Source organism: Hirundo rustica, chromosome 2, assembly GCF_015227805.2.
Source record: "Hirundo rustica isolate bHirRus1 chromosome 2, bHirRus1.pri.v3, whole genome shotgun sequence".
NCBI lineage: Eukaryota > Metazoa > Chordata > Aves > Passeriformes > Hirundinidae > Hirundo > Hirundo rustica.
In genome coordinates, this window is record NC_053451.1 from 29,221,780 (window position 1) to 29,293,116 (window position 71,337).

At 40.4% G+C, this 71,337-nt stretch overlaps 5 protein-coding genes across 10 annotated transcripts in view; 2 read left to right on the top strand and 3 right to left on the bottom strand.

Annotated features, from left to right (window-relative positions):
• Positions 1-1,161: 1,161 nt before the first annotated feature.
• On the bottom strand, positions 1,162-2,097 carry LOC120748355 (taste receptor type 2 member 40-like). Its single transcript, XM_040054494.1, has one exon. The coding sequence runs from the start codon at positions 2,095-2,097 to the stop codon at positions 1,162-1,164; it is 936 nt and encodes a 311-aa protein (XP_039910428.1).
• A 5,888-nt stretch (positions 2,098-7,985) lies between these two features.
• On the bottom strand, positions 7,986-8,921 carry LOC120749213 (taste receptor type 2 member 40-like). Its single transcript, XM_040056416.1, has one exon. It carries the CDS (start codon positions 8,919-8,921, stop codon positions 7,986-7,988), a length of 936 nt encoding a protein of 311 aa, XP_039912350.1.
• A 2,095-nt stretch (positions 8,922-11,016) lies between these two features.
• Positions 11,017-11,952, bottom strand: LOC120749343 (taste receptor type 2 member 40-like). The gene has a single exon (XM_040056658.1). It carries the CDS (start codon positions 11,950-11,952, stop codon positions 11,017-11,019), a length of 936 nt encoding a protein of 311 aa, XP_039912592.1.
• Positions 11,953-23,207: 11,255 nt separating this feature from the next.
• On the top strand, positions 23,208-45,284 carry KEL (Kell metallo-endopeptidase (Kell blood group)). 4 transcript variants are annotated; one of them, XM_040057011.2, is made up of 19 exons: positions 23,208-23,467; positions 23,626-23,778; positions 28,807-28,948; positions 30,279-30,482; positions 31,079-31,203; positions 32,097-32,243; positions 32,459-32,521; positions 33,494-33,682; positions 34,072-34,217; positions 35,048-35,171; positions 35,670-35,780; positions 36,789-36,887; positions 37,441-37,518; positions 37,983-38,086; positions 38,952-39,062; positions 41,101-41,168; positions 41,377-41,534; positions 42,364-42,459; positions 43,700-45,284. In XM_040057011.2, exons 2-19 carry the CDS (start codon positions 23,761-23,763, stop codon positions 43,874-43,876), a joined length of 2,160 nt encoding a protein of 719 aa, XP_039912945.1. In that variant the 5' UTR covers positions 23,208-23,467; positions 23,626-23,760; the 3' UTR covers positions 43,877-45,284. The 4 variants fall into 4 exon arrangements, with proteins under 4 accessions (XP_039912945.1, XP_039912947.1, XP_039912946.1 ...); XM_040057013.1 differs by having other exon boundaries at positions 33,608-33,682; XM_040057012.2 differs by having other exon boundaries at positions 23,261-23,532.
• Positions 45,285-68,071: 22,787 nt separating this feature from the next.
• LOC120748784 (transient receptor potential cation channel subfamily V member 5-like) overlaps positions 68,072-71,337 on the top strand; it is a 23,596-nt gene continuing 20,330 nt past the window's right edge. For 2 of the 3 annotated variants that reach the window (XM_040055585.1, XM_040055587.1), the window contains exon 1: positions 68,072-68,580. In XM_040055585.1, coding sequence (XP_039911519.1) covers positions 68,450-68,580 — 131 coding nt within the window. In that variant the 5' untranslated portion in view covers positions 68,072-68,449. The remainder of the gene's footprint in view (positions 68,581-71,337) is intronic. The other variant, XM_040055586.1, reaches the window with a different exon arrangement.

Below are 71,337 nucleotides of genomic sequence, written 5' to 3' on the forward strand. Positions count from 1 at the left end.
GGTTGGTGTGGTCAGAGAGCTCTGAGGTTTGGTCCTGAGGGCCGGTGAGGGGAGAGCCGGGAAGGGCAGAGGCAGGACCAACCCTCCCAACACGGGTGTCTCATGGTGCTGAGCCGGGAACCAGCATGGTGACAATGCGTGGTGCTGGCAATGGCAGTTCAGGGTGTCATTGCCATGGGCTGCATTTCTACCATCTCTGTTCAATGGCACAGAAAGTGTTCATGGAAGACACTGCTGTCACCTGTGGCACAGTTTCTGTTGCGAAGGGAAAGAAGACTCCAACACAAATTATCCTTTGACATTGTATTTTAAGATACAATTCTTCATGCACAGACTCAGATCAATTACAGGTACGTTGCTTCAAACAGATTGACATCCAAACAGATTGACATCCAAACAGATTGACATCCAAACCAGACACCTTGAATTGGGATGGGCTCAGTGAACATAAGGGTCAAGTCAAGTATGTTTCTGTGAGAGTAACTTTAAAAGTAAATAAAATCCCACTACAGCTCAAAATTATTCTGAAGCTCCAGTCCTAATTTACCAAGAATGTTGTGAGACTTTTCCCATTAGCTCTAAGCACTGGATTTTGGCAAGTCCCCCAGTGCATCATTTCACTGGGAACGCAGACACTGGTCACTACATCAGCAAGACTAAGGAAGCTCAAATGGCTTCATTTTGTACTCAACCCTACCGGAATTTTGTAGACACCTTTAGAGTCAACAAATATTTTTCTACAATTTAAAAGTAGTCAAAAATGATCAGTAAGATATTCCCATATTTCTGGGAATTCCTTAGCATCCAGATTAGGAGCTTGTAGTAACCAGAGACAGCATTCAAGCATCATATTCCCAAATTAAATAGGAACATGCTTGTGATCAAGCAGGTGTGATATCTTTGTGTCATGAGTTAGTAACTTTAAACATTTCAAGAGAGATTACATTCTGGTCTGAGTCTTGGCCTTGTTTTTCCGCTGTCATAGACAAAATGCAATTTTCAAAGAAAGAAGAGTAAATAGGAGAAATTTTCTACCTCCCTCAATATTCCAGATTAGAGATCTAATCTACCCATTTCACCTTCTATTACTTTATGACTCTTATGGTTTGAAATTAGTTCATTTGGAACTAAACTAGAAAGTCCAGGCTAAATCATGTTCTTTTACATGGATGCAGTTCTCACGTGACAGTTAGTGCGATGCCAAATCCGAGCTGGCAGCTCTCGAAATTTTGGATTGCTCCAAATTAAAACCATTGTGTGTCCTGTAGGACAGGCAGCCATTACAGCTACACATATGGATTTTTCAATGTTAAAACTTAAAAATAAATTGTATAAAAGAAAAGTGAAAGCTATAAAATATGAAACGTAAAAGATAAGTAAGGAACAGACTGACTTGATGGCACTGATATGTGCCTCTAAGCTGGGATCCCTGGAGCCACTTGCATTATTTTGCATCCGTCTGGTGTGTATCCAGAGAGACCAAATCAGCAGAACACTTGAAGCAACAGACAGTATTAAAGGCATACCTATACCAATATTAGAGAGAAGAATTAATATGCCCAAAGTGTCTTTCCTTGTGGTTCTCATTGCTGAAGAGTTTGTCAGGGATGAAGGAGCAGTGAAGTTGTTGTGCCCACCGTAGACGTCCCAGGCGAAGGGAATTGCAGCTGTGATGGAGCAGAGGCATGATGTGAGCAGCATCCAGGGCACCAGCCTGGCAAATCTTTGCTTCAGCCAGGTGAAGAAAGGCTGTGTAAAACTGGTAACCTTGATACAATAGAAGACACTAAGACAGGCTCCAAAACAGAGGTTGCAGTAGTTCAGAAACACATACATTGTCTTGACAACTCCAAATATATTTTCTTTAAAATAGGAGGGTTCACAAAATATTTTCAAGAATAAATCCAGTATAATCCAGCATTGTAATGCAATTTTAGATGAACTCAGCGAGACCATGATCATATCATATGGGGACCGTGTTTTGCTCCTAATGCAGCTTGATGAACAGGCAGCCAAGATTATTCCAGTTCCTAGAATTCCTGCCATGGATTCAATTATAGCAGTTGATAGACAAAGGAGAACAGGAGATGGCATCATTATAACCCAAGAGCTCAGAGTTATTATTCAGTTTCACCTGGGTCCCTTAAAGCCTCAGATTTGCCAGGCACTGCCAATCCCAAGGAGCTGTTGTGGGCACACTCTCAAATATTTATCTCAGGGGCAGAAGTGTCCTAATGTCATTTAATATTTCTGCTATTTTGCATGTTGTTTTGGGGCTTGATGTTCAAGTTGATTTTTCTAAGCATGCAAATGGAATGAAGTATCAATTACAGTGTTTTCATTTTGCCAAAGTATTTGCATTGCAATGGTGAAGCAATTTGCACTGGATGGGTTATGGAGCAGGTGAACTGTGGTGTTTACAAATGTGGGTTTGCATTCCAGGGTATGATGTCATGCTTTTCATGTCTAGATTTGTTTTTTATATCTGATGCCTTAATGTCTCCCTGTCTTGCACTCTTATGGCTTCTGAGTTGCCGACAATACTTGCCATGGCCTCTTCTTATCTAGGGGCAGCTCTTTGCTTTTTCAGGTATATTCAAATTGTTGATGCAAGGAGCATTTTCACTCTTTTCTTTTTGTGTATGGATATTTTTAACTGCTATACTTATCATTGCTTGCTTGCACGAAGTGTCCCACAAAAAATAATCTGTGGAAAGATGAGCACAGAGAAAAGGAAAATCATTTTACCAGCGTACTTCCCCTGCTTGTTTTTCACAAACCTCCTGAAAAAATGCAGGAGTTGCCCAAGCAGTTAAAGATTTGGCAATAGACAACATTACATACAGGATCAGTGGCACAACTATTAATCAAGTCGGTTTTGCTCCCATATGGAGCATACATACCTTTAAATTCTGCTTTACTTGCTAAAAGAACTGAATTCAAACACTTTCCATGTCCAAAAAGAAACAGGTGAGAGGAGAGGCTTGGGTTAATTGAAAAACTTTGGAACTCATGTTTTATCTGTAGCCCAGAACACACAAGAAAACACACAAAGGGTCTTATACATGCAGTGACACAAGTAGCTGTCAGTAGTACAGTAAGAAGCTGTGGGCAGTGATCAAATGAGAAATTTTGAGACATTTTGAAGGTTGTTTCTTTGAGTAGTCTGAATTTCCCAATGCTTAAGGTAATCTATGGCTGCCTAGGGCAGTGATCAAACCTTTTTGATTACACACCTGTAGGAGTAAAACTTTGTGAGCATTCACCTCAGCTATATGTATATTTGTTTATATATTTCATACATATACCACTGTATGTGTTATGTGCATGTTATGTACAGATATGGATTATTATAAAACACATCAAAATAAAGAATGAAATAATTCAAGATCAAATAAACAGTATTTTAAAGATTAATTTATTTTAGTATTAGTACAAAATCTTTTTCTGTTTTCACTAAAAACATTAGTAAGTTTTTTAGTGAGAGCAATGTGATCTGCTATGTTTATTACTTTTTTTAGACTCTGAGTTTCTCACTTTGTGACACAGTGATTCAAAGGTCTGGTTCTACATTCAGTTTCTTTTGATACTTGCGCTGAATGGCTTTCCCACTACCACATCTGTAAAGTTATTTTGTTGAAATTCAGCTGTGAATATCCAAATTCCCTGATTTCAAAGCTTGCAAACCAAGCAAATATTGTTCAGGCTTTATATGTTTAACAAATGGGTTCAAAACTCACAGAAGCTCTTCCTTTGGAAGTTTTTAAAATCGATTAAAACATTATGCTTCTACATTTTACTAGTGTACCCATATGAGAGTTTTTGTAGTTGTCACACTTATATAATTTTTGGCATAAAAATCTTTTGAAAAGCCGTTACTTTCTCGTCCACTGTTAGAATTTCACTTTCACTTTGAAGGAACAGAGAAAAGGGTGTTTGTTTAACAGGAACTGCTCTGTAGCATGCTATTGACAGACACTTCCAATAGAAAAAAGTCAGCGAATACAGAGCACTTGCCTTTTACTAAAAGAAAACTGTGTAGCTGCTCTTTAAATTCAGCTCTTTAAAGTCAGCACTTTTGGACTCACTCATTGAATCATCAAATCACAGATTGGTTTGGGTTGAAAGGGGCCTTAAAGATCAACCAGTTCCAAACCCCTGCCATAGACAGGGACATCTTCCTGTAGACCAGGTAACTCAAAACCTCATTCAGCGCTGAGCCACAGGATAACCAGCAAATGTCTGTGTGGTATGTGTGGGGTTTATGGGAAAGGTTTTGGTGCAGAGGAGACTGCAGGGGTGGTTTGTGTGAGAAGAGACCAGGAGTTGCTCCTGGTTCCACAGAATCAGTCCCAGTTACCCCCAAAATGGACCCGCCATTGGCCGAGGCTCCGCTCACCAGTCATGCTGCTGACATCTCTGTGACAACTCAGCTGAGGAAGGGCAAGGACCGGTGCACAGAAACTGTGAGAGAGAGGACAGAGAGAGAACATGTGAGAGAAACAGCCTTGCAGTCAGCCAGGTCAGTGTAGAAGGAAGGGGACAAGATGCTCCAGGCACCAGAGCAGACATTCCCATGCTTTCCCTGGCGAGGACCATGCTGATGTAGACTGTGACCCTGCAGGCCCTGGCACTGCACACTGCAGCAGATTTCCACACTGCAGCCTGAGCAGAGCCCCTCTGGCAGCAGGTGGTTGTGCCCTGAAGGAAGCTGCATTCTGTGGGGATCCCACCATGGAGAAAGCTCCTGGCAGCAGCTGCAGCCTATGGGGATCCCATGCTGAAGCAGTTTGTTCCTGGAAGGTTGCACCCTGTGGAGAAGAACCCCTCTGCAGTGCCCATTGCCTTTCCCCTGCCCTGCTCAGGGAGAGAGGGGATGGAAGAGTGAAGAGGCAGGGATGGGGGAAAAGCTTCCTTCCTTCCTTTCCTCCCTTTCCTCCCTTCCCTTCCTTTCCTTCCTTCCTTCCTTTCCTTCCTTTCATTCCTTTCCTTCCTTTCCTTCGATTCCTTCCTTTCATTCCTTACCTTCCTTTCATTCGTTTCCTTACTTTCCTTCCTTTCATTCCTCCCTCACTACCCTACTCAACTGGCAATAAATTCTGTTATTTTGCCTGTGTGGAAGGAATCCCCACAGGGCAAGGCAGAGACAGTGAGGGCACTCTCAGGCCTGCAGTCCACCCGCATACGGGCAAGGATAGCAGATACGCTCTGTGAGAACAATTATGGACAGCCACAAGTCCAGGGACTGACAGACTGATCCCACAGTCTAGGGATATCCAGAGTGGTAAGACATGCCCAGGATCAAGGCAGTAATTTTAGTCTGCAGGCCAGGGTCAGCATCCAGGGGAGCTAGGCAAGTGGAAAGGCCCAGACAAAGCTGCAGGACAGCTCAGGCAGAGCACAAGGGTGAGCACCCAGCTTAGAAGCAGCTCCTGAATGCAGAGGGGGCCAAGCCCCATTGAGGCTTCACTCAGCAATTTGCTAAAAGCTCAGACATTTCCACTGCGGAAGCTGGTTCTTAATCAAAGCAGCCAAGCCTTGAAAAGCAAGGCCTTAATTTCAGCAGGAAGCCCATTTATATATTTTTGTCTTCCCCGGACCCAACATACACAGAAAACCAGGATAACCTGGCACACAGACTTTCTTAAAATCATATTCGATTGGCATTGAAAATCACATGTTGTCCAGAATTTCCACTATGAAAATTCCAGTCGTGCTTACGAGAATGCAAATCAGACAAGGATCCTGTAGTGATCTCTCATGTAGATACTTGCATTTTTTGCCTTGACCTAAGGACTCTAATCAAATTACTGGTTTGTTACTTGGAAAAGACTGTGCTTTAGGAAAAAAAAAACCAAAAAACTGTGGGATCACTGTCTTTCTTTCTCTGAATTACTCACTGATGAGCTTTTCCATCTTTAAATTCTGATAATCTGGGAAAGTGTTTTTAATGGGAAATAGTTTCGTTGGCCTCAATATGCTGCATGTGAGCATTGAGGAAAATGTTGTGTGTTTTCCTGGATCTTCAGTGGAAAGAGATACAAGACAACATGGTTTGCATGATGTCCTTCTGGCAGTGTTAGAGCAGGATGAGCTTTGAATTTTGTTTGTTTCATGATTTGATTCACTGTTCCAGAGTTGAATCGAGCTGCCAATGCCATATACGTGGCAATGGTGTGTGTGGAAACAGTTTAGGTGTTTTGGAAGGGTCTGATTCCATGACTTTCAAACCTTCTTCAGGTTGCAAAGTGGTAGGTTTAAGGGGAGGGGAAACAAACCGCCTCTGGGTTACAAACAGAAGAGAGAAAAGAGAAAATGCCTACTCTCAGACAAGATACATGTCTTCAGAGGATCCTAATCCCAGAAGCTGTCGTTTTCCTGCTAAAACAGGGAATTGTTATTTCTTTCCCAGAACAAACCCTTATCAAACGTATCTTATAATTTATTCTGTAGAACACAGGGATTTAGTAGACTGTGTATATAATGCAGAGTAAAGATATTTCTATTCATAAGACAATATTTAGTTGGCTGGCCATTTGCAGACAGAGAGGTCATCCAGAAGACTGGCCGTATGATGCACCTTCCAATATTTTGGTCAGCTTTCCCTCTTAGATCCACAAATTCATGTTAATGACCTGGTAACTACTTGATTTAATAATATGGAAAGGAAGCTGTGGAGGGAAGATGGACTTAACGAGGCAGGAAAATAGCACAGGGACCTCCTGTGAATCTCATGTGCATGAGGAATGTGGAATAATGGCACATAAAGCAAATTGTGTGAGAGCAGCTGTCCAGGGTGTCCCTGCTGAGCAGCCGTGTGCCTCAGAGCTCAGCCAGGAGCAGGACAGCACACAGGGATTGTGGGCTGAGCACAGCCCACGTGTTCTGCTGGTTGGTGTGGTCAGAGAGCTCTGAGGTTTGGTCCTGAGGGCCGGTGAGGGGAGAGCAGGGAAGGGCAGAGGCAGGACCAACCCTCCCAACACGGGTGTCTCATGGTGCTGAGCCGGGAACCAGCATGGTGACAATGCGTGGTGCTGGCAATGGCAGTTCAGGGTGTCATTGCCATGGGCTGCATTTCTACCATCTCTGTTCAATGGCACAGAAAGTGTTCATGGAAGACACTGCTGTCACCTGTGGCACAGTTTCTGTTACGAAGGGAACGAAGACTCCAACACAAATTATCTTTAGCTTGGTATTATTTAAAGTTTAAAACAAAACAATTCAGGCACAGACTCAGATCAATTACAGGTACATTGCTTCAAACAAATGGACAACATCCAAACCAGACACATTGAATCAGGATGCGCTTAGTGAATACAAGGCTAAAGCCATGAATGTTTCTGTGACAGTCACTTTCAAAAGTGTGTAAGATCCGACTGTAGCTGAATATGGTCACAGAAGCTCCAGTTCTGATCTAACAATAATGCAGTGACACCGATCACTCTTTCAGCAAGAGGAAGAAACTCAAAAGGCCATGTCATTCTTTCCATACTGGTGTGTTATAGACATCTTGAGAAGCAACAAATACTATTCTAGAGTTCAACCAGAGTCGAAAATGATCAGTAGGATGTTCTGAAGATATTGAGAATTCCCTAGCATTCTCATTAGGAGCTTTTAGTAATGGGAAACAGCATTCAAGCTTTATATTCACAGGATGGGACCATGCCTGTGCTTAACCTGGTCTGTTCTATTTGTATCATGAATTGTAGCTTAAAGCATTCCAAGAGATTACGTTCTAGTCAGCTTTGGCCCTGTTTTTCTGCTGTGTTAGAGAAACAGTGGTGATTACCAAGGAAAGTACCGCAGATAGTAGAGAGGTTACACAATTATTTGTAACAAGACTCACACCAAACTAAACCAAATTCCCACCTTCTTCATGATTCCAGACCAATGCCCTGATCTACTCATTCCAGCATCTATTCTTTATACCGCTGATGATTTCTGTTAAATTCTTATTCATCTAAACTAGGCTAAGCCACTGTCTTTTACATGGATGCAGTTCTCACGTGACAGTTAGTGCGATGCCAAATCCGAGCTGGCAGCTCTCGAAATTTTGGATTGCTCCAAATTAAAACCAATGTGTGTCCTGTAGGACAGGCAGCCATTAAAACTACACAGATCGAGTCTCCATTGCTTAAAGGTGAAAAGACACTGAATACAATGACAAGCACGCATGTAAAATATATAATGTAAAGGATGAGGAAGGAACAGACTGACTTGATGGCATTGATATGTGCCTCTAAGCTGGGATCCCTGGAGCCACTTGCATTATTTTGCATCCGTCTGGTGTGTATCCAGAGAGACCAAATCAGCAGAACACTTGAAGCAACAGACAGTATTAAAGGTACACCTATACCAGCATTAGAGAGAAGAATTAATATGCTCAAAGTGTCTTTCCTTGTGGTTCTCATTGCTGAAGCGTTTGTCAGGGATGAAGGAGCAGTGAAGTTGTTGTGCCCACCGTAGATGTCCCAGGCGAAGGGAATTGCAGCTGTGATGGAGCAGAGGCATGATGTGAGCAGCATCCAGGGCACCAGCCTGGCAAATCTTTGCTTCAGCCAGGTGAAGAAAGGCTGTGTAAATCTGGTAACCTTGATACAGTAGAAGACATTAAGCCAGGCTCCAAACCAGAGGCTGGAGTAGTTCAGAAACGTAAAAATTATCTTAGCAGGTGCAGTCCAATTTTCGGTTTCAAAGATGGGTTCATAAAATATATTCATTGAGAAATCCAGTGTAGTCCATGACTGCAAAATGAATCTAGATGAACTCACCGAGACCATGATCATATCATATGGGGACCATGTTTTGCTCCTAATGCAGCTTGATGAACACACAGCCAAGATTATTCCAGTTCCTAGAATTCCTGCCATGGATTCAATTATAGCAATTGATAGACAAAGGAGAGCAAAAGATGGCATCATTGTAACCCAAGAGCTCAGAATTATTACTCAGCTTCACCTGGGTCCCTTAAAGCCTCAGATTTGCCAGGCACTGCCAATCCCAAGGAGCTGTTGTGGGCGCTCACTCACGTATTTATCTCAGGGGCAGAAGTGTCCTAATGTTGATTAATATTTCTGCTATTTTGCATGTTGTTTTGGTGTTGATGTCTCAGCTGATTTGTTTAAACATGCAAACTGAATGAAGTATCAATTACAGTGTATTCATTTTGGTGAAAGGACATGCATATGAAGGGTAACAGAGCAGGTGAACTGTGGTGTTTACAAATGTGGGTTTCCACCCCAGTGTATGATGTCCTGCTTTACATGTCTTGATTTGCTTTTTCTATCTGATGCCTTAATGTCTCCCTTTCTTGCACTGTTATCTCTTCAGAGTTTCTGAGACGTAATTGCCTTGGCCTCTTCTAATATGAAAGTAGCTCTTTTCTTTATCAGACACTTTCAAATTTCTGCTGCAAGGAGGATTATCATATTTTTCTTTGGTGTGTGGAGAGATTTAACTATTATAATCATCCACTAGAACACAAGGATTTAGTAGACTGTGTATATAATGCAGAGTAAAGATATTTTTATCCTTAATAAAAATGACAATAGAGAATTAGATGGTCAGTTGCAGAGACAAATGTCTTCCAAAAGAGTGGCGCTATGATGCACCTTCCAATATTTTGGTCAGCTTTCCCTCACAGATCCACAAATTCATGTTAATGACCTGGTAACTACTTGATTTAATAATATGGATAGGAAGCTGTAGAGGGAAGACGGACTTAACGAGGCAGGAAAATAGCACAGGGACCGCCTGTGAATCTCATGTGCATGAGGAATGTGGAATAATGGCACATAAAGCAAATTGTGTGAGAGCAGCTGTCCAGGGTGTCCCTGCTGAGCAGCCGTGTGCCTCAGAGCTCAGCCAGGAGCAGGACAGCACACAGGGATTGTGGGCTGAGCACAGCCCACGTGTTCTGCAGGTCGGTGTGGTCAGAGAGCTCTGAGGTTTGGTCCTGAGGGCCAGTGAGGGGAGAGCCGGGAAGGGCAGAGGCAGGACCAACCCTCCCAACACGGGTGTCTCATGGTGCTGAGCCGGGAACCAGCATGGTGACAATGCGTGGTGCTGGCAATGGCAGTTCAGGGTGTCATTGCCATGGGCTGCATTTCTACCATCTCTGTTCAATGGCACAGAAAGTGTTCATGGAAGACACTGCTGTCACCTGTGGCACAGTTTCTGTTACGAAGGGAACGAAGACTCCAACACAAATTATCTTTAGCTTGGTATTATTTAAAGTTTAAAACAAAACAATTCAGGCACAGACTCAGATCAATGACAGGTACATTGCTTCAAACAAATTGACAACATCCAAACCAGACACATTGAATCAGGATGCGCTTAGTGAATACAAGGCTAAAGCCATGAATGTTTCTGTGACAGTCACTTTCAAAAGTGTGTAAGATCCGACTGTAGCTGAATATGGTCACAGAAGCTCCAGTTCTGATCTAACAATAATGCAGTGACACCGATCACTCTTTCAGCAAGAGGAAGAAACTCAAAAGGCCATGTCATTCTTTCCATACTGGTGTGTTATAGACATCTTGAGAAGCAACAAATACTATTCTAGAGTTCAACCAGAGTCGAAAATGATCAGTAGGATGTTCTGAAGATATTGAGAATTCCCTAGCATTCTCATTAGGAGCTTTTAGTAATGGGAAACAGCATTCAAGCTTTATATTCACAGGATGGGACCATGCCTGTGCTTAACCTGGTCTGTTCTATTTGTATCATGAATTGTAGCTTAAAGCATTCCAAGAGATTACGTTCTAGTCAGCTTTGGCCCTGTTTTTCTGCTGTGTTAGAGAAACAGTGGTGATTACCAAGGAAAGTACCGCAGATAGTAGAGAGGTTACACAATTATTTGTAACAAGACTCACACCGAACTAAACCAAATTCCCACCTTCTTCATGATTCCAGACCAATGCCCTGATCTACTCATTCCAGCATCTATTCTTTATACCGCTGATGATTTCTGTTAAATTCTTATTCATCTAAACTAGGCTAAGCCATTGTCTTTTACATGGATGCAGTTCTCACGTGACAGTTAGTGCGATGCCAAATCCGAGCTGGCAGCTCTCGAAATTTTGGATTGCTCCAAATTAAAACCATTGTGTGTCCTGTAGGACAGGCAGCTGTTAAAACTACACAGATCAATTCTCCAGTGCTTAAAGGTGAAAGAACTGTGAATACAATGACAAGCACGCATATAAAATATATAATGTAAAGGATGAGGAAGGAACAGACTGACTTGATGGCATTGATATGTGCTTCTAAGCTGGGATCCCTGAAGCCACTTGCATTATTTTGCATCCGCCTGGTGTGGATCCAGAGAGACCAAATCAGCAGAACACTTGAAGCAACGGACAGTATTAAAGGCATACCTATACCAATATTAGAGAGAAGAATTAATATGCTCAAAGTGTCTTTCCTTGTGGTTCTCATTGCTGAAGAGTTTGTCAGGGGTGAAGGAGCAGTGAAGTTGTTGTGCCCACCGTAGATGTCCCAGGCGAAGGGAATTGCAGCTGTGATGGAGCAGAGGCATGATGTGAGCAGCATCCAGGGCACCAGCCTGGCAAACCTTTGCTTCAGCCAGGTGAAGAAAGGCTGTGTAAAACTGGTAACCTTGATACAATAGAAGACACTAAGCCAGGCTCCAAACCAGAGGCTGGAGTAGTTCAGAAACGTAAACATTATCTTTGAAACTATGTACACATTTTCTTTATAATTGACGGTTTCATAAAATATACTCATGAAGAAATCCAGTGTAGTCCATGACTGCAAAATGAATCTAGACGAACTCAGGAAGATCACGATCATATCATATGGGGACCATGTTTTGCTCCCAATGCAGCTCAATGAACAGGCAGCCAAGATCATTCCGTTTCCTAGAATTCCTGCCATGGATTCAATTATAGCAATTGATAGACAAAGGAGAGCAAAAGATGTGACCATTTCAACCTAAGGGCTTGCAATTTTTCCGCTTCTCCTGCGCCCCTGAAAGCCTTGGATCTGTCGGGCAATGCCAATCTCTATGAGCTGTTACGAGCAATGATCATGTCTTTATCTCAGGTGGTGAAGTGTCCTAATGTAATTTTATATTTCTGCTATTTTACATGTTGTTTTTGTGATTGATAGCTCAGCTGATTTGTCTAAACATGCAAATTGGTAAAGATTCAATTACATAGTTTTCATTTTGGTGAAGGGATTTGCATTGGACCAGTTATGAAACAGATCAGCTGGGTTTTTAGAACTGTAGGTTTCCACTCTGATGTCTGATGTCCTGCTTTACATGCCTAGTTTTGTTTTTTATATCTAACTTCCTGATCTCTCCCTGTCTTGCACTCTCATGTCTTCTTTGTTTATGAGAGTAATCTCTGTGGGTTCTTCTAATACTGGGGCAGGTCTTTGTCTTCATCAGTTGTATTCAAATACTTGCTAATAGGCTTGGTTGGCATGTGACAGCCAATCAAGGTCAACTCACCAGAGGTATAAAGAATTTTCATGGTCTCTCCCCTGTCATTGCACAGTATTGTAAATGTTCTAGTGTTTCAAGGTCTTTTTTTATTAAATGAACCAAATTTATGACATCCTGTAGCAGCTTTTCTAGGTCTGGCTCCAGTTTCTTTGCTGTAATAACTCATCTGTGGACATTGCAGTAAACGAATTCCAGGTGTAGTGGTGACTATGCAACTTTATCACCCAATCCTTCTCTTATGCCAGTCAAAGCAGTTGTTGCACTGGTCTTTACACTTGCAAGGCTCTTCCAGAAAACATTTATATTAAAGAAATAATTAACTGTTGAGAATACAGCTTCTGTGGTAAATCTTCCCTTCAATGGCTTACAGAAGGTAGCTCTTCATTTATTTCACTATTGAAACAGAATTTGTCAAATACCTTAATCTGAGGCATTTTAGAAACATTTGTTCTTTCATCCATCCATTCAGAAATCCTCTTCCACTATGTAATTTGTGCTGATACTTATCTCTTCAAACCTTCAGCAGTATTTTCTCTGTGTCTTCTAACACGGTTTGCTGCCAAAAGAATGCATTTTAGTTTGCTGCTCTACACTTTCTGTGTACTATCACAGCCATTTTTACCTTTTATGGCAGGAAGAATAAGCGTTTCCCTGATGCTATGTGACATTTTGTCTTTTGCTGTCAAGCAAGAAACCTCAAAGGAGGCTTCTCCACACATTTGTCATCAGGTTTGGTGAAGTTTTGTAAAGTACTGAATTGAATGTCACAAGGCTTGAAATATTGCTGAAAAAATTGTAGAGGTTTATCTTCATGCTCTGGATAGTTTGGTTTTCAATGCCATGCTAATTCTGATGGCTTCATAGTGGCATTAGCTAAATTTTCAAAGCATTCTCGAAGTAGAATTTTCAAGTACTTCCTGTCCATGTGATCTGCATGGCCAAGTGTCTGCTTGAGTAGTGTGACTGTCTGTGCTTGTGTGTGTGTTTCTATAGATCACAGGATGATGCAATCATAGAATGGTTTGGATTGGAAGGGGCCTTACACATCATCTAGTTCCAACCTCCCCACCACGGGCAGGGATACCTGCCTGAGAAATACATGCTCAGCCTCACTGCCTAGCTTGACTTCAAGAAGACAGAGCCATAGCATCCACACATCATCAGGATAACGGCTTCATCCACTTGTAGCAATACAGCCCCTACACGGCAGAATGTAATTAAGTAGAATAGCTATATATACAGCAAAATAGTGACTGCTCTAAACAAATATTATAAATACCATCTCTGCTGGAGATGTTTCAACAGGATAGGTTAGACATTTAATGAATTTATGTAACAATGAAACAATGTCTGTTAGTAGTTATTAACATACTACAGTACCCTCCTAATGTTGTACAACTAGAGAATGGAACACAGTTTGCTGTTGTAGTGGTGTGAGAGTTGTTTTATTAAGTTATTAAGTTATTTTTGTAAGATTTATAAGTTATTTTTGTAATGGTTTAGTCCACTGTACTCCCCTGTGTCTTGGAATGGTTTTCCCCCTTATGAGTTAGTTTTATAACCAGACGTTATATGCCAATCATTTCTCCCCTGCACCTGTCCCTGTCAATTCCCCCCCTCTCCTCATGGTTGCCCTGTCTGTCACTTTGAGACCCTTCCCTGGATTCTGGAAAGATCCAGGAGAGGCGTCGAGTGGTAGGCTGGTGCCCGGGGAATCCCCTCCTCCCCTCTTGTGATTCATTCTTTGTTCTTAGGTTGACACCCCCTGTTACACCCCCGTGTTCCCTGGTTGGCTGACCCGTTGTCAGCCCTCCCCCGTTTATAAGTGGCCGTCAGGCTTTGATCTCTGCTCTCTCTGGGCAGCAGTAGGCTGAGGCGGAGCTCCTTGCCAGACTCCCCTTAATAAACTACCTTCCACCCTGCTCAAGAGAGTCGACCCTTTTTCCGTCGTTGCAGTCGCAATTCCATCAGGTCCACTCGCCTTTGTGGGGAACCAAGAACTCACCGGGAGGAGGTTACTCGCCCTGCCTGTAACCCCGACCGATCCATGCTGTCGCAGTGCAGAACTGAGCTAGCCTGTGGTCAATGCCTGCCAGGCTTGAGGGGACACTGCTATATGCAGTCAGCAAACTGCTTACAGAAATAATTCTAAATTTAGATTTGATTGGCTATTAGTAAATTGCAATTCATCCTGTACACAACAAACTACTGAACCTGCAATTGTTTCATGCAACTTTATATTATCCTGGTAATCCACACCAGGGAATGACTTTTGTTTCCATGGCTAAGAGACCCAGGGTGACTTATATGCCTCTACTCCCTGCAGACCTCAAAAGCCAGGCCAAGCCTACCCTGTCTGGCAATGGGCTGACAATCTGAGTGACACCGCTGCCTTTCCAGCTGCTGGATTCGATTCTGCTGCTGTATTCACAGTTATGCTCATGCTCAGGAATTATCTAGAAAGTACTGGACCAATCTTTTTCTCCAGGAAGGCTCAAAGGAAGCTGCTGATGGGTAGATAATTCCTTCACCCTGCAGAAAATTGCCCTCCAGTTCCTGGCATCATATTGTGCTGCGCACTTCGGTGGAACAGCAGGAAGTGACACATTTTGACATGAAAAGGGTCAGTTTAAGGTTATATGTAGTGATCTCATGCCTGTCACTGTCACCATATCACATTCTGGTCACAAACACCAGAGAAGAAGGTGCTTCATTGTATTCTGCAACCTTACTCCCTCGATGCTGATTGCCAGGCACCCAGTCTGAGTCCACGGTGCAGACAGAGACAAAGGTCTCTTGAGCCATCTTCCAGAATGTCTTCCCATGGATCAAAATTAACATCAGAGGTCAGACAGGTGCTAGCTGAACCTGAACACTCCACCCTCATGGAGTCAGCTAACAAAGTACATATATATCCCCATACACAGATTATAGAAAGGCTGCTATAGAAGCCTAATAGTCAGCTATTTCAAAAGCTGCTCAACATCCTGTAAGCCCACAGGGAGAACTCTGGTTGAAGCATAGATTACGATGTCCATGCTAAGGAGCAGCAGGAGGAGCTGTTCCATAAGGAAAGGAGATCAAAAAGTCGGCATCCCCACAAGGCAGGCAAGGAAAGGACTGTCAAGCATGCAGTCCCACCTCCTATGGGCAAGGACAGCAGAGAAGCTCTGTGATGGGTCAGCCAGCAGTCCAGTCGTACCAGATGTGTCCACAGTGATAAGACATGACCAAGATCAAGCCAGTAATTCCAGTCTGTAGGCCAGGATCAGTATCCAGGTCAGCTAGGCAGATGGAAAGACCCAGGCAAAGCTGCAGCAGAGTTCAGGGAGAGAGCAAGGGTGGGCGCCCAGCTTAGAAGCAGCTCCTGAAAGGAGAGGGGACTGAGCCCTACTGAGGCTTCTCCCAGCAATTTGTTTTAAGGTCAGTCAGCTGTGCTGTGGAAATTGGCTCTGAAACTCAGCAGCCAAAACCCCAAAAGCAGTGCACAGCCCTTAACCATATTCACCACAGCAGTACCTGGGAAATTTATCCATGAGTCCATCCCAGTATGACCTTTTTATTGTCTGGTGGTAAAATGAATTCAATCAGCAGTATTCAACACAAGTAAATTCTGAGGGCTTGACAAAGAAATCAGAATTAACTACCACAGTAGATGGGTAGTTAAGTACTTAAGTTCAGTAAATGTCTAGAGAATAAGTATACAGTGTACAGCACTCTAATCTGGTTTACCAGGAGCACAGCCAGTAGATTAAGGAAAGTGATTCTCTTCTTCCACAATTTTTAAGGTGGTATCTGGAATATTGTATCCGGTATCTGGGGGAGAGTTTTATTTTTCTGGTGACTGGACACTACTAAATTTACACATATCACCAGGCTTAGGCTGACCACAAAGTTTTGGAAGACAGATGCGGAATTCAAAACCATTTTGGTAAGCTGGAGATGCAGTCTGATAAAATACGGACAAATGCCTAACAGATATGAATAAACACATGCATATATAAATTTGTGAAGAAAGCTGTAATAAAAATAAATGCCATGCTGGGAAATGCAAAAGTTTTTGTTTATTGTATTAATTAAGGCATTGTACTCTTGTATGTAGCTCTAATAATGTTGTGCTGCAGAACTATAAAAATTGGAAGGAACAGACTTTTCTAGTTTAGAAAGAATAAATCTGCAAAAGGGCTAACAAACATGCAAAAATAACTCTGAAGATACAGGAATAAACTTTTCTTAAAGTGCATTATGGAGAGGGTAAGGAGGGGCTGGTTTCATAACTACAAAGCCAGATCTTTTTGACAATTAGTGTTAAAACTTAAGGGAAAAAAGTCATGTAGATTTTCATTACAAACTTTTTAAAAGGGTTTGAACTAGAAGCTGCTGGGGTGTCACAGGGAAAGCTGATCCTGCTTTGGAGAAGAGAAGTGAAAGAAAGCAAAGCTTATTCATCCAACTATGTAGAAATCTACTAAAGTACATTTGTTTCCATTTCATCAGTCTGGGAGAAAATCTTTCCCAGATAATTTGGCTGTTTGCTGAACCTCATAGTCACACAGGAAATTATTTAGTTCAATTCAAAATATGCCACGTTGCTGAGCAAATGCAAACTCCACTTTACAGACACACTGACAGTTTACCTGATGACCCAAACCCACATATTACGACAGAATCAAAGACACAAATGGAACTTGAAATCGCCAGAATCCTGAGTGCAAGTCTTAACTTCTGAAACCCAGTGCAATAACTGGAGATACTGAGGAGGAAAAATATAAGAAGAGGAGGCATAAAATGAAATTGCGGTGGAAATACAGAAGAAAGAACGTGAGGGTTCTGCTCAGGAAAGATGAGGCAATTAATTTTTTTTTTTCAATATGTCAGCCATTGATTTCACAAGCATTACTTTGTGATATTGAAAAGTGTATGAAGAGATTTAGTAAATAAGTTGGATTCAAACCACAAATGGGGGCAGCAGATTTAGGGGCTGAACCAAAGAGAATATTTGTGACTGATTACACTTCACTGTCTGGTCCACAGATGTAACTAATGGTAGATATTATGGATGTACTTCCAACAAAAAAATACTTTAAAACAATGTCTTGCTGATACCTTCTAAAGTATTTTGAATGGCCACGAAGTTCATATAGTTTCAAATTTAGCTGTAAATGCTATGCTTTCATATAGTTTCTTGTTGTGGCATTACAACTAAAATATACATTTTGAGACATAAACCTGAGTTGTGGTCAAGTGGCTATTGCATTGTAACATTCATGATTCAAGTGATTCTGCACCAGAAAAATGTCATCTACATGTGAAATATAAACAATTCTGCTTGATAGACCCATAATCTCTGGAATTCAAGGCCATTTTCACCTCGCACATTGGCACACATCATTTAGGATACAGGGCTTTGTTCTATTTTGCTCTCACCAAGCATAGCAGTTAGCCTGAGTTTTTCATACGTAAGTACAACTCCTCATCTTACACCAGTTAGTCTTTCATCTGAATTATATCTGTAGGGCTGATACGGTAAAGCACGGGACATAGCTTTTATATTCTGAAATTCACCACTTTTGATTAAGTTGCATATAAAATGATATTTTTGGTATAGTAATTTTTCAGAATCAGAATGGAGTTTTACAGGAAACATCCCTTTAAATCAGCCTGTAAGCAATTGTAAAAAACAAAGCAGGTAACAAGCACTTTAAAGAGCTATGGAAAATGGTTTTCTAGGATGTGTTTTGGAAGGTGGTGCACTGTGAAAAAGCAAGAACAGAGTTGATACACACTCAATACTATGAGAAGCCCTCTGGCAGTCTGCTGGACTCAGATATTTCATTTGCCTTAGCATGCCTCCTCAGTAGAAAGCTGTGTGGCTGCTTATTCAGGGATTATGCTTTTATTCTTTTTTCTCTCCTTAAATAAATGCTTCAGAGGCTAGGACTTGCTTTTCTGTATGGAAAACTATGCCTTATGGGTGTTTTGGAAGGGTTTCACGGTGAATGTCTGAATATGTAAAAATATATACAACCACAAAAATCTTTTTTTTTTTAATATCAGTCTTTACCCTGTTGCAGAGAAAATAAAAATCAAGTTCTCACTAGTACAGTAACTACAAAAGAACTAAAAAATCTTTAACAATAGCCTGAAGTGATATTCTAATTATGCTATTAATTATTAGAGGTTGTGCCTAATGAAGCAACAAATGAGATATTAAAGTAACACAGAAAACAATAGAGGACATTCATGTAGGATAGGGTTATGAACAGGGAAACTCATGTATTCATGTATTCATTCATGATATTCATGTACGACAGGGAAAAATAAGGTGGTGTTAGTTTCAACTTTAGTGTTTTCTGCCATTCTTATTTTCAATGCTTCTCCTGTCTTTCTTGCCTAATCTTCTCTATCCTCCTACCCTTCATTCTCAGACTTTCCTTTCCTACTGAAACCAACCCCTGTCATCAAGGATACCCTGTCTTTCTTGTTATCAAAGATACCCTTCCTGTCTGCCTCCCAGTTCATGTATTTTGTATCCATTCTATCCACTTGGATCCAAGGTTTGAGTATAGTCTTCCTCAAGGATGGACTGAAGACTCTTCAGTTTGAAGGATTCACACAGGTCGGGCTGTTCCTAATTTTTTTCCCCATTGTCTTTAACAAATTCATCCAGGTAACTGAACTGCCACACACTGAGCGAATCTTTGGTTACAAACTTTGGTCTCTCCCCTTCTTCCTGCCTCCTCTGAACCTAAAGTCTATTAACTGGTGGTTGTGGTTAGAAGTATCAATGACTTTTCTGACCTTTTTTTCCTGCATAAAGATGTCCCAGAAAGCTGGAAGGACAGGTTCCCCAGGGAAGTGGTGGATGATCCCTCACTAGAAGCGTTCAAGGCCTGGACAAAGATTAAGCAACCTGACCTGGTGGGATGGTTGAACGGGATGATTTCTAAAAATCCATTCCAGCCAAGGCATTCTGTGAGTCTTTGTGTTTGTGTACTGATAGACTGATGCTCAATGAGAGAGCAAGCTTTCAGTGGATAAAAGGGTGAAAAGTTGCCATCTGCATATGTAACTGCGAGTGTCTGAGAGCACTTTTTCCCCAGAAGGGAACCCTCTCTGTCACCTGCAGAGCTCTTAGAACACTCTGCAAGATCCTTGACTGACAGCTCCAGTTGGGGGCTGTTCAAATTGAATTTATCCTGTCATCAGTCCTCCAACCTACGACGGAATGTTATGGCTCTCAGGCTGTCCTGCCTGCAGTTTTCTGAACTTCTTTAGTGAAGGAACAACTGCTACAGAGTTCTGACATTTTCAGACAAAATTTGTGCTCTTGATGGTTACCAAAATTATTACTAACTTTTAGCAGACAGTCTTTCATACAAAGGAGATTTTATTTTATGTTGTTTTAATCTACAAGTCACAATGCTCAGTGCTAGTATCACCAGGGACCATTTGAGGTAGAAGAGCTTGAGTTAAACAAGTTGTTTTTTTAAACCTAAGTGCGGTCTCTTTGTAAGTGATAGCCTTTTCACAAGAGTTTTTAAGATGGCCAGAGACATTAACATTGCCTCACCATGTTTTTCCAATGCTCTTTTTGAAAGAGCAGTCTTTTGTGCAGTCTGTGATACATATATATTTTGGAAGATTGAAGATGGAATATCAATCCATGAAGCAAAACTTCACTCTACTAGACTGTTGCAGTGGAATATACTATTCCCATGATGTAGAAGATCAAAGTCCCAATTCAATTTGACTTCAGGACAAGCATTAGGAAAATAATTTGCTGAAATCTGATTTTGATTCCAAACCGTTTGAAATACTAACCATTTAAAATTACCATAAGAAATACACATGCAACAACATCTGTTAAATGCATGTCAACACACTTAATATGTTCATATTACTTTGAATCATATGCTTATTTAATTCTAAGAGGTATCTAAAAGATAACTGCTGTTAAACATTTTTATGTGTAACATCTGGAAGGCATGTCAAACATTATATTTTTTTCAATGTGCTGATCAGTGTTAGATTTGGAAGAAGCTAATGCTCTGTATAGAGAAGAGAAGAGAAGAGAAGAGAAGAGAAGAGAAGAGAAGAGAAGAGAAGAGAAGAGAAGAGAAGAGAAGAGAAGAGAAGTGTTGGTCACAGAGAAAAAAGCCAGAGGTTCTCTTACTAATTTGTGGTCTCAAGGGAGCAGAGCTGTCATATGTGCCTTAAAGATAAGAAGGGAATGAGTTGATAAGGATTACTTGTGACGTCTTCTCCCTCTCTGCCCTCTCTCCCTCCCCCAAGCCCCTCTTCCTGCTTCTGTAATTAAAAAAAATTTACAGGGAAACTTTTTGTCTTTGCTTTCTGTAGGTAATAAAAGCATCCTCAAAGAAACCTACATGCTAGCAGGAAAAACAACAGCAACATTTTCATGTATATGTGAATACTTCACACATTCAGCCCTCAAGATGCCCAAAGCTCTACAGTTTGTATAGTCAAAACCCCATCAGAATGTTTACAATGCTTTTACAGAGCTTTTTCAGGGCTTAAATATATATACAGACTGTCACTTTCAGACAGAAAGTGCCGCTGTCCTGTGACACATAATCTGAAAGAAATTTCCGTATCCAATTGGTGATGTGGAAAATGTAAGATATGCTTCACTGCCTTATTGCTACCAGACGCAAATATGCTCTGTTCTTACCCTGACAGATGCAAGAAAACGTATGTAACTAAGTCTGACTTACTTTGCAACAGCTAATAACCGCAGCTAAACAGATTTTTCTGGTGTGGATCATATAACTTCAGATAAAATATGTCTTATACCTGGATATCTCAGACCACAGTCACAGAGGCAGCATCTACGCGAAATAAATCCACATTCTTTCTGAAGAGATACACAAATTTTGGAATAAATAAAAGTTTTAACAACTTAATTCTTTCCATAATGGCTCAACTTTCCTTCTGAATTACTTAACAAACTCAAAACCCGATGTCCACTACAGCTACTCAGGAGCATACTTTCCCAACAGTATCCCGAATCCAACAATAATGTCTATTAGATCAAACATATAATGTTACTATGGTTTGTAATGCCTTTAGGGAAGAAATATCACCACCACACTAGATCCTGCAAGGCAAGATCTTCTCAGCATCACAGCACCATTGAAACATGTGCTAATTCAAAGAGCCGTGCTCTTCATTGAGAAAGAGAGGTGTTTCTCAGGTTTCCTTTCCTGAAACATCCCATGCACTCTCGAAATGAAGTTGTGATCCATCTACTTTTCAGGATGTGTCCCAATTAGTTTACACGGTCTGGTAAATATTGTCCATACATACACATTCAAGGTATTTCTAGGTAGCCTGTGTGGGACAATCCATGTGTTGTGGCAATATCAATGTAATGTTTTGCCAATTTATGTAGTAAAATTTAATTTAATCCAGAGGAGATGAGAGTACCTGTTTAAAAGATACTGGTATATGAGACAAAATTAAAGCCAATCATATAATCCCAGCACATTGACCAAAGGCTTTTTTTGCCTTCTTTAGTATAACTTTAAAAGTGAATACTTCAGCCAAGGTTTCAATACATGCTTTAATTTTAATTATATTTTGTTCAAAATTATCATAACCATTTTATAATAAAAAGGCAATAAATTCCTTGCCCAGGTAAATTTTAAAACTTAGTGTTCATAGAGAAAAGAGAAGTAAAATTTGCTTCATTACATAAAGCTTGGGAGCTGTTAGATGCTGTAATTATGAAGGTGGAAGAGTTCAGATACAGATATAGTTAAGACAGATAAATAAACTGTATATTGTCATGAACAAATTTGTCCAGATAGTTTACAAATAGTAATAGAGTTGATACTTCACTGTAAGATCTCAATTGTGGCTAACAAAAGAGTGTTTTGTTACTTTTGTTAAGTCAAATCTCAATTAATTTACATGGGAAGTACTTGGAAAATGGATTCTGATGTTAAGGTGAAGGGAAGTGACAACTGCAAGGAAAGAAAGGTCAGTAGGGACCTTTTTGTCAGTACGCAAGGACTTTTTTTACTGTATTTAGAGCTGTTCGGTAAGTATAGAAATGCGACCAGTAACCTGAATGATAAAAAGAACTGAGAGTAAGTAACTGGTTTCAGCCATGTAAGAAATCTGTTGTGATAGTAGAGTGTTAAATTATGCAAGCACTATAGAAACAGGGGAAAAAAAATCAGGTTGATAGGAGCTCTGATCAACTGAGCAGGCTAGTGAACTAAGATATCATATTCCCCTCAGAGACTTGCGACCTGGGGAGGCAAACAGTCCCGTCCTGCTATTCTGCTTGTTTCAAGCACTTTGGAAGCTGACACCAAGCTGGTCCCCATTACCTCTCTCAGCTCACAGCTGCCACTTGAGAAGGTCTCAAATCCCAGTGTCCCACTCTCCGACCCAGTTTTTAATGCCTCAGAGAAGTAATCCAGGTTCCCAGTCCTCAAAGCAGAGAAACCTTCCTCCCAAATCTTCCCAAAATGCCTCCTTAAATAAGCAAAGACACACAGGCTGGCCATCTCCTGAGAAGCAATGAACGACTGTAAATAGCATTAGTAATTAATGAATTTTTTTTTATTATTTTTTTTTTTTTTCCCCTATGCCTCTTAAAGGGAAAGAGAAAGCGTCAGATGTGTTCAGCCCTTGAATGGACACTAGGGTGCAGATGAGAGGGAGCAAGAAGCAAGTCAGCACCCTGGCCTTTCCTCGTGGGAGGAGGAGCACCAGGATCCCTAGCCCACACTATCTAGCAATAGGCAGAAGCCTGCGGGCCCCAAGGCAGCAGCAGGTTGAAACAGGCTAGTGGCAGGGAGAGTATCAGACCAAAACAGGCTTGTTGGGTGGGCAGGATAGAGAGGCTGCTGGAGAGAAAAGAAACAGCAAATAGCTGAGAAGAGGCTGAGGGAGATAGAGAATCACATTCTTCTGTTCGAAAAGATTTCGGTGGAGCTCCAAGAGACAGAAAGGCAGGTGGGTCACAGAGACACAGAAAGGAAAAAAAAAATCTTTTTATGAGAAGTAGAGGTGTTAAGAAGGTGGGTGGAGAGTAGCAGAAACACCATTTCCCTCCCTCCCATTTTCTTTGAAGGTGTTTGTCTCTGAGCTTTTCCTCTCACTTCTCCCCACAGCAAACAGCCAAGCTGGGAAGAAGAGATTGTCTCCGAACATAGCAGAGTGTGTGGGCACAGAAGACTGATAGCAACCAAGTAAACAGAGTTCACAGCTGTGGTAGCTACAGGAGCAAAGCCTGCTCGGTGACAAGCATGAGCACTCTTCCACAGGTAAGAAAATGGTGCTGTCTTGCAATCTACTGGGGGACCTTGGTCGCACACCTCTCTTTTCCTTCTGCTTCCATATGTACACTGCTTATTGCCTTGGGGGACCAGGGTAGTTGAGTTTTTGACAGTTTGTATCCAGCAAGGTCTTGTCCGGGTCTCAGAATTAATGATTTGGGATCTGGTGTGATGATTTAGGGGTTCTTGCCCTTCCTGTCGGTCACCCTAATGGCCATTCTGAGAACTGTTTGAAGCACCGACCAACAATTAATAATAGTAATAATAAAACTATTAGTGGTAGTAATGATGATAACAACAACAACAATAATAATGACATCTTTTATTCTATCTCCATTTTTTTCAGCAAGGTATTATTAGAAAGTACTTACACAGAAATGTGCAGTTCCCCCCCCCCCCCCCCCCCCCCAAAATAGTTGTGGATAAGCAAGGCAGAGTTTTTGGAATGTGAGAATGACGTGGTGAGCCTAATTGCTTCCCATGTAGCATGGTGTCCTTTTTCTGCTTTGATGTCTTATATAAATAGCTAGCAAAGTCTTAATTGCATATTTACAGACAAGTTGCACTGAGCTGAACTGTTAGCTCAAGGTTGCTAAAAAGTACAAAACATTCAAGAGCAACAGAGATAAGTGTAGTGTTCTGTGTTACTAAATAATACAAACACTGAAATGTGTGTGTGTTCTTACATTGAGATCTGTTCTGTGTGACTGTGTCTGTAATGCAAACAGTCACTTATCTTTATCTTGTCTGCATTTTTATAGTTGAAGAATTTGCAGAAATGTTTGTTTGGTATATCAATTCCCAAATTTCTGTGTGATGAAGATTAAACCATAACCACAATTTTAGTTGTTGGCCATGGTTTTGCTTTACAATTTTAGTACTCCAGAATATAATTCAGCAACCTTTCTGTTTCATATTTCAAGTGAGCATGTACTCTATTTCAAACACAGGCTAAAATGTTTCTCAAATGGCATTTAATGGGCTCGATTTATGTGCTTAAGTAATTTGCTGACAAAAGATACAAATTTAAGAAAATGAAAGGTTCTGTGGTATTGGGGCATTAGTCTGAAAATGTGCCATCCATGTGAGTAATGTGATAAACACAATTTGGGTGACAGCCAAAGTCAGTAATTCATGAATAATCCACTGTTTGAAAAATAATACCTGTAAATTATCTGGTAAATAGTTATGAAAAATAACTTCAGTTCTCTTTTCCTTTGATCTCTCTATTTTAATTTATTTTCATGAAAAATAGATGCTTCTTTTTCTGTAATGGCACTTAACACTGTGAAAATGCAAGGTGAGGAAGAATTAGGCAGAGTAACTTCAACCTCCCTTCAGAACTCAGGAGAGGCTCACAAACAGAAAGAAGGAGATGCTGAAGGGAAATCAAATTCTTTGGCTGACTTAGTTGTACCAAACAGTTCTTGCTTTAGTGATAACAGTACGTGTCATGATTCTGCTATCCTAAGTAATGCTCGCATTTGAATCAGATGATACATATCATGCATTAATTTAAAGTTATACATTTTTATAACTTACAACTGTTAGAATTCATCTTTTAATGATTTTACAGACATTTGTTCTCATTTAGCTATAGTGAAGCCATTTAAATTTGAGCATTTGCACATGCTTAAAAACATGAAAGAACGGAAACTGTACTGGAAATTGCATTCATCTTTATGCTAATACTGATTATTCTTCTCACCCATAAGTGAGGCCTATAAGGAAAAACCCTGTGAGAGGCTGAGGTCTTTTTATCCTTTTCCACTGGATTGTTCAAACTATTCACTTGTATCTTTCTATGGAGCATCCTGGATGGAGCAACCAGGTCTCAAAACATACCACAATAAAGTGCTACTGCTTCCTGTAAGCTGTGTAATGTTCCTGCATCCTGTGCCCTGGAAGTGTTGGTATGCCACTTCTGGGTCCATCTAGTTAAATCCACACTTCTGCCTTGGCCAAGAATCACTGGCTTAGAGAGGGGTCTGTATTTTAGTACCCTATGAACCCCTTAATCCATTGTGGCATAAAAGTGAAGTTCATTCTAGATCAAGAGTCTGACAGGGATTTTGCCCCGGTCAGTATTCATGTAAGAGTACCAAAAAAGCAAGCATTTGTCTGTCTAGATTTGTTTAAGCTTGTTGGCATGAAAAAGACATAAGGGAGAACTAAATATAACTGCCCTCCTCTTTTTTCTCTGTTTATATAGGTCCACAATTTCTCTCAAATCTCATCCCAGTTACAGAGGCAAGATTAGAAAGGCATTTATTATGGAAGGTGAAGTGTTTGAAGAACAATTTTTATGCTTGTGGTTCACAAAACACAGACCAAAATCCAGTTCCTATGTAGAGGTCCGCAACCAATTTCTGCTCCCCTGTCATTTTTGTGCTCTGTTGTTATTTTGTGCCTGCTGCTTCCAGCCAGGTACTTCTCTAGTTGTTTCACAATGGAGACTTGAGGGTGGCAGTGCTGTTTTTCTTAGAGATTTTTAAAAATCCGTTACTTGATGCATTTTGCATTTCAAAATAAACATCATGCATAGGCCTGAAATATGCTGTTAACCAAAAATTCATAAGAAATTGCACTGACAGTCTTGAAGCACCAATTCCTTGTTAGTGTCTCCACAGTCATGCCGTTTATTACTCAAAGGAGAGAAACAGATGTCTTCTGATAACATGAAACCAAATAATTGCAAAATTTTTAATATTTCATGGTAGGAATAGTCCAGATTTTCCATGTGAAAGACAAAAAGTTTATTGCAACAGAGAAGTCAGGAGAATTGTGTATGTAAATCATTGTTCACTCTTTCCTAAATTGTGAGTGGTGAAGGCTTGCATGCCAAAGAATAGTTTTTCTATGTCCTTCATCAGCTAAGCTAATTTTCTTTCCCTCACTTCCCTGCCATACTGTTGTGACACTCTCTTACTCCAGGAGTAAAACAAGTGTTTTGCTACAGGGACTTACGAAAGGAATTTGGATTTCTTCCTTTGTAGTTTGCACTTAGCCAGTATGATCATGTTCTGTACCTAGCAATTTGTAATGTCACTTGTACGTACTTGCTCTCCATTTGGTTATTCTGTATTCTGCCTGAAGAAGTTAGGAGGATAGGATTTTAAGGGAGAAAAGTAATTTCCAGGAGTTGAGTAAGCCTTTCACAGGCTTTTATTCAAGATTGAATAAAATGCACGTTTGAAAGACTATAAAATTATGAGGTCTGTTTGTCTATTGCTTATTTTTGTTTTCTATTAATGTTTTTTTTGTGCAGAATTGTACTTAGTATATTAATCCAGATGATTAACAGCAGACTCATTCATTTCCTTAACATTCCCTTAGGTGAAGGGGCATATACTGTGACATACTTCATTCCTGTAAGATTTTGCTCCATTTCTTGTGATATTTGTCAAGATCCATGTTTCCTGGTTTTGTGGCAAAGAACATAGATACCGAGTGTGATGACAAATGCAGTTTAGCTGCTGGATGTAAGGGAGCAGCAAAGGCAGGAGATGACAGTCTGGAACCTGAGAGTCATGACAAGGCAGGCAAGAAGCAATGACTTGAAAAGCAAGGGGTGCACCCCCCAGCATGGGCATGAGGGGTGTAAAGCAGGCCTGGTGACAGTGCCCAGGGTCAACCAAGAGTGTAGATTGTTAGCCAAGTCCCTTGCGAGGAGGCAGGTCCAAGGGCAAACCTGCAGAGTCAAGTCTGTAGGTGATAGTCAGGATCCAGACCGATGGGATGTCTGTCCAGACAAAGGCATTGCTGCCACTGCAGCAGAGCTCAGATGGAGACTGCACAGGAGAGCTGCAAACGGCCAGGAGCAGAAGGGGGCATGTGCACTAAGGCTGCTTCTTGCCTTTCCTTAAAGAAATCCAAGGCCTGAACAGGTTTCTCAAAGAGATTTCTTTTATCAAAGAAGCAGCATAGAACAGGGAGCTAAACTTGAGCCCGTGGGGACAGTACAGGACAGGCCCTGACAGTGACATGTAGGACTCTCCCAGTAGCACTTCCATCAGCTTTCACAGCTGTGGGATTTTCTCTTTGTATATTACAGTTGAGCTTTTCCATTATCTTCTGGGCTTTCCCCCCCTTCTACCTCCCTTTTCTCACTCTATACTTTCATTCAGTCATTCCACTTTTCATCTTTTTTTCGATTCTTTCTCTTTCCTTGTATATTACCAACATACACTCCTGTGTCTATTCTTTCACAAACTGCTGTTCTCCAGTCTTACGTACATCAAAGTGTGCAGAAGTAGGGAAAATGCTATTTTATCTAACTATATCCAGGTAGATGTTAGGAGCATATCCTAAGATAGTCATCTAGCTTCCTTTGCAGCTAACAGAGAAAAGGGCAAATAACTCCAGAGAATGCTTCAGCTCATTCTAAAACAGATATCTAAAACAGAAGGTGTACTCATTAGGTCCCTAGCCTGTTCCATGGACTAAAAAGACACACCTAGATTATGAACAAAACTAAATTTAAAGTGAGGTAAAGCCTGTCTGTATATAAGATCTTCTCAGCGATTTACAGCTTACCCCAGTTTGTGGAAAAGGACAAATCTTTACTCTCACTTGCACTGAGCTAAAGGCCTTAGGATCCAGTATTTTATTTCTTGAGAAGAGATCTGAAATTAGTGCTCAGATTCTGGCAGAATAAAGAACCACCAGTCCTAGCCATCCTATTATTAGCTTTATAGACTCAAAAAGGCTTTGATATCAGGAAGTGTACACAAGGTGATTCCATAAACCATGAAGGGACAAGTCTCCTCATAGCAAGCTGGATTTTCAGTGAGTAATTCATAGCACTGTGCAACAGTGACAGCTTGAAAAGACAGGGAAATTAAGAAAGTGAGAAAGCTCATGGGAGTGCAGTCATGTAGATGACTTGGATGACTATTGGTGTTTTGGGACTAGGCCTGTGAATGACTTTCTAGTAGATTAGGTGGGAGATGGAGTATGTTATTAGTGCTAACCTTAATATGAATTTTTCTTTCTTCATTTTTTCTGTCTCTTCAGACCAGTGACCAGGAGCAGAGAACAGGTGCAAAGAAAGAACGATGCCTTCAGGGGAAAAGTCTACTTCTGTGTGCACTTCTTCTCAGTACTCTCCTTGGCTTTACATTGCTTATCACCTACCTCGTGATGACTTGTGCTCTAGGTATAATATGAGATATCCTCTTCCATTCTTCCTCATTCACCTCATTTTTAAGATCCCTTTCTCTCTTACCTGCCTCCACTGTGTTTTAAACTTAACATCAGTTTTGAGAACCAGACTTTCAGAATCTCCAGGAATCATAACACCTTTTGTCAAAAAGGTACATTTTTCTACCTCTTTCTCGAGTCACAGTGGGAGCTGTCCTCCTCTGCCGGCTATTTAATAGGCCTGAGCCTAGTTTTGAGGGAGAGCAGCTTTATATTGTCTTGCGCCTCGTTGATGTGTTCTGCTCTCCATAGTCAAGAAACTGAATGAATCTGAGACTTGGAGCTCCTCCTTTCCCTTTCTATCTCTGACTTAAGTCTAATCCCGGTTTTCTAGCACAGTTCAGTGCAGTCATAGAGTAAGAGCAAAAGTCAGAGTTTCTTGCTAATGGAGAAGCTGTGAGTATAGACCAGAAACATTAGTTTGTCTTCCAAATTTTCTAAAGAACTATCTGCAGAATGTGAATGTCTCTGCATATAAAAAGCTCAATACAGAAGGTGCATTTATATTGGTTAATACAGACAGTCCCTGCTCCAAAATAAGCACTGTTGAATCTTTACCTAGGTTTTTTCTTTAGCTCTTGTTATGTATTGGAGGCAGTTCACTGCAGAGACCAAGAAAAATCTGTTCAGATCTAGTCCATTTCCACTCTGCCTACCTTATCCCATGTCAGCTTTGAAACCACAGTATGGAAAGTCTTACCTTGATTTCCAGGTGGATTATTTCAGTAAATAATTGATCTGATCTGATGTTTATATAAGATACTGACCTAAAATGATAGTGTATACCCAGTGATTTAAAACAGTTTAGGAAAAGAAAATTATAGAGCAAGGCAAGATATTCTAGAATGATCCTTGTCCTCTTTTGACAAATGTTATTGGTGAGAAATGTTTTCCATGCTTGAAAAAAACATGTTTTAATCTTATATCATTACTTTCTCTGTGCTATGTCCTTCTCTTACATCATGTATTGACACCACCAGTTGCTTCTTGTTTATCATGCAGCCAAATTTGTCTGATTCAGAGGATAGACACTGAGGGGGCAGAATAATCCAACCTGTGGCTGCCTAGGTAGTACAAAGAGAGGGCAGTCTTCCTGGGATGTGAAAGAGAGGACACACTTCTTCCATATTCAGCAATACCTTACAAGGAATTCAACAAGGCATGCAAAGGAGCTTGTACCAAAAATAAGTCTTTTGGGGTAAATGTCTCCTAAAAGATTTTTGCTTGGAGTTGTTCTCACTCTCCACTGTCACTTCTCAGTTCTCTCTTATTTACTTCCTCTTCAGGATCCTGTGATGCTGAGTCAGATCCTGCTCTGTTGGAAGGACTTCTGAATTCTAGGAATGACACTGTAAACCCCTGTGAGAACTTCTACAAATATGCCTGTGGCAGATGGGAAGGCAAACAGTCAAGCAGAACTAGAGAAGAATCACTAAATGTATTTGATGTGTTGTTGGAAGAAAACCTGTTGATCCTGAAAAGGCTTTTAGGTAGGGACAGACGATTGGTGTGTTACCTTCGGCATCTGCCTCGGTCAGAGCTGACAGTAGTAGTAACTGAGAGCACAATCATTCCTAACAGGGACTGAGTCCCCTCTCTTCGTTCTTCTATCATTACAGGTACACATTTATTTTTTGAGCATGTCATGTTACAGTAGCTGCATTTTAAACATTTTAGTTCCTCTTGCCAAGTGTAGCAGATGAAAGTCGTGCTTTAAAATTCTGACAGCAGCCCAGACCATTTTCCTGTTACCTTGTCGAAGTAGGCCATTGTTGCTGTTCTAGTCTGAATGTGCCCTCTGGTGATGTGTCCTGTCTCCATGGGGGACTGAAGCCTAGATATGCACCAACTTCCCGTTGTGCTCCTGTTTACATGCAAAGAAACTCATATATTTGGCCTCAGGAAGAGTCATGGTGCTAAAAGGTCCCTTGCTTTGGGTCACTGCGGGAAATGTGGATATACTAGTTAAAATGTTCTGGATCAAAGTACAGTATTTTCTTAAAACTGTTCTCTGCTCTGTCTCAACTTCTTTTTTAATTGCCTTTAAAAAAATAATAATAATTTAAATTTACCTTTTTTTCTGCAGAAAGTCCACAGTTTGGGATAAGAGGCTCAGCCAAGGAGAAGGCAATGCAATTTTATCGTTCCTGCATGAATACTGAACGAATAGAGTCCCAAGGAGCTCAGCCATTGAAGGACCTCCTAAATCAGGTGAATGTTTGTGCTGTTTCCTCTCCCTCAGGAAGAGAATTCCTGCAAGGAGAAGGAAAGTGGGCAGGTGGGATCCTATAGTCCTACCTGATATAACTTTTGTAGGATCTGACCCTAGTCATGATTTACAGCACAACTTCCAAGTGATAGGTCTTCTAGCTTTAAATGCTCTTTCAAGAACTGATTTTCTGACATCAGGTACCTGAATCTCTCCTCATAACCTTATATATTACTTAAGGATGGAGAAAAACCAAAGTCGGCAAAGGGGGATCATGTTTACTCTCAGAAATCTGGTTCAGTAGGATCTGACTCACGGATTGGAGAACATCTTGCAATGGTTGAAATTTTTGTGTCTAAAACCAGATGATCATTCAGTAGTCAAGGCTTCCATGAGAGCTTGTTTAAAGGAGAAAATCCTTCTCTTTCCATTCTGGGAGACTCCACTTGATACCAGGGAGTGCTGGACATCTTCCAGCAAAGGGCGCTTATGTCCTGTATCAGAAGAGGATGCAGAGCCTTCCAGCAAAAGGAACAGTGACTACAGGACCACCTGTGAATCTGCTTGTCCTTCTGGATGGCTTTAGGAAAATTATACCTATTTCCTGTCTCCTGCTTATTCAGCATTTTTTCCTGCACACCTTACTCTGTTGCTAATTACAATTCCTTTTCCTTCTGTAATTTTGAAGTTCATTGGTTTGCTTAGGGGAAAGTGCCAAGTCATTTTAAAGCCAGCAGGGTATGTAGAGCACTTCACAAGTTTCCCCTGGTGCTTTTTTGCTCTGTTGCTTCTCAGTTGTAAGAATGACTGAACTTACAGGTATAAAAGAAAAAGAAAATAGTAAATACGGATCCAACCAGTTTTTCTCACTTGCAGCTTTTCTTCCTTTTTCTAGATTGTTGGATGGCATAACACAGGTGTGGGGGAAACAAAAGATTTTAATGAAACTCTTCAGATTCTCATGAGCAGATATAGCACCTTTCCATTTTTCAGAGTCCATGTGGGACCTAGTCCTTTTGACCCCAAGACCAATATTATTCAGGTGAGTGTGCTAAAGGAAGAGCACTGTGAGTAAAGAGTCAGACCAAAGCTCGCTCAAGTGAAGCCTATGTCCTTCTCTGAAGAACTTAGCAAACATTTTCCAAAAGTAAAAGCAAGTTAATAGCATTTCAAATTCCATGATACAGAAATTACCAAAATATTCTCGCTTTTGCATTGTTTCTGAAAATAATCTTTTTCCTTTACTCCTTTTCGCAGATTGACCATCCTGAGTTTGATATTCCACTTGAGAGTGAATTCAAAGAGAAAAATTATCTTGAGGTAACATATCAGAGGCTGAAGAAAGGTAAAAATAGCTATTTGATGCAGGGATCTCCTTGAATTGCCTCCTGGCTCAGAGTGGTCTGTTTCCATGGGTTACGGTCAGTGACCTCTGAAAATGCCTCCAGAAGGAATTCTTTACAAAACTCAACTTTTCCAAAGGATAGACTGTAAAATGTAACCTGTTTTAGATACCAGGTTTAAAAATTCTAGTGCAGAAACAGAATTTTATAATTTTAATTTCTAAATGTTTGCTAAATAGTCTGTACCTGGCCTTCCTTTTACTTTTTGCCTTGAACGAATGTTTTTTAAAAAATGTTTTTGTCCAAAATAAGGCTTTATAACAGAATTTGTATATTGTGAGGAGGGATAGCTAGCATTTTTAAGCTTATTTTAAAGTGTTTGAACATATGTTGGGGGAACAAGTTCTTTGACCTTGGGACATTGTAACAAAATGAACTTTGTCATTTCTGAACTTCATAAAAATTGAGTAATGTCAGTTTCTCAATCTGAGTCTTTCAGAAAAGTCCTCAAAAAACACCCTGAGCCATCACAAGCATTCCTCTGAAACCTCATGAAGATATAAAAAAGAAGTTGGCATTTTCTCTTCATTAAAATGCTGGCTCATTATATCACTGAATTTCTCTCCTCTGACTCCAAAGATAGCAGGCCTACATCTCTAAAGTTATTCTAGTATCTGAAGTGATTGTGAGCTGTGAGAAAAATAATCTTTGGGGAATTCAGTGTTCTTCACTGAGAGAGGAACTGTACTTGGCAAAGTGTATTCCACGTGAATAGCTACATAAGGATGTTGCAGCAAGAAGACAGTGTTAGGGATGGGGCGGGGCAGCAGTAGTTTTGAAAGACTGAAGTTTATATGGTCAAGGTGGATGGGTGGATGGAGGGAAGGAGGGATGGAGTGACTAATTTTCAGTCATGTGTCTTCCATTGGTCATATGGTCTGTATTGCAGGTTCTCCGTGTATATCTTTCATATTTGAAGAAACTGGGGGTCCTACTTGGAAGGACAGAGGATGGTCCCCCTGATTCCTTTTTGCTGACCTTGTCCTTCATCTCTAACCTCCAGCAATTTGTCACTCCACTGCAGAAAAGACAGCAGAGGGGGATGCTGTTCTTTCGCACTACCATTGGGGAGCTACAGGTACCTGTGCCTTAAAGCTTGAGCAATGCAGTTACATGTGACATTCGTGTCTTCATTCTGAAGATCCAGATCAAAAGAGATATGAGACGCTGTGTTTAAATGCCATTGTCTTGCAAATTACACTTGGAGACTGTTGAGCTTTAAATAACCCGGTAACTTATGGTCTTTAACTGACAGAGTTTTTTCAGGCCCACAACTCTCTCCCCTTCCCAGTGCTAATTCCCTTTAAAAAAAGTCAATTCTCCTCTTCAAATGCACATTATAAAAACATTTTAACTTCCTGGAAGTATCTCTTAATGGTATTAGGAAGTCTATCCTGATTTCCCCATTATTTCTTGTGAGCCAGTTTAGATTCATAGTTCAGCATGTAAGCTTTGTTGTACTTGCAGGAAAAGGCACCTGCTATTGACTGGCTGGCGTGTCTCAAGGCTATCTTCCATCCTGTGCCAATGAACCTCTCTCAGCCAATTGCAGTGCATGACATGGATTACTTAAGCAACATGTCACAGCTCATCGAGAAGTGGCACAAGAAAAGGTAGGAGCCAATACGTATGATTGCAGTTGCTCATACCCCAAGAAATACTTTCTTCAAATATCATAAGTTTAATAGCTTAGAGCCTGCTGTGTTAGAGGCTGCTGAATCCAGTAGTGTAACGATTGCAAGGCTGCTGTGGCGTTCTATCCACAGGTTTGGCCAGTGCTGTGGCTTAGCATATATTCCCAATAGGTTTGCATATGCACACACCATGTATGAACACACATATAAAGTAATATATTTATGTGTGTCACACAGAGAGGGAGCACAGAGTCTCGACTGGCACCCATCCACCCATAGCACTCATACCAACATGAACCCAGACTGATCCTATTCCTCAGCTACAGCTCATCAGGATTGGCTCAGTCAGGCAGACACCCTGACAAGCACAAGTTTGCATTCAACCATTCCGTCTTACAGACTTTCCTCTTCATTTTTCCACATATATTCTCTGATCCACTATGATCCTTCCCTTTCCCTGCCTTTGGTCCTTCCTGTAAATATGCTGTCATAAATCTTATATAATCCCACAGACCTCTCATAATATTCTGTATGTTTCACCCAGTCCTAAAAAGTACCCTTCTCCAACTTCCCGTAAAGAATCTTGTGCCCCACCATGGGGTTGCACCTTAAGTCTCCACAGTGATTTAGGGAGTTTCTTTAGTCGACTCTTGTCAATAATCCTCCCTTGATAGCCCCAGGTCTATTCCATTCAGAGTATTCTGTTGTCATTGTTCAGGTTCCTAGGATTTCTCTGCCTCAAGTTACTCCTCTGACACTTGCCCCGCTTCTGTGTTTATGGTGACCAGCCTTCAATCTTCTGTCTACAGGGTCCTTCACATTTATATGATTGTTTGTCTGGTTGGGAATCTCTCCCCAGCCCTTGACAGTCAATTCCAAGATGCACGCCTGGAGCTGTATAAGATACTTTATGGGAAAATGGGATCTAGAATGGTGAGTTAGCCTTCTATCAGCTTCTTCAGCCTCCCCAACAGCTGAACACTGTAGGTCATGCTTTCTGAATGTTCCCTTGGTACCTTAGATGGATGGAGTTTCTTAGATTTGGGGAGAAAAACTACTCTTCCATGGTCATTAAGTGCTTCTTTTTTCTCAAAAGAATTGTGTGAGTAGACATGACACTCAGAAGTTTAGAGAGCTGAGTGTACTGTATCATGGAGTAGGGAAAAACATATAGATGCTCACCTTTCTTTTATGTCTTCTTCTCTGCTAACATATAAATCTGCATCTTGAGGGAAAGTAAGTGGAGTCAGTCATAAGGAAATGAATGTTTTACTAGAAATATTTACTGCGGTAGCTTAAATAGAACTACGTTACTTAGTCACTGCTGTCATTTTTAGATGGTGCTACTGTCCACACATCTACATATAATTTTACTGATTTCCTAGTTCTTTGTCCTCACTCTCATGTGTCTCTACTTCTTTGTTCCTACAGATCCCAGCTGAGCGCTGGAGGAAGTGCTTGACTGATACCAGCTCTTTCTTTGAGCCAGTTCTAGGGAAGATGTTTGTGCAAGAAATTTTCCCTGAGCAGACCAAGAAATTTGTAGGTATTCATCATCTTAAGCCCCAAGCAGAGTTCAGCTTCACCTCTTTCCTTTTTTTGACATGCCACCTTAAGACCACATTGAGGCAGCAAAATCATCTGTAGGTTTCCTACCTCTTGTTCCTCTGCTTATACACTTCCTCTCCTTTTTTGGGAATATGTCAGAACAAGACACTGGTGTGATTCTAGAATAATCAATGCTAAATACCAGCTATTATCTTTGTCTCAACAGTTAGAAAAGCCATATGTGCAGCACCAATAGCTATGACAGCCCTACAAATGTATGCAATCTCTGTGTGCTCCCTGGAATAACAGTGTTAATGGTATTCATCACCAATGTGATATATCTCAATAGGATTTTCAATTGTAAAGAGACTAAGCAATCATATGAAAAAGTGGATCCACAGTAGAAAGAACACCTGCCTGCAGTGTGGAAAAGATTTCTTTTTCTTTCATCCTGTGATGGTCAGAGTTCCTTTTTCTTTTGAGGAAAGTTAGTGTAGCTCCAGGTTTAGCAAAGAGTTTGAAGTCTGTGAGGTGGCAAACACCAAGAAAAGCTAATGGGAAAACCAAGACTACATGTAGTGAAGCATAGATTTTAATGAATAAAGCATAATTTTGAGAAGAGTTGACTCAGATTGCCATAATTTTGGAAAGGGAGACACCAGCAAGAAATACTTGTGGATACTGAATTTTCATTTTGCTCAAGAAAGGGGGAAATTGTTCATTATTGAATGAGAAGGAATTGTCTCCCTCTTAGTTACTGTGAGAGGCCAGATGAAAAGGTGTGTGGGAGAGAATGGTGAACTCTGTGACGAAAAACTAGACCAAATAACTTAAGACTAAATCACTCTAGAAACTGAAGCCTTATCTTTCATCACACACACAAGAAATGGAATTTTCCCCCGGTTATTCTGTGGTTGAATTGCTAGAACATGGGAAGATGGTAGCTAAGAGTGAGCAATGTTTTTATGCAGTTGTGACCATGCTTTCTTTTCTCCATGGCAGGCTGAGCAGATGTTCTCTGTGATCCAAGATACCCTCTGTGACCGTCTGGATCAGGTGGAGTGGATGGATGAGCAGACTCGCCAAAATGCTAAAGCCTTGGTGCGTGCAGAAGGCAGGAATTACTGAGGCCTTCCTTTCCCTGAAACCTTTGGAGAAGGAATGGGAGAGACCTGCACCTTTATGTATTCCTACCTGCTTCTACAGGCTCACAGTCTTTAAAATAGAGATCTTGTTCATACTGAAAACTGAAGGTGGTTTTATAAGTGCCAGCATGCATGAGTATATATACTGATGTCTGGGCATTGAGAGGCTCAGTTTTTGTCTTTCCATGAGTACTCTGAATTAATTTTACTGAGATACAATTCAATTTTATACATCAAGGTAAAAAAGCTAAAAAGTGGAATTGCAGAAGACAATACAAAGAAAGCCAATACAGCAACATTAGGCCTCAAGTCGCAGAGTTGAGAAAGGAGAGCACCAGGACAAGATGTCTTCTTGAAACAGAGTAGCTGTCCTTTTGAAGGAAGGGGTGACTCACAGATCATGCTTTCACTGGCTAGAAATAGCCTTTGAAAGGACTTGCAGAATGTAAAGCCTCCTACTGATCAAGTTTCTTTATGTTTGTATGTTTGTCTGTTTGTCATTATTTTAGGTATCCAAACTACAAGTGGAGATTGGTTATCCAGCTCACATACTCCAGACTGACAAAGTGAACCTGGAATACCAGAATGTGAGCTACATAATGTAAACATGCCTGCCTCATTATTGGCGGTTTACCTGTATCAACTGCTGTCTTGTCTGCTTACAAGAGGCTATGACTCTGGAGCACATTTCCTACTGTTCATCTTTTGGGAACATATGGGACCAGAGAACCTTTATCTGTTGCTTCTATCTGTTGCCTATATTGTCTCCTATTTAGAGTGGCTGACACAATAGAAGTAATTTTCTACCTGTGTATATTCTGTTTGGCTTTCTGATAACATTCCTGTCATATCTTAAATTGAAGGTCTTTAGAACTGGGAGAGATAAAAAACTACAAGTATCCCTTTTTTTTTTTTTTTTTTTTTTTTTTTTTTTTACTAACCCTTTCTTGATCCATGGGACTTTTCTTTCTCTCGTTTTTGTCTTTTCTCAATTGTTCAGTTCATTCCTCACTTATGCCCTATGACAGTCACGTTCCATCTCTTCCCTCAGCTGGAGATAAATGAAGACACTTTTTTCCTCAATGTGGTGGCTTGCTTGAAAGTACTGAGGGAAAATTCCTACCTGAAGCTCCTTCAGCATTATCCACAGAAAAAGTAAGTCAGATAGTGATCTGAAAAATATAACAAAATCACATACTTGTGAACCAGCTGAGGTTGGAGGCTACCTGTGGAGATCACCTAGTCCAATCCTCCTGCTCAAAGTAGGGTTAGAGAAGGTCACTCACAATTGTGAAAACTGTATGTCTATATCTCTCTTTTACCGTGGAAGAGGAGGAAGGACAAGTGGGAGCCAGTGGGCAGAACTGGATTCAGTGCCTCTGAATGTGGTTGCAGCAGTTCCGAAGGTTGCTGCAAGTCTGCATTGCTGCATCCTGCTTTAAAGAAACCTCGAATCTGGCAGCCTGTCTTGCAGCGAGCCTGAGCAATGCTAGAAAAGTACCCCATCGTTGTGAAGAGAGCACCAGATCCCTGAAAAAAGCCCACTTTTTTTGACCATGCACCGTTAATTACGAGGGATAGCTGATTCTCCTGGACTTCCCAACAAAGCCAAGAGCAAAGCACTGTGATGACAGGAATGCTGATGGAGTCACCTCAAAGGCAGGACATAGGATACTTCAGAAGGAAGACAACATCGACAGACAGGCTTAGGGCCTTATACCTCCTGCAGAGTATTTTATGCAGAACTTCACGGGGAGTTACTAATCCTAATTTACTTGACAGGGAAATTGTGAGGGAGAATCACTTCATGTCTATGAAAACTAAGCTATTAGTTCTGACGGTCTGTAAACAATTGAAGATTTATGTCAAACACCTGTAGCTTTAGATAATGTGAAATTCAGCATTTGCTGGTGCTGTATGAACAGTTGAACTATTTTTGTAAGCTCAGTGAAGGAAAGGATTGAAGTGTGAGATAAGGAGTTAATTCATTCTCTGATTTCTCTTTTTATTTTGCCTCTAGCTGGCATGTGTACCCCTGGAGTGTGCATTCGTACTATTCGATAAGGCACCACGTGGTGGTCCTTCCGGCTGGAATGTTCCGCAGACCTTTCTTCCATGTGGAGTTTCCCAGGTATGGAGGGGCTTCAGAGGTGCAAGCTGAGTGTAGTCCCTGGGCTGCACCATGCTTCCAGGAGGAGTCTTAGCGGGCAGTCTGTCTTAAATCTCTTTTATTTACTGGGTCTTAGGAAGACACAGGAAAGGTGGGAAACCCAGCTTTTTCTAAAGCCAGATGGATACTGCCTGATGCGTTCTGAGAGAGAGTGATCATTGACTCTGCTGAAGCAAAATTAGAATCTAGGTGGAACTGAGCTAGCACAAAGATATTACTCCAGAGCAGAGGCAGAAGTCACCTGGAGGTTAACTGCAGAGAAGGCGTTTCACCTTTGCCTCTCGTTTTCTAAATTCCAAGGATTCCTGAAGTCTAACCCAGAGAAAATCGGAGACTCACAGAGCAACTTCTTGTCAGAAGTCTTTTTCAAATGTATCACAGTTCTCTCATTTTTTTAAGAAAACCTTTCTACTAAGCAAATAGGTTTTTAATTCTGAGTCTTCCCCTGCAATAACCACACTTCTCTAGACCGTATTCCTCCAGTTCTGTTCTTTCATCATGTGGAAGAGATCTCTTAAGCAATATTTTTTCTGATAATAAAAACACTCCAAACAGTTGACTGTAAACATATAATTCTATGTCCTTTTCGCCTGTAGTAGATAGATACTTGCCCTAATACCATTGTACTGAAAAATAAGCTCACATTGTGGCAAGAGGCTAAAGTTTGAAAGAAACATATTTCAGTTAAAAGTAATTATTTTTTCAATGGTGATCTTCTAGTGCTTGCAGTATTTAATTAATTTATTATGGTATGAAGAAAAGGACATTTTTTCCAGTAGCATTGGCTGTCACTATATTCTTTCTCTGTGAAAAAGTGTCTATGCCTTCTTATTCCTTTTGTGTTCAGTGTTAGTAAAGCACATTTTTCTCCCTGTCACCTCTGTTGAGTAGACTGATAAGCTAAACTTGATCAGCTTTTGTTGAGTTGGTACAATAGCATTTTCTCAGATGATGCTCCAGAGTTTAAACTTTACTGACAAAAGCGAATTCAGGTGACTGTGAGGATAATTTTTAAGATAAGTACGCAGTAAAGCAGTACAATTGTTACAGAATCATAGAGCTGTAAAAAGGTTTGGGTTGGGAGGAACCTTTAAAGATCATCTAGTTTCACCCCCCTGCCATGGTCAGGGACACCTTCCACTAGACCAGGTTGTTCAGAGCTCCATCCAGCTTAGCCCTGAACACTTCCAAGGTTGGGGCATCCACAGCTTCTCTGGGTGAAATCTATAAATTATCAGCTATAGAGCTCCTACTGAGTTCTCAGTGATGGAATAATGATCTAGTATGAAAATTTCATGCTTCAGCAGTGTTAATCTGTGCATGGGGAGAAAGAATGAGCCCATAATTTCATATTATGGGAATGCATTTTGAGTGTTCTCTTCCTTGTGAGAATATCTGTAAATTCATCACATAGAACCATGTCCAAATTCTATTTGGAAAGAGCTACTGGAGGTTTCCAGGACAACCTCTTGCTTGTAGCAAGATTGCCAATGCTAGATCAGAGTAATTGCAGTCTAGATCAGAGTAATTGCAGTCAAAACATCATGATTTTAATTTGCCTTGCTGATTTTATGTGTCCTTTCTCACTAGACAAAAGTTGCAAGATTGCTATTCCAAAAATTTTCTATGGTTACCATAGTAGTTGCTGTTGTGCAGCGTTTCAGACAGTAGAGGTTCAATAAGGACATGTATCAACAGCAATACCTGTCTTTACAGCTATTAAAGGCAGAATCTCATTCATAGACTCTTCATTGTTATGATGGCTTTTTAGCGACAAATACTTTAAAATAGACTCACAGTACATTTTTAAGCATTGGTAGGATAATTTGCACTTGTGTTTGCACTTTTACGCACCTGAGTGACAACACATAGAAAGTGTTTCTGCATGGTCCCAGAGCAGAATGCTCCTGTGGAGCACACAGTTGTGCTCAGTGGCTATAAAGAATGTTCTTCTGCCCATTTTTCTTTCCAAAAGCACTCTTTCCATTTTATTTTTCAGCGCTGTGAATTTTGGAGCCATCGGGGTCTTCATGGCACATGAAATCCTTCACTCATTCTATGGTTATGGTGGGTACTGTACTTCATTTAATTTTCTAGGTCCCACTGGTACTTCCCCTTAGGGGATCTGAAATCCTAGTCCTTACATCAAAGGTAGATGAACTTAAGGAAAACATATTTCAGTCCATGCTGGCTACTAGGAAGAATCAGTGATTAATGTGAGGAACACAGGTGAATGCCATAAATAGCTTTACCTCTAGGACTTTTTCCCCCACAGTGTTGCCTGGGGGCTGTCCTGCATGCAACAAGGGTGCACTACAAAGATCTATAGACTGCTTGGTGGAACAGTATGAAAGCTACAACTCTAATGTCAATGGCACCTTCACACTTTTGGAGAATACAGCTGACACTGGAGGGCTCGCTGTTGCTTACCAGGTATCGTGGTCTACTTCTGCAGTCTCATAGTCTCACTACATAACACACTAGATTGCCCTGCTGCTCCCCTCTCCCACATCCCACTCCAGTTCCAGATTTCTTGCACACCTGTGCCGGTGGAGCTTGAGCCTGGCATGTCCTCTGTTAGTCCAGGGAGAGGTTCCTCACAAAGCTTTGCTCATAGCCTCAATATGTCCATGTAAGACAACTTCTCCCCTTCATCACCTTTGCTTCCCTGCCTATACCATGCATACAAAAGCATGCTATTGTATATAGGCTTATGTTATACTTGAGGAAGTAAGCTGAGACATGAAACAGAATTTTGTGTGGTGGTGAAATTACTCCATAACAATGTTTCCAACAGTAATTTAGAGGGAACTTTTTGTTTCCTCATGGAATACTTCAGGAGTTTAACTGTTGTGGGTGGTGTGAGATCTCTAGGTCTAAAATTGTACTTGTTACATTATTTCATGAAGAGCATTGGGAGGGAGAAAGTCTTTAATTTATAGTCAAAAATCTGTGATTTATTTTGAAAATGATTTTCGTTCTTTAGTAGTATAATTACCACATCCTATAACAATGTGTGTGGTAGTATCTGTGTAGTAGCATCTGAAATGATAAGGAGAGTAATTATGTTGTATTCTCCCACTTTAGATTTATTAAGGGCATAGCCAGCAGCAGAGAGCCTCAGAATGAGGAGAGAGAGAGAGATATACAAACTTCCTAATTTATTAAATATATATTAGATTGATAGATCTCATTGACAGAAGACATGAGTTTGCAATATTGTCTCAGGAAGATTTACAGTTATTCATTCATCTCTCCACAGGCCTATAAGAATTGGCTGAAAAAGCACAAAGAAGAGAAGATTTTACCTAAGATTGGACTTTCACACGATCAACTGTTCTACCTCAGTTTTGCTCATGTAATGAATGCTAGTCATGTGTCTTTTTCACTCTCCATTTCTTCCACACCCTTACAGTTTGTATTTCTCAATATTCAATCACTTTCCCCTCTCTTCACAGAATCGAATGAACAATGATTTTGTGAGATACAGAATCTTATTTAGAAGCTAAAATTCATATTTACGGCTCCTAACCTGTTATGGATCTCAAAGCTAACAAAAGGCCTGTCTGCAAATAGGTTTTTTTATGAAGCACTGAAATCCACCAAAATTAAGTAGCAGCAGACCAACTATGTCAAGGAAAGCAGGCTTCATTGTCAGCCTCTGAGTGTTTTTTTTTTTGCTGTTGTGAGAAATCTTACACGTGGAAAGTGACATCTATCTGTAAAAATCATGTATCTTTCCCTCCCTTCATTCACTTCTCTGTCATGGTGAATAGCTGGATGTCACTCTGAGTAACTGACAGTGAAAAAAAAGAGTTTCAGATGTTAGTTAAAGGACTAGAAGTACATGCACCCATAGTTTGCTGTTTCTGTGGGAAGCTGCAGTAAATTGTGCAGCTATGCCTAGCTGTGCTGCCAAGTTCCTCATGATAATGGTTGGATTTCTGCGCTCAAAAAATCACATCCTTATAAGTCACTGTAATTGTGCAAAGAGAGAAGTTTTGTGTGTTTATTAAATCAAAGCAATGTGTGAAAGAAACAACTTATTGGGTCTTTATGGAGAGATTTGCATTTTAGAAGCTAAATGGCAGCTACTGCATCATTTGTTGATAAAAAAGACTGAAGTAATGGGAGTGAAGACTTGGATTGCAAGTTTAATGCCAGTAAAGTCATATAATCCTCCCCTGAGTCTCTAGATTAGGAATGGGAGTTTGTGTAAGTGCTCTCCTTTGTGGATGACCACTCTTTGATTTCACTTAAGAAGCTGAATCTAGAGCATCTGAGACATCTTTACCACTTTTTTAGATAAGAGTCCAAGGTTGCATGAGCCTCGCCAGGGTGGCCCAAATTTTCTGTGTTCTGGACTATGCAGTATAGAAAAAGTGCAGATGATGTGTCAGAGAGTGAAATGGGAACAGAGAAGTTTAAGGAAAGGGAAAACAAACTGAAGAAAATCTGACTATTGTTGTCAGCCACATATGCCCATTTCCTTGTTTACTCCAGCACCCTGTGACATGTGAAGAGACCTGAGGAGCCCTAACTCTTGTTCACATGAGGACTTTCAGCCAAACTGACTTTTCTGTTTTGCTTCCTTTTAGGCAATGTGTGGATACCAGGATCCAGAGAAGCTCCAGTCTTCCCTGAGTACGGATCCACATAGTCCGTTGCCACTTCGTGTCTCTGGGCCTGTCAGCAATAGCCAGGACTTTTCCAAGAGCTTCCAGTGTCCCAGTGGATCCCCCATGAACCCAGACACCAAATGCCGCATCTGGTAAAGTGCATGGAAGAGGAAGAAGAGAGAGATGTGATCTCAGGGAGAGGAAGGCCTGACACATGAAAATACGACCATCTTCTCAGGGCCTCTAGGGTGACATGGAGCTCTTATTCACTCCTTTACCTTCCTTTTCTTGTTATCTTTTCCTCAGCATTTGATGGCAGGGAAATTCTTAAACTGATCTCATAAGGAAGGGATCTTCTCCAAGGCTCTCAGTGCTCTGTGCCAGGTGTGTGGCAAGTCCCAGGGCAGAAAGGTGACTGGCCAGTTTTGAGTAGGCAGCAGCTTGTGAGGAGCTGTGAAGAGAAAGACTATCACATTATTAGTCCCTCTGTTCAGTGCATTTATCTGTCTCCTCCAGCAGCCTCACAGTCCTGTTGAAAGGACAAGTCAGTAAACTGGAGCTGTAAGACTTTCTCATATCTTACAACAGCTCTTGAGGAAATCCTGTGAGCTTTTGTGCAAACCACACGTAACTCACAATAGAGGGAAGAATCCTCTTCTCTTTTGATAATAAATGGAGACAGGTGCTAGGAAAGACTCAGTGGCTGCAGTTTATAGGCTGAAAGGTGATTTAATAATGAAGTTTACTGAAGGCCTTCTCTGTTTTTGTTTCATCAGCAAAACTCAGACATAAGAGGAAAGCATCCCCATTAACGGGAGGGTAACTGGGCAGCTGAAAACAGATTCTCTTTCTTTTCCGACAAGATCCTAGGTTTTTAGTGTCTAGGGTTGAGGATACGATGGAGGATGCAGTATGGGAGAGTCACAAAGGTATCTATAACTTTCTGAAGGTTGTACAACTAGAATTCCAAGAGCTTCTTTGGATCCTGAACTTGGTTGACTCCCTACATTTGTAAATATTTACCATCCAAGCAGTTGGGTATATCTGTTATGGGATTTTACTTTCTACTTGAAATTGAATTTTGGGTATTAATTTGTTTTAGAGCAAAAGCAAAGTAAGAAGCAACATGATTTGGGGTAGCAGAAGTGCCTAAATTACGTTCTTAAGAGCCGTGTAGTAATTATAGCTATTTCAGGTTCTCATAAATAGAAAATTTATACTGATGTTCTAAAATTTACTGACATTAATAAGTATACAAAATACTTACACCTTTCGCATACTCTTCAAACTGTTCTTGTTTATGGGAACATTTTTATTTTACTTATTATATTGGCTGCCTGGGGATTGTTTGTGGAATAGATGATGGCAAGTGGAAACATCCCTTATCAATGTAAGCATTTTAAAAATAACAGTGTTAATCCTTTTCATGTACTGACAAATACAGCAAAATGTATTCCAGAAATGCACTGTTCAGAGATCTTGTTTTCATCAATTAACAAAAATATTAATAAAATGTTTGCTTCTGAAAAAAAATAAAATTACTTGGATTGCAAACACTTTATCATCAGGCTTGTATCTTTTTTTCTGTGTTTGTGCTGTTCACAACTTGTCTGGTCCTCTTAGATGAACTTCACAAATAATCAATAAGAATACCTCAAAATAGTTTGATTTATTTACCATCATGAAAAATAATGAAATTGGGCTTGTGCTTATCATTACCCCTTAAACAGTGTATACTCTTCCTTCCCTTCACTCATTCAATTGATTTTCTCATAGCAACATGTTCAGATGGTTGGTTTTTTTAAAGATGCTAATAGCAAATAACATTACATAACAGTGTATAATATAGACATTATTTCAGTGTTCTGAGACTGCTTGGCTTCTGTGTTTAGAAAAAGCAAAAGATACTGACAGTATGCATTTTGAGGAGTCTAACTTTTCTGATACCTATCTTGTTAAGTGTATGGGTATGTACAGTTCCCTGGAATAGGCTTTTCTTTCCCCCCTTGTTGTTTCAATATATGTTAAAATTAATAATACTGTGTTTAAAAGACAGAGACACTGGTGAAATTGGTGAGTTGAACTAATTCTGATTATTAGCTATGATATTTTTACACAAAGAACATATGGGAAGTGTGAGAAGGGAAGTCTGGCTTAGAAAAATCTACTGAGAATTTATTGTATTTCTTGAGAAGGAAAACACTTTCAGTATGTGCCCAGGATCCTTTCCCTCGTCTTTGGTGTTCTAGTTCAGTTCCCTGGGATGTTGTTGGGTGAAGAAAAGTTGTATTGTCCAGTAGGTGATCCTGAAGCACAGGTAGATGTACAAATATTTATCATTCATGATCACAGAAATGATGTCAAGCTCTATGTCATGCATAAGAAAAAAACCAAAAACAATCTTGAGGAGAAGAGCCGGATCCAAGAGCAAATCCTTCAGCGCTGAATTGCTCAGTGCCTCTGAGTCCTCAGGCTCCACCATATCAATCACCTCCATTCCTTCCCCTGTTGATGAGGCCACAAATGACTCCTCCATTTCCTCCCAGCCTGTAAATGAGGGAAAAAGGGAAGAACATAAGCTTTCTTCTTCATTTCTTTCATGCTTTAAGCCTTTTTACCTCTGTGTCCCTCCTGTTTTATTCTCCCTGCTTTCTAAACTTTTAAATGCTCTTCACCCTCACTGTATGTCCATTTCTTCCTTCATCCCAAGCAATTTTTCATTCATACCTTTCTTCTCTCTGCTTCTCTTGCCCATTTCTTGTTTCTGTGATTCTGAGGTTGAAGTATTTTCTTTTAGTAATCACTTTTTCCTCACTCCACTTTGCATCTTCATATTTTTCTCCTTTCCTGTACTTTTCCATTACCAAAATCACCCCAGATACCTTCTTTTATCTTTTCAGGGCCATGACTATAGCAGTAGGCTGTGATAGCCCTTAAAAAGCCTTGACTGGAGCCTTTACTTGAATTCCACAGGTCCAAGTGCTGCATTTAAGCTCGGGTCTGGGTCTCAGATCTCTCTTTGTGGTCTGCTGCAAATATACTTATCTCCAGCTCCATCTCTATCCCAGCTGTGCCTGGACCCTGCCGTTCTGGATCCTGACCTGCAAACTGGCCTCCTGATTTGACCTGGAAAATACCTCATCACTATGGACTTTCTTGGCAGTCATGGGACACTGTCTGACTCTAATTTCTTTCATTATTTCACCCTGGTTCCCCAGGGGTGTCCTGGACCTTTCCTTTCAGATCTCTGTAAGGTGTGAGAGGACAGCTGAAGCAGGAGGCTGCAGTCAGGGCTGTAGGTGATCTAAGAGGTCTTAACATCTATGACCAGCCTGAATTCGTGTCTCCCATGTCCTCTGCCCGATGTAAGTGTTGGGCTGGGCCGTCACTGGACTGTGTCTGACCCTGGTCACCATCGCTGGGTTTGGTCCTGATGCTGATTGGCATTCCTCGAACTTGGACTTACCAGTATCATGGACTTCCCTGGTGACCTCTTGTCCGACCCTGACTTCCATCCCCAGGCCTGTCCTGCTCAGGCCTTGCTATCCCACTCCTTTGCAAGCTGCCTATTCCTTAGGGATCATCTGACCTCCACTTCCCCTTGACATAAATCCTGTCATTCCTCCTCTGAATTTCTTTTTACAAAACCAAGCTTCTGTGTCCACACCTAATCTTATTTCCTGTCCTTAGCTGCTCTCCAAGTCCCTTATTTCTCATCCTCTCACTTCAGCCCATCCTCTCACCTGCTCTTGGACTGCTTTCCTGTTCCTGTTCATTCTCGGCGTTGCGAATCGTGCTCTGGATTTTCGCTGGTATGGCGCAGTAAGTGGCTGGGAACAAACTCATCAGATAAATGGCAAATCCCAGGAAAATTATCAGGGTTGCATTACCCCCCATCCTGTTTTTGCTGTCTAGCACAAGGCACTTTTGCTCCTCGCTCCTTTTCAGGTAATGGAGTCAGGACATAACTACCACCACGGTCTTGTTTGGGGCACATTGTGACATCACGACACACAAAGGTGCCCGTGCTGTTCAGCAGAAGTGCTGTAGACTTTCACCCTATGGAGCTAAGAAGACTCCAAAGGAAAGACTGTGAAAGCTTTTTGGGAGTAATTGGCAAAAAATTATGTCTCTGCTGAAAGGTAAAAAAGAGAATGAAGGGTATGGGATCGTAACAACAGGACACTACCTATTTTGAAAAAAATCACACTTAATCCTGAATATTTCTGTAGCTGACAACGGACTTAAACTGAACAAGAAGTGTTTAAAACTGGTATAAGTGAAGTGGAAAATGTAATGAATTTCCCACTTCAGGGTTTAAGCAAATATTAGTGATTTGTGCTGTTTGGCTCAAACAGCCTCAGTAAAAAGTAATAAAGTTTTTTAAAAATTCCAGTCGAATGGCAAGCACGTGTTTTAAATGTCCTCTAGATGGTGATCTAACAACATCAATGTAGAAACAACTCATCTTGCAAAGAACCTATTCTGCAGTGAAAAAACCCACCTCGTGTCTTATTAACCCTTGCCATTGACTTTGCCAGTCCGAATTGGCAGCTCTAATTAAATCTCTGTCCAGACTGCATTTTAGAACTCTAATGATGACTTTTCACCATGTAGCATAGAAGACAATTTTCTAGTTATTTTCAAATTTATGTTCAAACCCAGCTACTAGTTGCTGTACCAAATTCCTTTCCCACTCCTGAAATTTACATACAGATTTATGTTAAAATCCCTGGGATTTTACTGTAATTTTGTTTGTTTTTGTTTTTGTGTTGATTTTCATTTGTGTTGGTTTTGGTTGTTTTCATGGTCTTGGGGAGTGGTTGTCATTTCTTGTTTGTGGGGTTTTTTTCCCCCTTTTCTACTATTAGCAATGGTCCTTTCATTCAAGCTCGTCACATTTCTTTCCTAGATGCCAAAAAACCAGGCTGGGGAGTTAGCTCATCAAATCAAGATAATAATTATCCTGGGCCTATGATGGTTACTACAGACTTAAGCACCTGCAAGGATATATATATTCTGATTTATAGGCATTGAGATTTCTATGCCAGGTCTCAGGTCAGCTTCAGCTTTCTGCCCAAGACATTCAGTGATCTTTTTTCCCCGCTTGTCTTGAAAAGATGTTACATTCAGCCCAGAAAGTGCAGGTTATAAATATGCTACAGGAGGTTAGAAGGTCAATTTTTCAGAAATACTCATTGAGTGGAATTGTTGAATGCTACATTCAAGAAATAAATAATGTGTTTGGCTGTAAAATAAATTTCTTCTCTACTGGCTCCTACTGAATGGTGTAATAACGAGTTCAATACACTGGGTATCAGTAGGTATATACTCTAACGCAGGAGTAGGACAGAAGCTTCAACAGATCTGCATCAGAAAGGGTAAGAGGGAGAGGGATTGTAGCGTGAATTTTCAGTCCTGCAGCGCAATTAGTAAAGCAACTTCAAGGGACATGTTCCCTACAGAGATCTCTGCATCTAAAGTAATCTGTACCCAAATCAGCATAAGGTTGTATTTCAAAGGTGTTCTGCATTCCTCACAGGGAGTGTGGGATACTTTCAAGTCCTCACCCGCACCTCTGAAATTCTTTATTTCACTGAAGTAGGTAAGTAAATAGATGCTAGATGTGAATACTCTTACTATGACTGAGGTCATGATGACATGTTCAATCTGGAATAAGCTCACACTCCTGCCTCAGCAAGGGTTCCCGACACTGGACGCTTGCTCCTACATCTTTTCCTTTGCTGACACTAGTGGTGTGGCTCAGTTAATGGGCTGTATTAGGTGACAGAACCATTTTAAACAGGGGTTTTATTAGGTCACTTTTCTGTTGGGTGAGTTTTCGATGCGGTTAACTGGACGGTCACACAAAGTCTACTCTGCAGTGAGCCAGCAGAAACAAATGATTGGGGCGGGACAGGGGGTGGCTGGGCTGCCCTTGACTGAGTGACAGACGCTCCAAATTCAAAAGAAACCATGCCCTTGAAAAGAAACAGTGACTATGCAATCCTTGCTCGAGTACAGAGAGTTCTGACTCCTGTTTTGCTTTGTTTGTGGTTATGTATGTTCCCTAGCAAAGTACACGTACTTAAAAGAGGAAAAGCATGAAATGCAAAATGAGAAGATTTAAGCTTTAAAGATTTAAATGCAATTCTTTAAACACTGCTCCGTCTCTGAAGAGTTCTTAAAATCAAAGTGCAACATTTTTTAAAAAAGAAAAATAAATATGGAGAACCACACTGCCTGACTAATGCTTTTTTCCTTGGTGTGGATGACAGAATATTTATCTGACCATCTCAGACCTTGTGTACATATTTCTCTGGCTGTTCTCTAATTTGCATGTGTGAATGCAAGTATGTGTGAAAATTTCAATTGTATACATCCTGCACAATAGAGAAGAAAAAGGTGAAAGATTTAAATTAATAATTACTCTTTTCCCCCCTTCATCTCTGTTCCAAGAATTAAATCACCCTTTGCCAGCACTGCCACCCCATTGATTGTACTACATTCTTAAAATCTATCCTCAATAAACTGTTTTGTTTTAAAAGTTGTTGGATATTAGGCCTAAGTTGGACGTATTTTAATCTCTTTTTTTGCTTTGGCTGTCCTGGCCTGCACATTAGTAGGCTAACCTCACTTCTTACTTCCAAAGAGGAATTACCCCCATTCAAAAACCTCACTTCACATGGCCTGGTACGTCCCTGGAGTCCTCAGGTCTTTTCTGTTTATTGTCACACTGACTGCAGTGGAAAACAGATTCCTGCCTAAGGCTGTGCTTTTCTAGTCAGACCAAGAGATACAGCTTCATTTCTGTGGGCAAGGGAGTGGATTCTTTGTGCAGTCCAGGACTGCCCTTGGACTCCTTTGAAGCTGAGGCTCCAAGGTAGAAAAGAACAGTGGATTTGGATTCCTCTGTCCATACCGTGGCAGAGAATGAGCAGGATATGAGAAAGATGAATACACTGAAACAGTTGGATAAGCCAGTTAGAGCAATAGTTTCTCTTTCTAGGGATTGTGACTCAGTATTTCACGTTTTCCTTCCCTAGCAGATTCTGCAACATGACTCAGTGTGGTGCAAAGATGATGACAATACCCAAGGCAGAACAGCACACGGGCCACTGCTCTCAGGCTGGGCTGGGGGAGGGGGATACAGCAGACTAGTTAATGCATGCTTTCTCCCTCATCAGGTTGAAAGACCTGGTGCATGAAATCCAGTAAAAGCAGCTCTCCGGTCCAGTGAAGCACGGGACAATTGGCAGCCCCAGGAAGGTTATCACTGTCTGCATCAGAGGACTCTCCTGTATGAGGTCAAAACCCCATTGGATTTGTAATGAGGAGGTGGATGAGGCTGTAAAGTCATTCCCAAGATGGAGCAGTGAGGGCCTTGAGGCAAGAAGGAGCCAATGAAGGGAAGAAAGGAAATGGACCGAAAGATCATAATCAGTGAATTTCTGCATCCTACCCCAAGGCTGTATTCCTCAGAGAATGGGAGAGTGCCAGGAAACTAAAGGCACACCTACTGGCTGATTTTGATCCCGGGGTCAGAAACTGATGGAGAATTTGGGGATGCTGCAGTCTGAAATTGGGAACTCCAGAGCATGACTGAAAGCAGATTCCCTTGGGAGTGTCCAGGCCTACAAAGGCCAGGCAACAGTGTAGTGGGGAATGGCACAAGCAGAACTTTGTGGAGATTCCAGAACAGAAATAAGTGGAGAGATGAGGGACGGGGCAGAGGGAACTTGGCAGAGGATTTTGTGACTATAGGCTGGGAATGACTCGGCAGCTGCAGTACAGGAATGATGGGTGTTGTGTTTGAGATGAATCAGCAGCTGGGCCACAGGCAGCTGCGGGCAGAGGTCTGTGGTGAAGGGACTTTAGGCAGTTCTGCATTATGGCTACTGAGCTGATGTTGCAGGGAGTCACAAAGTACACTTCAAATTCCGAGAAACTGGTTCCCTTCCCGAAAACCAGGCTTTTCATTTACCTGTCACGCATTATCATCAGAATGCTAACTAATCTGTTGGAGCCTTGCTCATGACTATCCCAAGGCAGGTACTCCCTTCTCTGCTTTCTCATGCAGAATTCACAGCTTCTGAGGTCATCACTAAAAAGAAAACTTAGAAAGAGGGGTCAAAAAGAGCAGAAGGCTTTTGAAATGTGGCCACTTTTCACCACTAATACAGAATTCTGGAAATGGAAATATCTTGGTTCTTCTAAGAGCGGATAGCAGCAGCCAGGTTGTGTCATCCCATGCAAGAGATGGGGACAATATCCTTCCCTCAAATATTTTGTCTAACTCACCACGGCACAGAAACAACAAATGAAAATCTCCTGAACTGGGAGTGATGAATGATAATTTCAAAAAATATTGCAAACTGAATTTCCACTGAGGCATGGGTTGTACGAACACTTTCTTTTCTCATTTTCTTCTTGTGCCATTTCTGTTTTCATTTGTTCTTATTTGGACTGCTATTAATTATTTAAAATATTAGCAGTAGATTAATGTGCAAGAAACACAGTTCAAATTATATTAAATCTAGTATTCTTAAGGAGCAAGAGAAACAGTCACCTCCACAAGACAGTCCTTTCCAACCAGCTCAAAGAGCTGTTACTTTTTTACACTTACTCAGACTTACCTAATTAAAAAAATATATATCTAGATTTAAGTGAAATAAACAGCCCTGTGGGTAATTTTGAGAAAAGCGAATTCAAATAAAGGAGAAAGTTCACAGTTGGAAGCTTCTGAATCAGAACAACTCCACTGGTTGCTGGGCTGCTCCTTTCAAATACATGAAGAACCTGATTGCTTCATTATCAACAGAGGACTCAGAAGAAGCTTTAATTGTCGAGACACTGCTCTGTGTGGCCTGTTAAGCCTCACATCATTTATCCAAATATCTTTATGTCTGTCATGAACCATATGTATTCAATAATTATTAAAATATCTTTTACAACAGCCTTACTATGCTTGTTTTGAAACACTTCTGGTTTTTTCTCTAATTTACTTCAGGCTACCCTGACCAAATTTAGAAACAATATAAGACATAAATTACTTGAAAAGAGTTTCAGCTCCTTATAATTTCAGAAAGTCACAGTTATTAAAGCAAGTTCTTGAGAAAATTAGTAAATTATCTAAGATAATGAGAAACAAAATATGGCAAAATTTTGTGCCTTTTGTTCTAAATATAGTTGCTTCATATTTTTTGGGTTCTTATTTCAGCAATGATGTCTAGGAACTGATTTTTAAAAAGCCCAAAAAATCCAGGGACTCAGTCCAAAATGTGCTGTAGGCTTTCTGCAGAAGGCATTGCGGTGCTTGTACAATGCAAGTTATGTTAATTTCCCATGTTATCTGCACATACCCATACCTCTCTTTTTAAATTCATTTTTATGATGTAGATGCTATTTTTTTTTTTTTTTGTTTATGAAATGATCCAAGGCTTATTCAGAAAAAGATACAATTTAATGGCTATTTAATTAAATTAATAACTGTAATTAGTAGTCATAATTTAATAAATTAATGTATATATAATTGCGGCAATAGAATGGAGCCTCCAAGTGGGTGGAATCTACATATACCCAGGGTTCTTGAAAATGAGAATGTGAAGGCAACTCTGCATTTGCTTATTAAAAATACAAAGAAGACAATGATATAACAACCGTGGGAATGCAGAAGTCATTAGGTGCATCGTCAGGTCCTTGGATCCCTTTCTCCCCAGGCAAAACATCAGTGACATTGTTCTGACGTGCTTTCTTTATGAATAGGCAATTATACAAGGTTCTGTCTTAATTTCTCTTGAACCCAATTCCAGAGCTGACCACATGATGTAACTTTTCATCAGATAAAGTACACAAATCACCACGGCAGTCTCCTTCCAGGCTGTAATTTGGTTTGGGGTAAATGAGGGCAGTACAATGATAAGATGAAGATCTGAGATAATTAGGTAGCTGGTAAGAAAGTCTGTGATAGTTCACTGCTGTCAGAGGTGCTACTCTGAACTGCCCCTGAAGCTGCACAGTCTGCACGGTCTCTCATGCAGTATATCCCAGTCACTCTTACTAGCAAGGAAAAATATATAGTATTAAAAGAACTAAATAAGTAATTCCATGTTTAAACAATTAAAGATAATTATGAAGAAAATTTTTCTTCTTTCATTCTTATTATTCTAGTTGTGTTTTTTAAATAACCATTGAACGCTGCCTGTTAACTTTGGTGACTTTCACTTCTAAATTTCCCATAGGATAGATATCATTCCAGTTTCTCTCTTTCTCCAGCTCAGAGAAGTTTTACTGTTCCAGTCTCACTGTTTCTTCCTTCAGTGTCTATGACCCGGGGTCTGTAATATTGACTTGCTGCAAAGGAATAGAACGATGCAAGAGGTTGCATTGTCCCTTTAAATGCAACTGTATTCAGATTTTGAAAATAAGTCCATTGCAAAGAGGAAAAAAAAACCCTGAAATGTCTTCACTGGAGCCAAGATTTCACTCAAGTAGTACCTGCATGATTGCTAGCTAAGTGGGAGTAATACAGTCTTCATGGTGTTGGACATAGGCAGATACACAATGAACACTCTAAAATTTTAGGATGTCCAGGTGTTTTTTCTTTCAGTTTGCCGATACAAAACCAGTCAATCCAAAACTGAATGTTTCAATGTCATTTCCTGGTAAATTATTTGAATTGTTGTCTGGAGAGGAGAGAGTTGTGTTTGTATTCCATTGTGAAGCGTTTGGACTAAGAACTGTGTCACAGGACAGATTGGACAGGCGACAGCTGCAGATGCAGAGATATCTTAGATGCACTGCATCATCTATACCTTCTGTAATGTGCTTGACCTGTCTTTGTCTATTGGATATAGCTCTTTTAAACCTGTGGCTCTCCCTTTTACAGATACTCCTTCCAAAATTGAAATACATTAATACTGCCAACAAATTACTTTTCCTGTTTCTAATGCAAGTGAACATGTTCTGAAAGTGTAGGTGTGACAGGACTATTCCCTAGTATGATAATGCTATAATGATTTCTCAGAATTGCAACAGAGGGCAGAAGTTGCCAGACTGTGCATTCTTCCCATCATACTCTTGAAAATGTGATGCCCAATCTGCAATCTGATCTGTAATTTTCGGAATGTGAACCATGCCCACTACTGCAGCACCTGAGCTCAAGTTCTTCCTGGGTTTCGCTGTGCATGTCTGGCAGTCTGGCCCTAGGAAACAAATAGCAGAAGTTGTTTTGAAGATTTTTATGTTAGTGTTCCTCCTTCTTTCCAAATATAGCAGATTCACAAGGGTTTATGTGAAGAAGAATCCCAAAGGTGGAGAAGTTCAAATGCCCTATATTTAGTAGCTTTTGTGACTGCCTTTGAGATTCTTTTCATGTGAAATGACACAGTTAACCCTAAAAGTGTACTCTTAGAATTTTCTCCCTATGACTTCCTAGTTATGGCTTGGAATGTTTGCTATTTCTACGTAACATAAATAATATGGCATTAATATAAGAAATATTTACTACTTTCATAGGAAAGACCACTGTGCATAGTCAATATTACAGAACTGACACAAACGATAAAATACTAGAAATTACGTTTGCTTTCTAGTTGTGAGAATTATTCTTAAAATTGCAAAAGTAATCTTCCATTAGCCCTGTGATAAGCTCCTCTGTCTTTTAAAATCATCTGTTCACTTGGGTATGGTTTCAATGTTTACCACTCACATAGGGTAGACAGCTGTGGAAAAAACTGACCATTTAGAGTATTCAGTGTTAAATTACTATATGATTTATAAGCTGATACTTATAATTGCTCTGTTTATTATTACAGAGTTTATCTCCCACAGGTAATGCAACAAAATAAGAGAATTATTGCCCCAGTTTAAAGTCATCACCAAGATACCTGTAACAGTCATTGTGTGGCACCATGCAGCCATGAGTTTGTGTTCATCACACCATGGCAAAGAAATCAGGATAGGTAGTGTCAGACATAGCTGCCATACCTGAAATAATTGCCAGTTCTGAGAAGAAATATAGTAACACAGTTTAAATTTATATTGTCAGTAGATTTTTTCCTTCCAATTTATTATTTCTAAATTCTCCTTGACAAAAATGTAACCTTTTCAAAGGCACTTTTAACCAGAAATGTTTTGGAGTTAAAAGTGTCAATGAAATAATAGCACAGTTGCAGAGCACTCATGGGTTTGCAAGTTGGCAGAGTTTTGTGAACTGTGGATATGGGTTGGCAAAGTAAGTCCGACAGGTTTTGTAAGCAATATGGCATTGATGTGGGTGCTTCCCATACTCCAAGTTCTGAGCACATTATTCCTGAAAAAGAAAAAGATACCAGAGTTTTGTTACTGAATGGTGGAAATGAAAATGTCTCAAAGGAGTTAGGAAAAGGAAATTTCCAAATGAGGAATCATTTAAAACACCACATAGCCTAAGTAAGAAAAGAGCAAGAGGTGACATGCCACTTTTTGAGAACTTGAACCAAAACACTAAACTTGCGTTCTGGTCTGTGATAAGGATAATCAGTTTTGAACTGAAGTTTGTATATGGCATCACATGAAAATAGAGTGGGAGCCAATATTTATAGTTGACGTCAGAAAAAACTTAAGATGCAACGAAGGCTTTAAGGCATAACTATTTTCCTTGGTAATTCAAAACAGGAGAAGCCAAATGGAATAAGTGTATTCAGTTACCTTTTCTTTTTCAATAAACTTGGTGACTCCAAAGGGCAAATTATGGAAAAATGCCGTGGGTGCACAGGAGATGCTCAGGCGGAAAAATACTTGTGGTCTTTTCCCCAGGGTTTGGATGAAGGTCACCTGGATACAGTGTTCTTACAGCAGTTCTAAAGATGTGACCTCTGATCCTGCAGACTTCAAATCAGAAGATGGGCAAGGACTTGAGCACTAATGCTTGTTACTCTGCTGTATGAATAGGAAGTGGCCCTCTTAAGGGCTTCAGTTGATCCAGCTTAGTGTTTGTGAAAGTCCCACTCCACGTGATACTACCATTTCATTTATTTGGAGATTGATTGCCTTGAGCATCTATGAATTCGACTCTGAAATCAGGAGGGGCAGATAAGACAGATTCTTCCCAACTATAAACACAAAGATTATAGAGGTTTCAAGAGAAGTCAAGTTAAGAAGCAAGCTGGTTCACAGGGGACTCTGGTGTGCAGAGCTGGTTCACACAAAAAAACCCTGCAGGACAACAGAGTCACATTTTTTGGATAGTTGGTCACCTCCAGTAACTGTGTTGACTAATGTTTGTAGGAGATGACAACATTGTAATTTTGATGGCTCTACGGCTCTACCATGCACTAACATCAGTGAGTAAGTAATGATTAGATACAGAATATTCATACCTTAATATAATACATTTTAAAGAGTTGCCAGATTTTTAGGTTTTAGAAGCACTTCTATACATTCATAGCCTTTAAAAAGGCTGTAGTCTCTCCTTGCTCAAAGGACCTAATGCTGACATAAAAACTGGATCAGCTTGCTCAGAGTCTTGTTCAACTGAGTTTTGAAAAGCTCAAAGAGCAGAGATTGTCGCAGCCTCTCTTGGCAACCTATTGCATTGCTGAATCGCTCTCACTACAGTGTTTGAAAGTTGCTGGTTTTTTCTGTGGTACTTCTTAGAAGAGTCTGTTTTCTATCACCTCTGTGACCCTGTTGGACAAAGGAATTAGTCCTGTACCTCCCCTCCCCTCCAGGAATCTTCATGATAAAAAAACCAGCTCCATCAGTCTCCCCTCAAACAGTGTTGCCCAACTTATGACCCTCTATTTGACATGCTCCCATTTGCCAGTGAAGGGACCCCAACCCGGGATTCAGTCTCTTATTAACTACAGCATAACCCCTCTGAAATGAAAGGAAAAAATAATTTCTCTTGACGTACTGCCTACAGTATTGCTAATGCAGTCTAGCATGTGGCTGACCTTCATTGCTGCAAGGACACCCTGCTGGCTTATGTTCAAATTGCAGACTCTTTTCTGTAGAGATGGTCCCCAGCCAATCTTTCCCATGCCTGTCGTTTTCCTACCCTAGATGCAGGACTGAGTTTTTGTCTTTGTTGAGCCCATAAGTTCCCCCTTGGACTCTTACTTCATTTTATCAAGTAGTCTCTGAATGGCAGCCCCACCCTCCCATATAGCAAGCATTCCCCACAATTTGGGGTCACAATTTACTGACGGTGCCCTCTGTACTTTGAATGTATTTGTGATACCATCGACAGTGTGAACAAACTGATCAATCCAGTGGAGGTCAGTCAGTCTCTTCTAATTAACACACAGGACACAGAGACCTGGAAGCTTCCACACCACCAGCTCTTGTTGTGTTTCACAGATAAATAGGTTAAAAACTAGGGAACTCACTGTGGAGACTCTTGGGAACAACTAAGATAAAGTATGCATTTATATTTGCTATTCAGTTGTTGGGTGTTACACTGAGACTTGAGCATGTGTTTAGTGATAGAAGATGCACACTGACCACACTTCCACACTGGGACATAAGGGCTGAATCAAAGACAAATGGTGTTACTACTGAGTCACCACCTGATGCCATTTTATGATACCAGATTTGTGGTGCCTTGTTGTGATCTTTGCGTCACATCACCTATACTCCCTTCAGCAGCACGAGAGATATTTTTATTGGTTGTTCAAGGGAAAGGTGTAATTTTGAATCATCAAAACAATAAAAAAAAATAAGAATCCTTGGTTAATATGTAGTTTAATGAGTATTTAAACATATTTAATTGCTTGGTCCATGGCCAATGATAGTAAGAGGCTTTAGGGAAGCTATAAATGTGCCTCTGCCTGGGAAAAGTCATGAATCATACTTGCAAAGGGAATGGTAACTTTATTTCAAATTCTATTCTCAGATTCTCTCATGAAGTTAGAACCCTTGCTCTCATAGTTTTGTTTTCTAAATGTCAGTCCTATTCAGGGTTATGTCAATCAATGCAACTTCTTTCCACTTAAGAAAGTACTTAGTTGTCACTGCAAATGTAGACTTCAAAATCTTCTGGACACTCTTCAAAACAGAAAAATTCAGCTGTGCCTGGAGTAAGTACAAGTGGCCAAAGACCTGACTTCTCAGGATAATTTTGTTCTGTACTCAGTTTTAATCACTGCACATCTGTTTCAGAGAACAGCTTTAAGGTATATTCAACATTCTCTGCGGGAAGAGTGCGATGATTAGTTTTGATCATTCATCTGTCTTTAATTGTGTGGTTAGAACATACCTCTCTCTGCCGTGGAGTAAAATTTCTCTCAATTTCTTGGCAAGGATGAAGGTAAAAATTCACTAAAGCAAATACAGCTCTTGTAGTTCTTTGGATGTCGTATCATATCAGGCTCAAAATTCATTAGCTGATAAATTATAACCAGATAACACGAATCTGAAGAAGAATCCTGCATTGTTCAGCAGGGTAAATACAACAGAATCTGAGGAAAAACAAAAATTCAAACAAAAAGATCCCAACCATCAAGTTTTCCAACAGAAGTAAAGGGGAGCATAACAAATTACTAATAAGTACAGAAATAAATTATTTTAGTTCTATTGGTCACTGTAATAAATGCACTAAATAAAACCCAACTAATTCAATTTTACAGGAGATTGGTTATTTCCTTTCTCAGCGCTTGTAACATTTTTTTTTTTTAAGTTTAGTTCACTGCCATCTCCCTGGATCAGTTTCCTTTTGCGTACAACACTCCAGTTTCTGCCATAAAATTTTCCATGAGGTGTGTAACAGTCCTTTTCCCAGAAGCTCAGGGCAATGAGTTCTGTAGCCCTTGAGTATCTTTCTTAACTATTGCAATACCATATCTGCACACAAAGAGCAGAATTACTCACACAATAACACAGTAACCTGAACTTTGCCTGGCTTAGCTAACAAAAGCTGAATAATAGACAAATACTTCTGAACAGGCCATTACCTAACAGTAAGTGTTCCTTCCCAGCAACAAGTAAGTTGAAGAATATCCTTCAGGATATTCCCTTTGAGAGGAACATATCTAGCTTCTGTGCTTTGTCTCAGAGGAGACCATTTTGAACTCCACTGGCTAGGGATTTAGCTTTGATAAACTCACCTAATCAAAGGTCTTCCAGTAGTTATATGCAATAAACTGCTGTCTTCTTTGTCACTTCTCTACCAGAAAAAATCTGTAAGCAGCTCTTCAGATACCACCAGTGGAATCTACTGTCTTCAGTGATTATTCTTTTTCTGGTGTTGAACACAAGTTCACATGGGCAGAGGTATTTGTTTCTACTTTAGGGCCAATGGATTCTCTTAATTTTGCAGAACAACCAGTCAGATCTGACATCTGCCCATGAACTTCTGCTACTGCCAAATCTTTCAGAACAGGTCAAGATTTCACTGGGACAGCCTTCAAGACTGCAATTTGAAGTGTAGTAAGTGCAAAGGTATTTATAAGACCTCTTAAATTGTGAGGGAAGTGTTGGGAAGCAGCAAGGGCTGGCTGCCCCCTATCAGATGGGACAGAGCCTGACCTTACCCCAGACAGGACAGGTGCTTCACATCTGGGGTACAGTCTCATACTCTTTGAGCAAGGTGAGTAGGCAGACCTGGAGATGGTCTCTCAAGCAAGAGCCTAGATTTTCAAGCAACTTCCTGGATTGAGCCAGGAAATTATTCCATTGGTCAGAATGACGTCCAGTGATGGTGACAAGGCCTGCTTATCACAAAGCTGACATGGCAAATGTGGAGTCAAGCTAGAAGTCAGTCAGCAAGCCAGGGTTCAGATCACCGGAGCCCATGGCCAAACACAAGCACAGCTGCAGGCAGGAACTGAAGACACAAGACAGACCTTAAACAGGGCTCCTATGCTTCTGGGCAATCATATGTATGTGTGTGTGTAGCTTTTTTGAAGGCTCTGTGTTAGACTGCTCAGGGCCATGAAAACCCATTAGTACACTCAGGAACCCAACTGTAAGAGTTTCCTCCCAGCAAAAGTGTCCTCACTCACATCCCTCAGGGTTCTGGAGTAAGAAAGGACTGTGATTAGAGTAGATTAATTGTTGTGAGTTTCTATAGGACAGTTTCAGAGGACACAAAGCCAAGGACAGACTATTGAGAAAGAGAAGAAAGCATGGGAAAATTTGGGCTGGGTAGCAGAGCTCAGAGCGCCTATGAGGGTCCTAAAGGCTAGGTGGGCTTGAGAGACAGCAGGGGTTGAGTGGGACAGAAATTCACTCTACTCTTGACAAGATTTGGGGATGGGACAAGGCAGAGGGGGCAGGGAGAAGGAAATCCTAGGAAACATGGGAGGTAAGCTGGACACTTAGGGTATGTAGGACACCATAGAGACTTTGAGATCATGAGTTTGAGGCTGGAGATATCAGATGAGGCTTGTCAGGACCATTAAAGCCTTTTAGTACACTCAGGGACCTGACCAAGGTGGGGCAGAGAAATAAAACCAAAGATTTTTAGTCTGCTCTGAGATTTCATAGGTTGCAGATATTTGTAGCAAGCCCTGTAATAATGAGATGTACAGTTGAATGGCTCTACCAGGTATTGCTCCCAGGATGCAATATCCTTAAAGACAAACATTTAGCAGGGCCAAGATTTCCCCTGTTTGTCAGGACCAAAGTTTAATCTCTGTCATCAGCACTTACCTTCAAAATTCTTCCTCTTACACCAAGGCATACTTTCAGGAGTTCCCCTAATGATGCTTTGGACAACTCAGAACTGTGCATTCCAAGTACTGTCACCTGTCACAGGAAAACCCAATCACAATCCAAGTTTGATTTCCTGTCTGCTATCCTGACATAGTAGTACAGTTGCTATGGGCTGAGACCCAAAAGAACCTCAGAATAAAATTAGAATGTACTCATACTCCAGAGGTTTCAGAGAATCTTTTAACCCTGATGCCAGCTATGAAATTTGGAATCAACTTACTCACACGCAGTCTCAAATCAATGCTATAAGGCATGAAAACCAAGCAGCTGATACACCAACTTCTTCCTTTCTCCAAACTGAAAAAATGTTGTTGTCCACAGATTTAGGGGTTAACATTCCCATAAACATATCTCATAGTTATACTTGCATGTTTTTGTGTATCTTTAGGAGCAAGGACAGTCTCTACTGAAAAAGCAGGGTCAATCCATTCATACACAGAATTTTACAATTGCTGAAGAAACACTTAGCTATTTTTGTGACATTCCAGGCCACAAATTAAAACTAATTTGTGAAGTGCTCTTTTTTATTAATGGGTTTTCCCACTCTGTTGCTGGCTGGTTTGGAGATTCCTGGTAACAGCCTTGTGCTGCCTTTAAATCCCAGACCTCCTTTGAGGAAATCTGAATGAGAAGGCTCTCATGACTTGATTTCAGTATCTTATAACCTTACTGTTGATGCCTTAAGTTTTAGCTTTCAGATTTTTCAGTTTCTATACTGCATTAGTTTATAACTCTGAACTTCATATAAAATGTTAGCAAGTTCTTGCTGCAGGGTAGTTAGATAAAACAAGCCTTTTCCAGCCCAAGGACACCGTGACAGCTTCAGGCCCAAGAAGTACAAACAACTCCGAATTGAGGAGAGCAAACTGGGAGGATGGGACTTTATAACCTGAAGCTGTAATTGGACAATCAACCCCAATATGTAAATGGACCAAAACTTATAATAGTGTGAAAATGTGTGATGCATCATCCATCTTGGGTATAACCTCAGCCAGGCTCTTGTACTGTCCAAGATAATATCCTTTGAAGACCTTTTAATAAAAATCTACTTTATTTCTTTAGCACTGTCTAGCCTTTGTTCTAGGCAGCCTCTCAAGGCTTCACTGTCAAAATTTTAATGAGTCTACAGTCTAGGTGGAGATCCAAACCCTTTTTCACTTTTTCTTTATTACTGATTTTTGTGTTAGGACACACTACCAGTTCTCTATCTGCGGGAGATTACTGGTTTCACATTTACCATAAGGGAATCTGCTTCTGCTTCTACTGAGTACACGAGTCCCTGGGACGTACTCCTGTGACAGGAGGCTGGGGGATTGGTCTCTGTGTAAACCACCAGTGAATAAACTTCTCATCTCACTAAGAGAAAGCTTTCTGACTTGAGCTAGTACCTCAAATCGTAACAGTAGAAAACCATTCAGGATCCTTGCCTGGGCTTCCCAGTGAGGCAGAATCCCACTGACTCCCTCAGTCAAGGTTTTTTTATGAACTGGTAATACTCTTGGTGATCCTAAGATATCTCCTTCACATTGCCAATATGACTGCAGTTATCAGAGGTCTTCAAATTCTCTTCAATTCTCTTTTGCCTTTTCCTGGAAATGTTACAAAGTCTGCTGCAAATGTTGGGTGGGTGTGGGCTTTACAAAATCTAGTGAGCTTTGTGCTTCTTTTCTGTAACAGTCAATAGCACTATTGCTGACCCCTCATCCAACTTACCAGGACCTCAGGAACGCAACTTCCAAGAGAGTCTGTGCCTCTGCTGCCATTCCTCATCACGAGTAGTTGTCCTTGCCCCTGCTAATCTGAGTCAAAAAGTAGAGACCACCTCCCTTTAAGTCTCCTGACCAGGCTTACTACACACACATTCACACACAACAAGGCCATGCTATAATTAAGGGAATTCTGTGTAATATTTTATTTACAACCAGCTTCCCTCTAGTATTTTGCACTCCTCCAGGCCAGGAGATGGATTCATGGAATTACACATCAGGATTAGTTGCATAATATAGAGTAGATCCTTCAAGGACACTTATGCCCTGATATAGTTTATAATGCATTGTTAAGGTAAGACAGTTGCTGAGTTACCTGTGATTTACTGGTGGTGAAGTAATTCATATTTACACAGCAGATGAGATCTTGTGAAGATAAGAGTTTCTCAAGACTGGTGGAGATAACACCACTAGTATTCTGCTTCTGGAATATCTGGTTATTTTGCTCTGTTACTTTGTTTTGGTTTTTGATAGGTATCACCACTTAGCTGTGTGATATCAAAGTGTGCATAACCCTGTGCGTTTCCATACAATCATCCAGAGCTTTGTTTTCCTATGCTACACAAATAAGATATATAACTTGAACAACTGGAAATACCACAGTCCAACAGGATTCCCTAACGTATCTGTAATACATCAAGCAGTTGCTGCCTAGTTATTATTACAATCTTCTCAGATGGAAGATTGTCCATTATAGACACGGAGAAACTACATCACTGTTTACGGCTAACTTGGTGAATTCTTGAATTTCTGTTCTGTGCTCTCACTGTACTTACAAACTTTATCATTGTCATTGCTTTTTCCTGCCCTTCTGCTGCTCTCCTTCTTTTCTCTCACAACTTACATCTTCAGAGCTTTTATTAGATGTTGAGATTTCGGACAAAGAATTGCAGTACAACCATAAAGGTGCAGGGGCAGTGTTGAAAGACTGGTCTGGTTTTAGGCTGCACTTCCGCTCTTGCTCTTAAGATGGTAGTGTGAACTTGGGAATGCAACCCATGCGCTTCGTTTTGCTGTTGCTGAAATGACAAAATTTCTCTTGTGATTTCCAAACTGGGAATTTTTAAGAGCTAATTTTTATAGTGAAATTCTTTTGTGAATTTGAGAAAAAACATAGAAAATGTGTTTTTTATTTTTAAGGTTTGAGCGTATGTGTGATTCAGAGAGATTATATGCAAAAAATACATGGAAGACTAAGAGTTTCTGAATTGACTTGGCAGTCTGCGGCTCTGGAAAAACAGGCACATCTTTGTGTGGAAATTTGTCCAGGCAGATGTTTGGGAGCAATACCTATCTGATAGATAAAACTTCTCTGTACTCTAGCCAAGATAACTTTGCTACTCAGTGACTCTGAATGTGTTAAGTATCTAATTATGCTACTTTATTTGTCTACTAGATGCTTAACATGGATATAGGGGGCAAATCTGGTAGGTAAACAAAGAAGAGAATTTCAATTCATCATAATAAATGAGTTGACTTGCCTTTCTTTCCTTTCTCTTCAAAAGCCACTTTGTGTAAATTCTCCCAATACTCATTACATAATCTTGTGTGTTTAACAGAAACCTTAAAAAAACTTTTCAGAAGATCAAAATGAGGAATATCTACCATGTCTAGCTAATCTGGTTTCTCCTATAGGTTCAGTAGGTTTCCTTACTTTTACAATGCCTTTTATCTTTTCCATTTCCTGCTGCTCAAAGTTTGCATTCCTGTGGATTTTGTGAAAGACTGGGATTACACTTACATCTTTGTAGTAACTTTAAAATATCATGCAGCTCTTGCAATTCCCCCTCCCCCTAAAAATACTGTAAGATAAAACCAGAAAGATTAAAAAAAAAAAAAGCACTCCCATCCTGATTTGTCACCAGATAAGCACATTGGATTTAATCTTAACTCAAAATTTCCAGGAAGGTTAACAGGAGTTTTGTAAGAACATGGAATGTTGGGGTCAGGAACATTCAGAAGGAAAGGAATCCATGTACTGTGCGAATTACGTCTGCGTCTACATTAGCACTGAAATTACTGTTATAATAGTAGTCCAGGTAATAGCTGTGTTGATTTAATTTTGAAAAGAAAGAAGGAAAAGGTGGCTGGGATGAAAAAAAAAAAACCAAAAAACAAGCAACCCTGCAGATTATTTGAAAAATTCTCCTGTAGTGTTTTTCTCTAATTCTTCGGTTATAATTTTTCCTTTTCAGGTAAGTTGTTGATAAATATTAGCTTCAATTTCAGGTTCACCAAAGGTCACCTTATTCACACTCAACTATTCAGATTTGCTTTTAAAAAAAAATGAAAAATTCAAGCCCGACCTAAAAGGACATTGTACTATAAAAAAGTGCGGAGTAACAAAATAACAATCCCCAGTGACAAAAGTGGTTTTTTTTGCTCCCTTATATTTATGGCAGGTATGGGAAAATAGGAATTGGTTGTTGCTGAAGTACCTTCACACACTGGCTTATTTGCAGAGTTTCTATAGTCCTACAATGGGCAGCACATCCTAACTGTGCCATATATGATATTGGTAGATACCCCAGAGCCGTGGAGTGGCTGAACTGCACAGAACCGACATCCTTCCATTATTGCTGGTCTTAATTTTGTGCTGTTAGACATTGTGGTGTGAGAAACACATTTGAACAGGTTGTGCTTTGCATTTCTTCATGCTTTCATTGCTATGGATGGCTGATGGATATAGAAGGGAATTTGAGTGGAAAAAGACATTGACATCAGCTGTCATATTTGTTGGAAGGGGTCAAGCTGGAATCAAGAGAGTCCAGGAATTGGGTCAGGCAGAATTACCCCATTTCAGAAACAAGAGGAGTCTAGACATGTACCAGGAAAGGCCATCACTGGCAGCCAGGTTAAAGACACTATTTGCAGTAGGAGCTTGGAACAAGGAACTAGTACAGCTAGAACCATGTCAGGAGCTAAAGGGCTGGAAGCCAGTCACGACATGACTCAGGAGCTGAGGAAAGGGATTCAAAGATGTAAAAACACCCATCAGGTATGTGGAAAACCACATACACCAAACTGTATAGACCTACAATCCACACCTCCACTGCAAGGCCTTATCAGGTCCTTAGTTTTTGAATAAAACTATTTACAGCCTGCTAGACTGAAAGCCCCCGCAGTGTTTAAGTGGTATGGGCATGATGTGCTAAAAAGGTTTCAGTCCCTACCATATGCTTATATATTTCATCCACCTTTCATCTCTGTATTCCATTTCCCCTGAAAATGCCCCCCACCCACGAATTACAAGAAAACACTCTTTTGCAGTATTAGACGTTCTGTTCATACAAGTGGGTAAAGGAAAGCTACTGAGCCAGCTTTACTGAAGTCTGAAGCCATAAGGAGAGCTGTAATGTGCCACCCACGACGATGTGGTGAGTCCACCCCAGACACAGGTTTGCAGCTGTTGGGACTGCCCTGGCTGCTGCAGCTGTTGCCTCCATGGTTAGCCAAGAGCACCTTCCTCAACCTGCTGTCTGACTGTTCTTCACTTCTTGTACCTGAGAGTTGCTGTCATGGTGGCAGTGCTGCCCAGAGGAGGTAGGAGTAAATCACTGCCTTCCTGCCCTGCTGATACCACTCTTCTAGGGCTTCCTTACTCTCTGCTTGGGAGAAATAGAGACTGTGCTCGTCTGTCAGAGGCAGTTAACACGGCAGTGTCTAAATAACTTCTCCAACTTCAAGAGGAGTTGCTTCCCCCTGCCCCTCACAGTGTTAGGAGGGACTCATTATTGATATTCTTAAAAAAAAAAACCCAAAAAACTATTAAAACCACAACATATGCTCAAAACACCTGGCTGGTGTAAACTCTAACCTCTCAAAGTAGCAAGTAATATATTCTTCCCATTATGACAGATAAACTTGACAGTTCCTCCTAGATCGGGTCAGCTCAGTGAATTTTACATTTTAGTGTATGATCCCGCTAGTTTGCCTTAAAGCATTGGTTTTTTGCGTAGCAATTGTGTGGTAATTTATGATTTTATAGGATAGGATACATCATGAGTTTACAGAAGTTTGAATGTTAATCCTGGTTTTGTAGTTCTAAGAAACCTCTGATTAATCCAGGAATTTCAAAGAGATGACTCAGTCCTGTTGCTTCATACACTTTTCTCTCTTAACCTATTGATTCTGCCTAGGTCTGGGCACCCTGAACAGAATTCATTTCCACTACAGCAGGAGTAGGAATGAAGGGATATTTCTGTTGGTTCAAGGTGCAAAAATATTGGGACAAGTCTTTAGGGAAAGAAGATTAGAAACTAGGAGCTTTCTCCTTTCCTCTTTTCTCTTTTCTTTTTTTTTTTTTTTTACTTGTTTTTTCTTTTCTCCCTCATAGCTTCCAGCTTCTTCACACAAAGAAGGATGCCTCATATCTTCACTTTGATATTTGGTCTACTGCTTTGCAGGCAACTACTCCCTGACCCTGAATATGTTTTTCTGTGCCAAAATGAAGGTTTTGTTAAATTTAAAAAAAAAAAAAAAAAAGTTTCTCTAAATATAACTTTTCATCCCTTTCCTAAATAAGATTTTCCTGGAAGAACTGAGAATAATGAGAGTTTGTAGAACAGTAAATTAAAATGAAATATGTAAAGTTTACTTATTAATCTACATAAACTCTTCTTACAGCTTGTGGAGTAACTTATTTTGCTTTACGTGGAGAAGGTGGAGTCTGAAACGATAATTTCCTTAATGGGATTTGCGGACAGCTGAGGTGGGAGGTGTGTCCTCCTCTCTGCCACCTTCCCAGAGCACTGTGTCTTTTAGGGCATGCTTCCACATGTTCACTCACCTTAAAGGTGTTTTGCCTGGCTTGCTCAGCTGTCTATTTCAAGATTGCTTTCTTGTTGCTTTCCAGAGGAATTCAGAGATACAAAAAGAGGGTGATTGCTTCTGAGGTCTAGATTTCAAAATCAAAATAGTAGAAGCCTAGGATCTTGATGCTGTATGAAATCTTTAGCACTGTACAGGGTCTTTTTGAGGGGTAGGCTGCTGGCGAGCTACATCTAAATCAGACACACCTTTGGGTTGGGCTATTTTGGAAACTAAGTAATTGATGAGGCTCACTGTATGGTCTGCTAGGAACAAGTGATTTTATTGTGTGTTTTTACACCTACTTTGATCAGCTGATGCAGTTGACTGGCAGTCTCCTCTGTAAGTAACTGAGGGCGGAGGAGTGGTGACCTGCAGTGAGCCTTTCCTGATTTTTTCCCAAAGTGGGTATTGCTGGCTTTCAGGCAGCTAGGCAAGAGAGATAAAGGGACGTGATATGGGGTTACCTTTGTTTGGGGAGAGCAGTCCCTTCTATGCCCGGATATGGAATGGACTAAGTCAGAAGCTGCAAGGCAAAAAATCCTGGGATAAACATCTGGATGAAATCTACTTACTCCAGCAGAAAAGGTACGGTGCACTTCAGCCTGTCTTCTCTTTTTTCTGCTGCTCTCCCTGCAGCTGATTCTCAGTCTTTCCCCTTAGGCTTTTCTGCCAGCAGATAAACTTTAAACAACCCTGGAGCACTTTTCTCTATCAGATTTCTTCTTTCAAGGTGGAATGCTTCTGGAGTTCCAATCTTATCTGCTTTCACAGGTAGATTTACCAGGTTGCAGTTGAAGTCCCTGAGTGCAGGACTTCAGTCACAAATTAATAATGTATTCTCTTGTCTTTCCTGCTTCATTGGTAAAGCTCACAGGAAAATGCATGAAGGTTTGTTTTTAATAATTATCATCATTATTATTATTATTGTCATCATTATAATTAACATTATTATTATTATTAGGAGTGTGTGTGATGTATAGGCTGCTGTCTACTGAAACAGTGATGCTTTTTTTGGTCAGGATTTTGCTTTCTGTCTCTCTAAAGGTTGCTCTTACTGTGGGAGAGAACAGGCTTAATTTTGTTGAACGTTTTGGGGGTCAGTCACCTCCTGGGTCAGACTGTGGTTTCTCAGCCCTGTGACCTGGGTGTCAACATGTACAGTGACTCCTCTTAGACCTTGGGTTATCCGGAATATTGGCTGTGTCTTCCCATGTGAACACTGAAGGCTGTTTGTTACTGCTGTGCAGGGTTGCTCCCTCCACACACAGAAATGTAGGACTATTTGTGGAAATACAGCTGGATCTGGTTTTCATTGTCATTTCTACATGTACAAATGCTGCAGTACTCAAATAACAAATTGTTTCCAGTTGCTTGTAAAATCTGGTTTTTTCCTTCCACACATAACTCTGAACATCTGTGGGGATAAAAAGGTGACTGTGTGGGACAAAATATATGTATCTATACATATGTATGTGTATATACACATGTATGTATAGAAATATGCAAAGAAGCAGATTAAGAGGAACAAAAGTACACCTTTAGGGAAAGATTTATATCGTGTTCTAACTTCTAACCAAGTAATAAAGCCTCTTCGAGTTTACTTCAGAGCAGTGGGATTTAAATACACTTATAATGGGAGGGACAATGGGAACAACAGTGTTTCTGTGGAATGCTGAAGTGTTTACATTTTGATGTGTTCATGAAAAGCATCACAGGTTACTGAAAAATAAGTTCTCAGCAGATTCTGTAAGATCCAAATGAGTACAAAATAGAAATCTAAGTCTGTTAATATATTAAAATAATTATATTTATTATATACAAATAATTAATACCAATGAGCAATGAATTGTAAAACAGAATGTTTAAATGATTATAACATTATCTTCATATTTTTAAGTCAAAAAGATGTGGAAGGAAGCTCCGCTGATCTCTGTCTAACCTCCCACCTGAAGCTGAACTATTGCCAGCAAGAGATGACATTTCTTAACCTCTGTCTAGCTCAGTCTTGAAAACTTCCCAGGACAGAGATTCTGCCATATATTTAGGTACCTGTTACACTATTGTAGTAACCTCCTTGTAAAAGAGGGCTTTTTTTTCCCCAAATATTCAACCTGATCCTCCAAAATCATAAATTTTGATGATAATCCAGTCCCTTGTTTACCATCTTCTGTTTCCAAGAGGGGTTTGGTCCCTTCCTTTTTGTTGCTCCCTTTCACATAGGCTACTGTTAGGTTGCCACTTCTCTTTGCTCATTAGTCCTCATTAGTTATGTGCTACAGGCCTATGAACATCTTGTGTGTAGCTACTGATTGAGGAAAACAGAAAAAATGTTAGTCATATAAGCCCTTCTGCATAAGCTTCTCTTAGATCACTATACTGTGATCCCACTGGCCTCAAAGTTAAGTTTTCTGTGTTTCTTTATAAAGCTCTCTGTAAAACACATGGAGTGTGCAGAATACTCACTGCGAAATCTGGGTTGCATGGGGACATGATTGCTCCCTTCCATTTTAGGTCTGTATATTTCACACAGCTTTTAACTAATGCAAATTAGCCTCCTGCTATTTGGTCACAAATTGTGTGCTGCCAATATGTGAAAACTCTTCCTAAAGAGGGATAGGACCAGTTCTTCCTCCTATTATTCTGCTCTTTCCTTTCTTGTCCCCAGGGATGCTCAGAGTTTGAGGAGGAAAAAAATGAACATTTTGCAGAGGACTGGAATTGGTTTTACTGCTTTCGCATTTTTAGTTATGTACAGACAGAAAAACACAACAGGAAGACCTTCTTTGGTCACTGGTGTGTGGGAACTGTTCTTATGAAACCTCTGCTTTTGTGGAAAAACTGTTGTAAGCCAAAAGGGCTTTTGCTGTGTCCTGTCATTTTGTGGTATAGGACTGCAGTGTTGTGGCTTCAGCTTGAGTTCTTCTAAGTGAAAATGCTGTTGGAATACATACAGTGATTAAATTCTGCTATTGTCTCATTGAAAGCCGGTGGTAAGTATGTTACTGCTTAACTGGCATTCTCTGACCGCACACAGAAAGTCTGCAAGAGAAGAACGAGGCTTTTTTTTTTTCTGTCTGACAACTTGTGATAATACTTGAAAACTAATTGTTTTGGTAGTTGTCACCTTCCCTGGCACCGAAGTCCGTTCTTTTTCTTTGTGTGAACCAGTGCTTTGAATCTTACAAGCAGTAGATCTCAGCATTATTCATAGAAGGGATTAATATTGCACTCTGTAATATTTCCCCAGGGGAATCCAGGTTCAGAAAATGAGATACCATCTCCTAATGCTGAAGAGGACTTTGAGTTTATTTGGCCTTAATTTTCTGGTTTCTCTCTGTTGAA

What these genes read in the sequence shown, in the direction of transcription:
- LOC120748355 (XM_040054494.1), bottom strand. Translation starts at nt 2,097, where the DNA reads ATGATGCCATCTCCTGTTCTCCTTTGTCTATCAACTGCTATAATTGAA.
- LOC120749213 (XM_040056416.1), bottom strand. Translation starts at nt 8,921, where the DNA reads ATGATGCCATCTTTTGCTCTCCTTTGTCTATCAATTGCTATAATTGAA.
- LOC120749343 (XM_040056658.1), bottom strand. Translation starts at nt 11,952, where the DNA reads ATGGTCACATCTTTTGCTCTCCTTTGTCTATCAATTGCTATAATTGAA.
- KEL (XM_040057011.2), top strand. An exon ending in TGAACCTGGAATACCAGAAT is followed by an intron (nt 37,519 to 37,982) that starts GTGAGCTACATA and finishes CTCTTCCCTCAG; the next exon opens with CTGGAGATAAATGAAGACAC. An exon ending in TCTACCTCAGTTTTGCTCAT is followed by an intron (nt 42,460 to 43,699) that starts GTAATGAATGCT and finishes GCTTCCTTTTAG; the next exon opens with GCAATGTGTGGATACCAGGA.